Source organism: Zingiber officinale, chromosome 6B, assembly GCF_018446385.1.
Source record: "Zingiber officinale cultivar Zhangliang chromosome 6B, Zo_v1.1, whole genome shotgun sequence".
Classification (NCBI taxonomy): domain Eukaryota; kingdom Viridiplantae; phylum Streptophyta; class Magnoliopsida; order Zingiberales; family Zingiberaceae; genus Zingiber; species Zingiber officinale.
In genome coordinates, this window is record NC_055996.1 from 125,389,147 (window position 1) to 125,450,094 (window position 60,948).

The following is a 60,948-nucleotide window of genomic DNA, read 5'->3' on the forward strand; positions in this document are numbered from 1 at the left end:
AGTACAAGTGTGTTCATGGAGCCTATGGATCTGTAACATCAACAACTTCAAGTTTCTACTGCCAGTTCCTCTTGAGCTCTAACTCTATTACCGTCTTCAAGAAAAAAAAATGAGTAAGTTCGCCAATAGAAGCAACATTGGACTTGGATTCCCTGCCAAAAACTATGAATTTACTTGCTTTCCAATAGATGCTCAAAGTTTTGAAGAGGTTATCAAAGGAGATGCATGGACAAAATCTATGGATGAATTAAAACTATTAAAAAGAGCAAGACATGAGAGCTTGTAACGAGATTACAATTGGCTTAAAGCGGGTCTACTAAACCAAATTCAGTGAAGTTGGTTCTTTCAACAAACATAAAACAAGACTCATTGCAAAAGGGGTATTCTCCACAACCTTCCACAACCTAGGTAGACCTCATTGAAAGTTTTGCTCTAATTGTTATAATGGAGATTATTCAACTTGGTCATGCTCTTACTGCTCAACTTAAATTAGAGGTCCATCAATTTGATATCAAATCAATATTTCTAAATTGAGAACTTAAAGGAGAAGTTATGTTGAGCAACAAGATCATCAAGTTTGAGATAAAGAAGACAAAGTCTATTGCCTTTTGAAAGCTCTATATGGTCTCAGGCAAGCATCAAGAGCATAGAATAGAAAAATCGATGTATATTTTGCAAAATAATGATTTTAGAGCACAAGTGAACATTTTCTTTATGCGAAGAAGGAAGATCAAGTAATTTCTTGTAGTCCAAAATGATAAAAGATTTTAAGATTACAGACCCGTCTTATGAAATACTTTCTTGGTATTTAGTGAAGTGATGCAATGGAGAAATTGTCATTTCACGAGAAAAATATCGAAGATATTATAGGAAAGTTTCAAATAGACAAGTGTAAACCTATAGTTATACTAATGACTTGAAATGAAAAGTTCAAGCAAGATTGATGTAAAGAAATTTAGAAGTTTGGAGGTGACTATAACTACTTTACAAATACAAGCTAAGACATTATGCACTCTTTTTCATACATTTCAAAATTTATGAATCAGCCAAATAAACTCACCTAGCTAGAACAAAAGAAATCCTAAAATAAGGTAAGAAGAAGCAAGGAATCATTTACATACAAAAGTCGGTAACTCCTTGGTTGATTGCACTGATAGTGATGCAGCTAGTTCCTTGGATAATAGAAAGGGCACTTTTGGTTATTTATTTTGTCTTGCTATAAATGTTATATCACGAAGTTCAAAGAGAACTAAGTCCTTAGCTTTATCCTTTACTAAAGATGAATATATTGCCACAACTAATTAATGCCACTTGTGAAGCAATTTTGCTAGAATAGTTCTTTCAAACTTAACCCATGCGTAAGAGAACTCAAAAACAATTAATATTTGGGACAATATGACTACCATTATAATCATTCCAACTTCAATTTTTCAAGAACATTCAAAGCATATAATTGAGCTAAGGTATCATTCCAACATAAAAGATTCAAAGACTACACAAGGAGAAAATTCATTGGAGTTCATCAACACAAATGAGCTAACCTTCATATTTCTATGACAGTTGAAAAGTTTGAGCAATTAAATGTGGCAAAAAAGATGATTCACTCGTCTCAGCGCCTCCGTCAATTCATCACTAGGCTAATGAAAAAAAGTTTGAGCAATTCAAGATGCAACTAGAGATGCAAATTAAGAGGGAGTGTTGAAGTGTAATTTACAATCGTAAACTTAAACTTGACACATACATGCAAGAATTGTAAAGTCATGTTTACTTTAACCAAATCATTTCATGCATTTTGAAACTCTAGCGCACACACATTAAGTTACGATGCAAACCCGTTTTAATCATTTTATCAAGAAATATAAAGCTCTCTTCTTTGTTTTTTTTTTGGGGGGGGGGGATTTTAATAATTCAATTCTGTACTACCTCCTTATCACTGCATTATCTGAGGTCTTTATTGTTGCCTCTGGCTTTATAGTACAAAATATTACTGTAATCCTTAAAGATGATTATATTCATCCTAAATATCTTTCATAGTTCATTTTTAGATTATAAAAGAAAGATAAATTATGAAATTAACTTATAAGTAAACCGCCATATAACTAAGAGATAAAAGGGGTTTTTCATCCCCAAGTTAGTTCATAAATTTTACGCAGAGGATCAAGATGTACATTCTTTTGTAGGCTTTCATCGCTCTGCCCTGCTCAGTGCACTGCCCTAAGCCTCTAGCCCTTGCATCAACCCTTTCCCAACAGCTCATCAAACACGTACCACTGTATCAGAGGAGAACAGCGGCAACATACATGACTGCCACTCTTCACATGGCGTAGCAGTCCGAGTGATGACAAAATGCATACATAATTATTCGTTAATTTGTCCCTTAGCGCGTACACTTGTTGTGCCCGTCTTATGGGACCAAAGCTATATGCTTCTGTAGTTCTGTTGGTGATATAGATCGTCAAATCGTAATCGCATATGTATATTTAGAGCTAGAGAGATGAGAACTTGAGTGGTCAGGATTCACATGCCTGCCTGGCTATTTCAACGTAAATATATCTGAACACCCACATTGTGGAGCTGTGACTGAATATTCGAACTGCAATTACTCATTTTAATTGCTTTGACAAGAGAATGAACTAGGTGTAGATCTGACCCGGGCTGGGTCAGACCTAGCCCAAATCCTTAATCGGGGCAACGGACCGAGTACTTGTTGATTGATTATGGTTTAGTAATTGTAATGGGCCCAGTTTTCGGCCCAAAATAACTAGTGAACCGGCCGTTCACAGGTGCCGCTGAGGATGTTGAGAGCGGTTTTCTTTTTATTTAATGGTTGAGATTATTTAACCGTTTTTAATTAATAACTATGATTTAGTATCTGTTATTTTTCAAACTCTAAATAGAGAGCTTATTTTATTATTTTCACATATATCTTTTCTACTCTCATTCTCAATTTTATAATTTCTACACGCTTTCGACTTCAATTTTGCACACTTTCAACTTCCACTTCCAAGTTCCGACTACAATGAAAGGAGGCTGAGGGCAAGAAGATTCATATTCTTGATCTCGGAAGGACAAAGAAATAGTGAATCTGAACATTCAATCACTAATAATGAGGCCGAACAACTTTTGAATCCGACTGTGATACCCGATACACAAGAAAGTACCGATACAATTACTTCTAAGGTTTGGGAAGTTCTTCGTTAAAATCTTCAATTTTTACTAAATATTTTGAGAAAATTACTCTTCCATCAAGAGAATTGCGTGTAAAATATAAGTACTGTAATGCTTCCTACAAATTTTAAGTCTCCGACAACTATGGGTCATTGAAACAATACGTAGAAGAGAAGCACCCCACGAAATATGGAGTTAACTGTTCTCAAGTACAATTATCTAAATTTTCTACTAGTGGAAGTACTGATTCTAGTTGATTTTTATATTCTGATAATAAATTAAGATAATCATTAGTTAGATTTATTTTCGTAAAACAAGTTTTGGATCTAAATGTATTCTTGAAAATTTTTATAAAGAATCTCTTAATTTATTTGCTAAACATGTTTTTAGAAGTGCATTTACTCATATAATTAAAAATAGTAAAATAAGAGAGAAAAAATTAATTGAAAATTTAAATAAATTAAATAATAAAAGTTTCTTTATAATATGATATTTGGAGTGATCATTGGTAAACACATTTATATATGATTATAACTTGACATTGGATCAATAACTCGTAGAATATCCAAAAAAAAGATTGTTAACATATAGTTTTTAATGAATTGTATAGTGTTTACAACCTCTCATAATTATTATGTTTAATTTTAGAAGAATATGGATTAATTTATAAAATATTTTTAATATCATTTGATAATGCTAGTTCTAGTACTATTGAAGAATTAAAATTTATATGTTAATTTATTATTGGTGGTTTATTTTTCATATTCGTTGCATATGTCATATTTTAAATTTATGTGTTCAAGATATATTAAGAATTATAGAAAATCATATTAAACCAATTAGAATTGTTATTTTTTATGGCAACATCTCTCTATAATGAAATAATGGAATAAATTTTTTAAAAATAATAGAATGAGACCTAAAAATTGTTCACGTAATATACCAACACGTTAGAATTTAACATAGCATTTGTTACAAGATCCATTTTAATATAGATAATCATTATGTTCATTTTTTTTACAAAATATCAATAATACTGATATATATTTATTTTCACAATAATACAATATTTGTAGCAGTATTTATAAAATTTTAAAAATATTTAATGATGCAATCGAATAACTTTTCAATTTTTAATATTCTACTTTTTCATTTAGTTTTAGGAAATTTTTATAATATAGTATTAATTTTAAATGAAAATAGTATCAATAAATGTTTATCTTCTTATGTATTAGCAATGAAAATAAAATGGGGAAATTTTTTTTTTCATATTTCATAAATTTATTTAGTTACATTTGCTTTAGACCCGAAATATAAATTAGAAGTTTTACAAGAAATGTTAAGTTATATTACGACGCTTTAATTATATTTAAAACATTTTCTTCTCCAAATCCTAATAATATTATATATAATATTAGAAATTATTTATATGATATTTATAAAAAATATAATATAAAATATGGGATACAAACTAATATTTCTGAAATACAAAATAAATTACCGATAGTAGCAATTTAAAACTTCCAAAAGCATAAATTTTATTAAAAGAATAGACGAAACTGATGCCGCAAAGCACAAGTGCATGGTTGTTATTAAGTAATAAAAAGTATTGATCCCACGAGAACTGGAAATCAAGTACCGATCTACAATATGAAAATGGTTATTTAGAGAATTCGAAAGATGTGAAAGTCTTTAGAAAATAGAGAAAATCACGAGGAAAAATTTCTAAAGAGAAATCCGATGTTATGAAGTGATCCTATGACTTTGGTTTCACTATAATGACTGTTGACACCATAATCTATATTTGATCTACAAATTCTCATTGGTTATTATGTAGGCAGAAAATCTCAATTTAATCGATGGATCTTTTGGAACTACGTCGATGTATCTGCTAAAATGCGATGCTTACTTTTAGGGCAGCATTGCTGAAAAACCTCTTTCACATGGAGTCTCATGTCACAATGCCCCATGGTTATCTAGTTTCCTTCCCTTACTGTGTGATGCCAAATCGAGGCAGACCCATTAAGCTCCATGATTGCCTAAGACATCCTCATGGTAACCCGGCCTACTTTTATGACTGACCCCCCATGTCTTGATATTCTACAGGTCGGAGGATTGTGTTCACCTTTTGGTCCTTTCTCGGACACCTTGGGATATGAAAATATGCTTTTGGCGTTGAGTTCGTGTATGCATAGTAGAGTTAGACTACAAATAATCAAATCATAGAATAAAGAAACACAAATATATATTTATCAAACTATGGAAAAATAGGGTGTCTACATATCAAAGGATTACTCCCTAGTCCTAGAATCAAAAGTATTATTTAATGGACATGGAGTTATAGCAAGAAGACATAGTTTGAGTAAGCTCTTACAATTTAAATTCAAGAGAAAAGAAAGAAAAGTTTATTCTATGAAGCGTAGATCATCTCCAAGTTGGTTCTCTAATTCCAAACACAAACTAGAACTCCTGTTGCTCCTTAGAACGACTCTCCTAGGGTTTTTTGTCACATAGGGACTCCTTAAGCTCCTTGGAACGACTCTCCTAGGGTTCCTTGCCACACGAAAACTCCTCCTCCTCTCTCCACGAGCCTTGGGAATCCTTTTATAGCCTTCCCCACCCTTAGAATCGAAAGGAACTTCCAAAAATATAAATTTGAGAATTCTATGGTAGGACAACACAATCGTGTGTAAAACTCATATCTACACCTTGAGACTTTCCTAGAACTTTACAACATGGTAATCTGTGAAGGAGTGTCAACAGATGTAGTTCAGTTGATGACATTCCCTTTCAGTATCAAGGATAAGACAAAGACTTGGTTTTATTCTCTCCATCCTTAAAGCATTACAAGTTGAGAACAATTGAAGTAACAATTTTTGAATTATTTTTTCCCTCCAAGCAGAACGATTTACATGAGGAATTGCATCACAAACTTTGCTCAAGCCGATGGAGAATTATTATTTGAAGCATAGGACAGATTCAAGAGTTTGTTAAGATAGTGCCCCCACCATGGTTTGGAAAAATGGTTGGCTCTACACATATTTTATATGGGAATTTCTTTCTCATATAAGTGTTTATTAGATTCATCAGTTGGAAGTTATTCTATAAATAAAAGTTTTGATGAAGCATATATATTAAGTGATCAAGTGTCATTGAACCTCTAAGATGGTCAAACAAAAATTGGATGAAATCTCCCCTGATAATTCTAGAAGTGTGAGCCAAGAATGCAAGTGTATCTATTAAACAAGATCTTTTGCAACTGTCTAAGAATATTGAACATCATGAAGATATCATTATAAAGCTACAAAATGAGAGGTTCAAACAATTGGAGGCTAAGATAAACAGCTTGACTTCAAAATGGTTCAAACATCACCTCCCTCTCACCCAAACAAGGTCTAGTGAGCATTGTAAAGATAGCAAGTTGAGAAGTGGTTTATATATTAGTGAACATTAGGAGAAAGATGATAACACAAGAGAACCACAAAGACTCACCTCCATCACTCCACTAGTCTCATTTCCTCAATGGTTGATTACACTAGATAAGTAATTTGAACCCCTGCCACATGTTCAAAGTAAATTTGGGGAAAAGACTGACTGATACTCTCCAAAACCTCCACTAAGGATTCCTTTTCCATAAAGGCTAGTGGGGCCAATGACGGTAAAGTTTTTGGCAAATTCTATGGTAATAATATAGTTGAGTGTAGATTTCTTGATATCTATAAAGATGAAGACTCTTCAAATGAGGATTGTAATGATAATACAGTGGATAACAAGTTTTTAGATCTACCACCTGGGGTTGTAAGACATTATAGTGAAATATAATTTTTAGATGATGAATATGATGAGGTGGAACAATTTAAGACTGCAAGTGAAGTTGTTAATTCTCCTATAGATGATATTGATGTTGGTATATTTTCACAGAAACTTGAGAATTATTTTACAACTTCTTTTGATTTTAATGAAATTGATAGCAAAACATATTTCGATATACTAAAGTGATAGTTACAGAAGTCTCAAAGTTTTCCCATTCTCTCCATAATCATTAAAGAAACTTTAGCTTGTCCAGTGTCAACAGTTACTGTAGAACAGGCGTTAAATGTCGACAATAACATATTAGATGAATGATGATTGACTTTGTCACCCAACTAGTTGGAAGCCCAATCATTACTCGATGATTGGACTATAGCCGAAAAAGAATCCAAAAAATACAACTTTCAGATGACAAAGTCGAAGAATTTAATACTGAATGAACAAATATTACAAGAATGAAAAATGGAAGTGAGTAACAATATCACTTCATAAGATAAGAGAACTGCATGGACCTTGATTTTCTTATACCCTAATGGGATACATAGGCAACTCAAATAAGTATAAGCCTTTTTTTTATGAATTTATATATATTTTTATTTTTAATATAATAATCTTAAACTGTAGTGAATCGTACACGAACCATGTGTTGGATCGTAAAGACACTAGAGGGGGGGGTGAATAACGATCGACGATTATTCAGAAAATTGAGAGTAACCAACGGATAAAAAGATAGCGAGAAAGAAGCAAGAAGGAAGAAGACAAACACGCGCTAACACAAGTAATTTTTTACTTGGTTTGGAGCCTTCAACGACTCCTGCTCCAAGGTCCGCACTCGTTGAGTGCTTTCGTTAGGCAATTCACTAATAGTTCAAAAAGTTACAATAATGAAGTATAAGAATGATAATGAAAGGTTACTGACAATAGAGAAAACTAAGTAAATCTTGATATCCGGTTGTCGATGGAGTATTACAACGTCATAGGAGATTTTTCAGAGTAGTGCGCAGGAACAAAAGTTGTAGCAGATGATTTTTTGAAGCTATTATTCAAAGGCCTTTATATAGGCCCATTCTGGGCTCTTGGAACCCCTCCAAGTGCTTGCACCGTTCTAACGTGACGATCTCTCGTCAAAACTTGATCCATCAAGTTTATCCACCTCCGGACTCTTGGACTGTTGACATGGGTTCGACCAGTTGTCGCACTCCAATTGAGCTTCTAGATGACTTTTCTAATCCGGGCGCCTGGACTAACCCCGGGCGCCTGGACCAACCCCGGGCACCCGGACCACCCGGGTGCTTGGCTAGGCCACCCAGGCGAACCTGGTCCGGGAGCCTGGACTCCCCTTTTTTAGCAGCTTCTTCTCTACAAAAAAGGGTTAGTCCAGGCAATAAAAATAAATTTATCCTGCAAAACAAAGTTAGCACAATACAACAGGATAGTAGTAGTAATTAGATCATATCTCCCTAAGATCAGGATCTAGTCAAAGTTTCAACTTAGGTTTCCCAAATAGACTTAAGCTAGATCGACACCTACTGTTCCCTCAATTGGGAACATGCCCTCACCAGATCTCTTTTCCAATTGTTTACCTCTTACTTACCAACTATAGTTGCAATACTTACCTTTGACCCACAAGGTCTTCCCACCAGTTGTTAGGTTTGTAGACCGAACTAGACTTTGACTGATTGTCAGGTCCTGCAGACCCAATCAAACTTTCCACTAGATATCGGGTCTCGTTGAGCTATCTGAAATTCGTACCAGCTATCAGGTCCCGCGGACCTAGCTAGATTTCAGCCTGGTGTCAGGTCATTCAGATCAATCAACTTCTGCACACTTGGTAAAGTAATTAGATCATAAATACTCTAACTTAATCTATTTATCATTCATCAAAATTTGAGTTAGAACATTAATACAAATTACACCAACAATCTCCCCTTTTTGATATAATGACAATCTGTGTTAAAGTTAAAAAAATAATATTGAAAGACAATATGCAAAATTTAAATAAATGATCTAAGTTAGTTTTGAATTTGTTTAACCCTTATCCTCCCACTTTGACATTCATTAAAAAAAATACTAAGGTAAAAGAAAGATAGGCATAAAGTATGATCAAGTAAAGCCAGTCATTAATGCAGAAATATAACTGAAAGTAAATACTTTATATATGTTGGATTGAGGGAGAGGTTTGAAAGAATTTGTAAATATTTTAAAGACATTTTCGAAGTCAAAATTATATTCCAAGTAAGGCCTTAAAAACAACTTTTTAAGTAAACTCTTTTAAAAATTTCTGAGTAAACTTTTGAAAAAAAATTCTAAGTAAATATTTGCAAAGTAATTTTAAAGAAAAATTTTCTATTCAAAATTTTCAAAGAAATTTTAAATAAAAAATTTTGTAAGAAAAAATTTCAAAGTAATTTTAAAGAAATAATTTTCTAAGAAAAATTTGCAAGGTAATTTAAAAAAAAAAAATTCTAGGAAAAAATTTTCAAAGTAACTTTTTAAAGAAAAATTTTCTAAAAAAGATTTTCAATAAATTCATCCAAAAAATTTTTTTAGTAAATGTTTTCAAAAATTTATGAGAAACATTTCCTAAGTCAAGATTTTCAAAGTAAAAAAAAATCCTTAAGAAAGATACTTTCAAAAAAATTTAGGTAAACTTTTCAAAAAAAAATTTTGTAAAATTTTCAGTAAGACAAATTTTCTCAATAATTTTGAGAATACGGATTCAAAATAATTTTCTAAGTTTTAAAAATCATCTATTTTCCAAAAACTTTTAAAATTATGTATTTTTCAAAGCAAACTTTAAAACATTTGAAAATTGTCCAAGCAAATTTTGAAAAAAAAAAATTCAAATCAATGTTTTAAAGAAATTCAGTAAATTAATTTTGAAGATATTTTCAAAATAAAGTGAATATTTTTTAAAATAGTTGAATCCTTTCTCTCCTTAAGTTAAGACTTCCATCTTGTAATTATTTTTGTTAGCTATAAGAAGTTCTATTAAAGTGTTTTGAGGATTTAATGTTAATAACACTTATGCTTAGTAAATATATTATTTACGTAAGTATTTCTATATATCTATTATAATTGTTCATTTAATTTTATCAATTAAAGTAAGATTATTTAAATTAATCATTAATCAATTATAAAAAATTAACCTTGGATTAAGTTAATTAAGTTGAAAATAAGTTTCAGGTTAAAGGAAACGATTTGTCACTAATTTTATTAAAGTAAGTTTGGTCAGTGTTTTAGATTTTATTTTAAGTTAGACTTAATTTATGTTTTAGTATAAGTTTTAAAAAGAAATTTTTTTGTTTTAGTTAAGTGTTTAAATAATATTTTAAAAGAAGTTTTAAAAATAATTTTTACAAGATTTTAAATTTTTTAAAAAATAATTTTTAAAATATTCTTAAAGGATTTTTAAAATGATTTTAAAAATATTTTTGGAATATTTTTTTAAAAAATTAAAATATATTTTTAAAATGTGTAATACATTAATTAATTTTACATTAACTTCAATTTAATTTAATCCTTATTCATCTCATCCAGTCTAAGTTTTTAGACAAAAGGATCCTATGATTTTGTGGGATGCGTTAAGTTGAATTTCAGAGTTTGATTTAACTTGTTTTAGATTCAAGTTTAGCTTTTGAATCAATAAGCAGACATTCTTTGGATAAATATCAAAGCTGTGATGAGTCATTTGGACATCTTTAGAGAAACCACGCTTTCAAAAATTTTCAAATAATTCTGTCCACTGAACTTAGTATAAAACTTTGGTCTAACCGGCTAAAATTAATAAGGGGTAGCTTCAGTTAGTTCCACTAAGCCAAATGCACTAGGTCGAAACCATATCTTCCTAGACATGCATAGATAGAGTTTTCCTAACCTACTATCATCCAAAAATTCTCCAGTGTTGTTTGTCAAATTAAACTTTTATGGCTAATTAAACTAATTCTAATTATCTAGTTGGGTAAACTATTATTTTAAAGGTGTCAACTAATTTGGTGTCTCCTCCTTATTTATTAAACTTGAGTTATAATTAAGTTTTTAATTTTAAATTAATTAAGTTAGTTAAATTATCTTTCTTTAAAGTTTTATCTTTAATATTTGATTTTTTATTAATTGTTGATAGTAAATTTATTAGATTTGGTTTTGATTTTATTAAAGTGTTTAATTTTATCATCATATTTTCTTTGTCTTTTATATTGTTAGTTAAATTTATTAGATTAGTTTTATCCGTAAATTTATCCCTAATGTTTTTATTTATTAAATTATTTTTGATAGAAATATCTAGAATGACATTATCTAGATTATCAAATATTTTATTAAGAAATATATTAATTTTATATATATGGAGTTCGTTAATGTTATCACTTAAATTTTTAGATTTATTTAAGTTTGAATTATAATTTAAAATTTCAGATGTATTTAAATTTAAAATTTCTGATTTAATTATATCTAAATTTTTTAGATTTTCTAAATTAATTAAATCTAAATTGTTTAATATATTTATAGGGGTATTTTTATGAATATCTAAATCATCATGCAGATTTATAGAAAATTTTCTAAACTATCATGTACAATATTTAACTTTCTACTGATAGGGGTATTTTTGTAAAAATTACTAATCTTAAGTACAACCCCAAATTCTAAATTCTGTAAGCTTCTCCGTTGGATTGAGCTTAAGCCTGGATTCATTTTTGTCTTGTTCCTCTAGCTTCAATGACTCCTCATGATGCTTGGTCAGGTGGGTCTAAAACTCGTGGACATCTTTGACCTTTCCTATCCTGCATGTAATATTGTTAGGTAATAAATATGAAATTAACTTTATTACTTTTTGATTTTCTTCGGAGTTCTAAGAAGATCGCTTCAGCGCCATGTCACCATCGAAGTCATTCATCAAGACGAAGCTTTCCATTTGCATCCTCTATAAGTTGAATTCGTCCTTCTTATATATCTCGTATGGAGGTAGTTGGTTGACGTCAGTGGCGGATTCAAGAATCTAAGTATGGAGGGGCAGATCATGATAAATAAGGGGCGGTATCCTCTATCTCCATCGGTGGAACCCTATAATACTAGGGGTTCCATCGCCGGCAAGGCGGGGGCGACCGCCGATGCCGCCCCCCCACTGGATCCGCCCCTGGTTGACGTTCCGCTTTGTGCTCCATTTCACTTACACAACATAATATCACAGAGAAATTCTAAGACTAGGTCTTGAGGTAAGTAGTATGGGATGAAATAAAAGTATTAAACTCGATTCATGTTGCACCAATTCAGAGTATTTTGCAATGTAAAAAATTGTCCAAAGACGTAAATGCACCAATTTGAACTATATAAAAAAGCTCAAAATTGAAATAAAAAAAATTAAAAGAAGGTTTTAAAAGCCACCCCTTTGCCTGATTAGTGGTTGCACCAATTCAGAGCTAACTTGATTCTGATACCACTTGTTGGATCGTAAAGACGCTAGAAGGGGAAGTGAATAGAAATCGTCGATTATTTGAAAAATCGAGAGTAAGCAATGGATAAAATGATAGCGAGAAAGAAGCTAGAAGGAAGAAAACAAGCACGCACTAACACAAGTAATTTTTTACTTGGTTCGGAGCCTTCGACGACTCCTACTTCAAGGACCGTACTCGTTGAGTGCTTTCATTGGGCAATTCACTAATAGTTCAAAAAGTTACAATAATGAAGTACAAGAATTATAATGAAACGTTACCGACAATAGAGAAAACTCAGTAAACCTTGATGACCGGTTGTCGGTGGAGTGTTACAACATCGTAGGAGCTTTTTCGGAGTAGCGCGTAGGAACAAAAGTTGTAGTAGATTATTGCTTGAAGCTACTAGATGAAGGCCTTTATATAGGCATATTCTGGGCACCTGGAATCCCTCCGGGCACTTGAACCGTTGCTGAGATGGCGATCTCTCGTCGAAACTTGATCCATCAAGTTATCCACCTTCGGGCGCATGGATCGTTAACGTAGGGTTGGCAAATCATCGCACTCCAACTCAACTCTGGATGGCTTTTCTGGTCTAGGTGCCTGGACCAAACCCTGGTGCCCAAACCGGCGGGTGCCTGGCCAGGTTGCTTGGGCGAAGCTAGTCTGAGCACCTGGACTCCCCTATTTTTTCAGCAGCTTCATCCCTACTAATGCGGGGATGGAGGAAAGCCTACCTAGCACGGGGTCAACTACCACTGTGGAGATAAAAGTCAAAGTGGTCAACGCCCAAGAGTCAAAGGGCCGAGCGAAGGATAATTATAGCAGTCGGTCAGGACAGTCAAGGCCCGACCGATGGGTGATATGTCTGAGCGAACAATCCTTTCAATTCGAGAGGATATGATAAGCAGACGCTCAAGTCGTATTATCAAGGCACTGACAGAGACCGGATAATTTGTCCAAACGGAAGAAGGCAGGTTACTACATAGTTGCCACGCGGAAGAGCAACCCGGGGCTGTAGAGGGAATGGGTCCCAGTTGAGCGGCTACCTCGCTCGGCTAAGTAGTGAGACATGGCAGGCGGAGCATAGTCCCGGCTGAGCGGCTACCCCGCTCGACCCAACAACGGGACCACTAGTATCTCTCGACATCATTTTGGGAGATAGTGTTGCTGACACGAGGCATGATCGATAAGCGGATCGTACGACCGAAGCTTCTACTATTGTGCCAAGGATATGCATGTCCTATTAAGGTATGGTGTCAGGGGTACTTTCCTGACAAGGACCTTTCATGGGACATATGGGAGAGCATGCCCATGCCTCGAGAAGCATGCACACCGCCCACCAGGACTCTATATAAAGGATGTCCTTCACCGGTGGAGGTATGCATTACTATTGTATTCCACTGTTGTTACTATTACCCCGCTTCTCCACATTTTTCGGTGACTAACTTGAGTGGCGGAGGGCCAATGTTGGGGATCCCTTCCCTGGCCCGGCACTGACAACATTTTGTTGGATCGAGACGCGCTAGAGGGGGGGGTGAATAGCGCTCGTGGCTATTTTCAACGATTATCGGAATCGTAAAACGTAAGAGTTAATGCAGCGGAAATCAAAAGAGACACAGACACGAAGGAGTTACTTCGTTCGGAGCCTAAGGCGACTCCTACTCGAAGGCCCGCGATCCTTGATCGCTTTCGGTGGGCAACAACTATAAGTTCGAAAGTATACAAAGATGAATTACAAGTAATGCAGTAAATGCAGTAAATAATCTTATACCGACAATGGAAAATACTAAATTGAAGCTTCGGGTTGTCGGTGTCGAGTTGCAGCACTTCGGGACGAGTTCGTTAGCAGCTAAATGCAGAAGGAAGACTTGGATGTTCTCTGTCTTAGCTGCTGGTCGAATCTCCTTTATAAACAGTGTTCAAGGCGCCTTAAACCCCTCCAAGGCGCCTCCAGGCTGGCCGCATCACCCGCGTGGATCAGAACCGACCTGGTCGAATTCTATCCTGTTCAAGGCGCCTCCAACCTCTCCAAGGCGCCTTCATCAACTTGTTCAAGGCGCCTTAAGCCTATCCAAGGCGCCTTGAAGCTTGCTTCGCAGCCAGCTTATGTTTTGTACCCGAGGCGCCTCCAAGCCCCATGGAGGCGCCTCGGACACTGTTCATCCGAGAGTAATTGTGCACTTTTGCCCCTGCAAGATATGTTAATCCCAAAAATACCCTGCAGCACAAAGTTAGCACAAAACAATAATAAATATGAAGATGATAAAGAATATTATGACAGTCTCCGGACTGTCCGGGTCTGACTTCGGATTTCCGACCCGAAAACCCTAGGTCGACCCGACGCCTACTGTTCCCTCTACGGGGAACGCGTCCTCACCTACTCCCCTCAGGAGAGATTACCTGATGCCAGTTCGATCCTCCAGATCGACTGGACTTTTGCTCGGCACTCGAGGCTCCCGGACTTTCTGCTGGACATCCGCTTCCCGGCTAGTCCAGTCTTTCACCTGGTTCATGACACCAGGACTTTCCACCTAGGGTTACCACCCCCTAGGACTTTTGCCTGAAGCCCTCGACCTGCCAAGACTTTCCGCATAGGGTTACCACCCCCTATGACCTAGGGTTACCACCCCCTAGGGTTTTCACCTTGCCTAACCGCAGTTAGGACTTTTCTCCACCTAGGGTTACCACCCCCTAGAACCTAGGGTTACCACCCCCTAGGGTTTTCACCTGCCTAACCGCAGTTAGGACTTTTGCCTAAGTATCACTTAGGACTTTCCTGCAAGCTCCATGAACTTTGTTAGATAACACCACCACTTAACTTTGAGCCCTTTGCCATAATCAAAACTCAGGTTCGATCATCTGGTGCTCACTGCACCAACACATTTGTTTTGCAAAGTGGAGTGAAGTCCACATCCGGTCAGCGAAGCCGCCATCTCCCAGCTTTCCAGCTTCACAGTTTCGGACAGGATCATTTTAGTGTTGTCTGTGGGAAGGAAACCTGCATCCGAACAGGAAGATGGAAGATAGAAGATAGAAGATGTTGGATGCTTCACAACGGTGATGCTGATGCAAGAGGAACTTGACATATTGATAGAAGCCCGAGCAGCGAAGATAGCGGAGCAATAATAACAACAGGTGCTAGCCAAGCGCAGGAGTCCACAGTGTTGGACCCCATGGTTATTTTGATGTGTTAAACCAAGTTAGATTAGGTCGTGCTTATTTTTTATCCCTGTTTCCAAGTGTGCAGGACCATAGGAGTGTAGGAAGTCGAGCGGAAGACCCAGCTAGTGAGAAGGACGGCACAGGAAGGGAGTCGACGGGCTCGGTGCGTCCAAAGGACAAGAGAGCTGCGGAAAAGTACACCGGTGGACGAGAAGAACGTGCGCGATGTTCGAGGGATGAGAAGCCGATTGGAAGCCTGCTTGAGGAGAAGGCTGGAAATTAGGTTCGGGTGAGCCCTATTTCGGTTGGCCGCAATCACCCATGCATTCGAAGCCTCGGAAGAAGAGAACAAGTCAAAAGGAGCTGGAAAAGCTAGCTAGAGGCACCTTCAACGAAGTGATGAAGGCGCCTGCACTGACTGCAGTCTTGGAGGCACCTTCATTACCTTGAAGGCGATCTCAACCTTGTCTAGGGCACCTTCAAGGCCATTGAAGGCGCCTTCGACCCAGTCTAGATGACTGTTCCGAGTTCGGATAAAGTTTTATCCGTTGACTCGGCTGGAGGTGCCCTCAACCTCATTGGAGGCACCCTCAAGGCTCGAGATAAGTTTTCCAAGAGCTATATAAAGGCCCCTGGAGCTAAGAAATTATTCAATCAACTATATATGTAATCAATTCCTAGCAACTTGTGAGCTTTCTTAGTGTATAAAAAGGCTTCTCCGCCTATAGTGAAGGAGACTTTCTTAGTACACTTTCCAACTACCTTGGATTAACAACCTTCTTGGTTGTAACCAAGTCAACTCGCTGAGTCCTCCTGTTTTTTTTTTAATTTTATTTTCTTATTATTATTGTTGCTATTATTTTTGAGTTGAAAGTTTTGAGGAGGGTATTTTTATTTTACAGACAATTCACCCCTCCCTTCTTGCCGACCCCGCTGCACCAACAAGTGAAATCAGAGCCAGACCGCCTCAGAAGGACTAACCACCGACTGAACCACAAAGCTCAAAATGATGACCGGTGCAAATATTCATCCCCCAAAATTCGACGGAGACTTCGCTACATGGAAGCGAAGAATGGAGGTATTTTTTTTAAAATGGATTTCGATATTCTTATAAGTACGAAATATGGTTTTACAGTTCCAAAAGAAAAAGAAGAATATCAATGGATGAAGAAGGTAGGGCTGTAAATGAACCAAGCGTTCGTGAACAAGCTTGGTGTTCGACTTGGTAAGAGCTTGTTTATGTTCGTTCAATATACATTAGATTAATTAAACAAACAAGCTTGAACAGCTCGTTAAGCTAAACAAACAAGCTTGAACACATATGTGTTCAGCTCGTTAACGTTCGTGAACAATGTTCGTGAACAATGTTCACGAACAATATTTATTAATAAACTTCTTTTCAATATGCTAAATAAAAAATAAAATAAAATAAATAAATAAATTTAAATTATCAATCTTAATAACCAATCAAACAATTAAAAGTTTCAAACAAGCTTGAATTGAGAGCTTGATAACATCTAAACGAACCAAGCTCAAACCAAGCTCAAGCCAAGCTCGAACCAAGCTCAAGCCAAGCTTAAATTGAGAGCTTGATAACATCTAAACGAACCAAGCTCAAACCAAGCTCAAGCCAAGCTCAAGCCAAGCTCGAACCCAGCTCAAGCCAAGCTTGAATTGAGAGCTTGATAACATCTAAACGAACCAAGCTCAAGCCAAGCTTCAAACAAGCTCAAGCTCATAAAAAATAAACCAAGCCAAGCTTGAACACTCATTTCAAAAGCTTGGTTCATTTTAAGCTCGGCTCGGCTTGGCTCGGTTATCTTATCAAACAAGCTTGAACACCCCAAAGCTCGGCTCGACTCGGCTTGTTTACAGCCCTAGAAGAAGGAGTAAGCCAATTTCGTGACCAACAGAAAGGTAGAGTTCCATCTGCTCAGCGTGTTGCCGCCCCAGGAGGTAAGTCAGATCGAAAACTATGACTCCACCAAAGACCTCTAGGAAAATTCCTGGAGCTCCACAAAGGCACCTCAGACGTGAAATTAGCAAAGCGCGACATTCTCTGGACCCAGTTGACAAATCTCCTGATGAACAACGACGAAAAGGTAGCGCAACTCCAAGCGAGAATTAAGGAGCTGATAACTCAATTGACCAATCTCGGAGAATCGGTAACGAACCGAGATTCTATCCGGTATGCGCTCAACGCCTTCCCAAGAACTCTAGAGTGGGCATCCTTAGTAGATGCTTACTACTTCTCTAAGCATTTTGAAGTAAGTACTTTAGAAAATTTATTTTCTACCTTTGAACTTCATGAGTCTCGAATTGCAGAGCCGAAACAAATAGAGAAATCAGATCTCAATGTTGCCCTACAAGCCAAGATGGACGATCCTGAATCCGAAGCATCGATCGATGAAACTGAAGCAGCGCTATTGGTAAGAAAATTAAATAAGTTTATTAAGACTAATAAATTTAGAATGCAATCAAGAAAGCATCAATGCAACAGAAGGACGGTCCGATGCTACAATTGCAACGAGGAAGAGCACATCAAGGATGACTGCCCAAAACTAAAGAAAAGGGACAAGGAGAAGTCTCAAAAGTCGATGTCCTCGAAGCGCAAAAGTCTGAAGGCTACATGGGATGAATCGTCATCCTCGGAATTAGAAGTCGAAGCAGTCTCAGGAGTAGCACTGATGGCCAACCATCAAATCTGTGAAGAAACCAGCTCGGAGATGAGCATAGATGAAGGGGAGGATCATCAGAAGAAAAAAGCTGCGATGAAGGGGGAGCATCAGAAACAGAGGTAACTAAGGTACGTTCTCTAACTCCCAAGCAGTCCTTTCAGTTTATTAAAGTCCTCAATAAAGATTTAGTTAAATTAGAAAAGGAAAACAACGAGTTAAAATTAAACTTAGATAAAACATGTCCTTTTGAGATGTACGATAATCTAAAATCAGAAAATGAAACATTGAAAATTGAAATTGAAAAATAATGCATGCTTAAATAAATTTCCAAAATCAAAACTTAGAATTTATGGAAAATTGAATTGGTATATTAAAAAACATTAGGGACAACTTAGAAAAGTCCCCAAAAGTTATATACCCCCTAAGTTTTTGATTAATCCGGTAGGAAGGAACCTATACAAAATTCCAAAAACCTTTCTAGAATAAATTTTTCTAAATTAATGCTTTCAGCAAGAAAAATTAAACAGTTAATTTCTTTTGAGGCTTTGTCTAAGAAAGTGGTTGTTGCTCCAATAACCAAGAAGGCCTAGTGCCTCGCCACTGTCTGGAAGCCAAAATATTGAAATAAAATATTTAACATAAAAATAGAAAGTAGAAAAATACTTTAAACAATTTTTTTTTGGAAATTTATCAAATTTTTTTCTTTTACTTAGAAAATTTTTCTGCTTAAAATTTCTTCTAATTTTTCAAAAATATTTTTGCAAAAACTTAAGAATTTTTTTTTTTGACTTAGAATATTTTTACTTGAAAATTATTACCCCATTTCTTTTTATGTGATCAAGGGGGGAGAGATAGGTACAAGTTTAGGGGGAGTTTTAAAATTTTTTATTGAGTGTTGCAAATTCTTTTATTGCAATATTTTTACTTAAAATGTTAGTTTAGTAATTTCTTTAAATTACTTGTCTGTTTTGTTCCCTAACTTGAACTTGGGTTGATGCACATCTAAAAGGGGGAGATTGTTGGACCCCGTGGTTATTTTGATGTGATCAACCAAGTTAGGTTAGGTCCTGCTTGTTATTTGATCCCTGTGTCTAAGTGTGTAGGAGCTTAGGAGCGCAGGAAGTTGAGCAAAAGATACAGCTAGCGAGAAGGACGACACGGGAAGGGAGCCGACGGGCTCGGTGCGTCCGAAGAATGAGAGAACTGCGGAAGAGTACACCGGTGGACAAGAAGAACGTGCGCGGCGTTCGAGGGACGAGAAGCCGAGTTGGAAGCCTGCTCAAGGAGAAGGCCAAAAATTGGTTTTGGATGAGCCCTATTTCAGTTGGCCATAATCACCCATGCATTCGGAGCCTCGGAAGAATAGAACAAGTCAAAAGGAGCTGGAAAAGCTAGCTGAAGGCGCCTTCAACGAAGTGCTGAAGGTGCCTACACTGATTGCAGTCTTGGAGGCGCCTTCATTGCCCTGAAGGCGCCCTCAACCTTGTCCAGGGCACCTTCAAGGCCATTGAAGGCGCCTTCGACCCAGTCTAGATGACTGTTGTGAGTTCAGATAAAGTTTTATCCGTTGACTCGGCTGGAGGCGCCCTCAACCTCGTTGGAGGTGCCCTCAAGGCTCGAGATAAATTTTTCAAGAGCTATATATAGGCCCCTGGAGTTAGGAAATTATTCAATCAACTCTGTAATCAATTTCTAGCAACTTGTGAGCTTTCTTAGTGTGTAAAAAGGCTTCTCTGCCTACAGTGAAGGAGACTTTCTTAGTACGCTTTCCAACTGCCTTAGATTAACAACCTTCTTGGTTGTAACCAAGTCAACTCGTTGAGTCCTCATGCTTTTCTTTATTTTATTTTCTTATTATTATTGTTGATATTATTTTTGAGTTGAAAGTTTTGAGGAAGGTATTTTTATTTTATAGGCAATTCACCCCTCCCCTCTTGCCGACCCCGCTGCACCAACACACAGACTCAGCTGTGAGTCGCCCAGCTGAGCAAGGTGACCGAGCAGACCGAGTATCCGCTCGGGGTAATAGCAAGAAATTGCCCGGCACGCACGGGGACGTGCCCAATGCGCCTATCCCCTTCCACCGAGCATTGTTCCAACCCCCATCCAATGAAAGGAGCCGAGTGGACAAGAACCGAGGGTCTTCCTTAGACGACGTGCCCATTCGGGATGCAAGGAAATGAAAGGCACCCAGAGAAGGTGATTCACCCGAGTGGGTCAATTGACAATTTTCAGAAGGGATTCTGAATGACCCTCTGCCAAAACATTACATTTCGCTGGCGATCGGAGAGTACAATGGAACCACTGACCCGGATGACCACTTGGTCAAATTCGACTATGCGGTCACACTTCATCAGTACACTGATAGAGTTAAATGTTGGGTCTTCCTCAGGGCACAACGCTAGTTCAAAAGATTGCCGAAAGGGTCGATCCACAACTTCAAGGACTTTAGGGTGGCGTTCATTCACCACTTTGCCAGCAACCGTTGCCACCAAAAGACGAATGTGAACTTGTTCTCGCTCAGGCAAGAGCCAAAAGAGGCCTTGAGGGTCTATATTCAGCGCTTTAATCAGGTGACGATGGACATCTCGGCGATCTTCTCGGACGTGCTGGTGAACGTCTTCACCCAGGGGCTCACTGAAGGGGAGTTCTTCCAATCGTTCATTTGAAAGCTGCCGAGGGACTTCGACCACCTGCAAAGAAGGCCAATGACTACATCAATGTAGAAGAAGCCCAGACGGCAAGGAAAAAGGAGTCACCCACCGAGCCCACTGGAGTATCTGAGCAGCGGCATCCGAGCAGTCATCAACCCTCAAAGGGGTCGCGGTCAGGAGGAGCCCCGCCGCACCACGAGCCTAAAGCACATGTCGTTTAGCATGTAGCAGTCGCTCGGCCAAAGGCTGCAAAAGGCAAAATGTGGACGCTGATGTTTTGACTCCTTCCACCAGTCGGCAATGCAGAACACTAAGGACTGCTACGACCTGGCAGCTAGCAGGTCGGCCTCGCGGGGTTACCGCCACTAATCCCCATCTCCCGATCAGCGATATAGGTGTCGATCAACTAGTCGAAGAGAAAAAGGAAGGACAACAGAGCCACGTCACTATCATCCCCAACAAAGAAACAACCAAAGTCCCGACCGAGCCTTTGCCTAGCGGAACAGGCATTCGACTTGAGAAGAGGAGAACAGAAGCAACACCGCTCGGGGAGAGATAGGAATGATAGCCGGAAGGCCAACTGGCGGTGATTCCAATCGAGCATGGAAGTCGCACGCTTGGTAACTTGAAATCCATGCTGTTGGCTGTAGCAAGGAGCGGGCCAAAAGACCTGAGATTAGCTTTGGCCCGAGAGACTTAGAGGGAGTCGAGATCCCTCATGATGACGCGCTGATCATCCGAGCAGTAATCGTCATTTATAATATTCACCGAACCTTCGTTGATACAGGGAACTCAATGAACATCATATTCAAGAAGGTTTTCGATCAGTTGTAGATGGACCAGAGCGAGTTGTTGCCATGACAACCCCACTCTACGGCTTCACAGGAAACGAAGTGTTGCTGCTCGGCCAAGCAAGGTTGGTTGTCTTGCTCAGGGAGGGGTCGCTGTAGAGGACAAGGACCACCAACTTCATTGTGGTCGACGTACCATAGGCCTACAATGTTATATTGGATCGATCGTCCTTCAATGGGTCTCGGGTGGTTATATCCACCTATTGCTAGAAGATTAAGTTCCCGGTGGATGATAAGGTGGGTGAAGTCAAAGGCGACCAGTTGGTCGCTCGGCGATGCTATGTCGAGATGGTTAAATCAGAAGCAAGGGCCGCCTGAAAAAATTCTCACTTGGAGGTGAACGTTATCACAGAGAAGCCTCCTATGCTAGTTTATGAAGAAAATAAGGAGGTTCAGATCCATCCCAGTTGGTTGAAGGAAACTACCTTTATAACTGTCAATCTGGAGAGCGCGAAGAAGGTAGAGCTGGTTGCCTACCTTAGACGCAATTATGATATGTGTTCGCCTGGTTGACACACGAGCTTCCCAATATCTCACCAAGCGTGGCTTAGCACGAGCTCCACATCCGACTGGACACTCGGCCGGTGAAGCAAAAGAAAAGGTGCTTCAACGTGGAGCAAAATCTGATCATCTGGGCAGAGGTAGAGAAACTACTGGAGGCCAACCATATACGGGAAGTTCAATTCTTGACCTAGCTCACTAATGTTGTGTTGGTCTCTAAGCCATGCAATAAATGGCGGGTCTACATCGACTTCCGTTACTTGAATAAGGCGTGCCCAAAGGATTTCTATCCGTTTCCTCGGATAGAGATGGTGGACTCTACGACGGGCTACGAGCTTATCTGCATGCTCGACGAATATCAGGGTTACCACCAAGTGCTGCTCGCCCAAGAGGATCAAGAGAAGTCAGCTTCATCACGACCGATGGAACATACTGCTACAATGTCATGCCGTTCAAACTCAAGAACGTTAGTGCCACCTACTAGAGGCTCATGAACAAGGTGCTCCAACGACAGATCGGTCGTAACATGGAGGTATATGTCGATGGCATATTAATAAAATCCCTCCGAGCTATTGAACTTTGTGTAGACATTGAGGAGACCTGTCAAACTCTGAGGGCTTATGGAATAAAGATGAACTCGAGCAAGTGCCTGTTCAGCGCAAGGAGCGGTTGATTTTTGGGGTACATCGTCACCGAGTGGGGGATCCAGGCGAATCCAAGCAAAGTTAAGGCCCTGCAAGACATGCCACCGTCGTGCAGCTTGAAGGAGGCCTAGCGGCTAACCAGATGAATTATCGTGTTGTCCAGGTTCATATCCAAGTCATCCGACTAGAGCCTACCATTCTTCAAGGTGCTGCACCGAGTGACAAAATTCCAGTGGGGCGGAGATTGCGATCGGGAGTTAGAAGAGCTCAAGGAGTACCTGAACTCCTTGCCTGTATTAGTTAAGCCAAGAACTGGAGAGCAGCTCTAGATCTATTTGTCGACCACTGAATATGCGGTTGGCTTGACATTAGTAAAGCAGGACGACCACGAATAGCAACCCATGTATTTTCTAAGCCATATATTGAAAGATGCAGAGTCCTGCTACACTGGTCTTGAAAAGTTAGCTTACGCTTTTGTACTTGCCACTCAGAGACTACGCTTGCACTTCCTTGCACACCCGATCATCATAATGACCAACAACACCTTGGGAAGAGTCCTCCTTAACCCAGAGGCGTCTGGGCGGCTAATCAAATGGATAACTGAACTAAGCGATTTTGATATTCAATATCAGCCTCAAACAGCGATCAAAGCTCAGGCCTTGGCAGATTTCGTCACAGATGTACAAAATGCTGAGTAGCATGGAGAATATATGTCGACGGTTCATCCACCTGGCAAGACAGTAGAATTGGCATATTATTAATTTCACCGCGAGAGGATCGGATGCAAATTTTCATTCAGCTTGATTATCGGGCCACCAATAACGAAGCCGAATATGAAGCCTTGATAGTCGGCTTGCAAGCCGCGTGGCATGTTGGAGCTACAAAAGACTTCATTCACTCAGACTCTCAATTGGCCGCTCAGCAACTATCAGGGGCGTTCGAGATAACAAACTCCCGACTCAAATTGTATACAGAAGGTTTTGAGAAGCTAAGAACAAACTTTCAGGAGGTCGTTATACAAAAAATCCCCCCGATTGAAAAATCAAGCGGTGGATAAGCTGACAAAGTTAGTGAGTTCACTATCACCGATCATGATAGAGCAGCCGATTGAGCAAGTTTCATTAGTGGCGCATATTGATAGGATGGAAGGGATAACCTTCCCAGGCAACTGGAGAATGACATTGGTAGAATTCCTCCGATTGGGCGCTGCACCTGCTGATCAGGAAGACGCCCACTCATTAAAAAAGAGAGTCGGACGATTCACCTTGGTTAGGGATTAGCTATACAAGAGAGTCTTCTCAAGGCTCTGCTCAAATGCGTTGGACTGGAGGACACATAGTACATCCTTCATGAAGTGCACCAAGGCTCCTATGGAAGCCATCCGGATGGTCGTTGGCTGACTCGAAAGATTCTATTGGCAGGATATTTTTTGCCCACCCTCTAAGAGGATGTCACTTGGATAGTGACCACTTGCCCGTCCTACCAAAAGTGTCACAACATCTCGCACCGCCGACTGAGGAGATGAAGGTGTCCACGGTGTCTTTCCCATTCGACCAATGGAGCATGAACATCATTAGGTTGTTCCCCATGGTGATCTCTCAGCGAAGATTCTTGCTCGTCGCTGTGGATTACTTCTCCAAGTGGGTGGAGGCCGAGCCGCTGGCTAAAATAAGTGAACAGATGGTTATTAAATTCTTCTGGCAGAACATCATGTGTTGGTTCGGCATCCCCCGCTGGATTATCTCAGACAACGGAAGGCAATTCGCCGGTTGGAGGCTTAGGGAATGGTGTGAAGGCTATGGTATCCAACATGCCTTCACCTCAATGGCCTACTCCCAAAGAAATGGTCAGGCGGAGGTCACAAACCAGGAGATCCTTAGAGGCCTACGAGCTCAACTCGACCACGTGGGAGGCAGCTGGGTCAATGAGCTCCCCAATGTTCTATGGGCCCTCCATACGACTCCCAAGGAGGCGGCCAACATCACACCATTTCACTTGGTGTATGACGGTGAAGCGGTGGCCCCTGTTGAGGTTGGAATACAATCCGATGGTTCATCTTTACGATGAAGGGAATGCTAAGCGAAGGTGCACGGAGCTTGATTTGGTGGATGAGACACCGGACAAGGTTGCCATTCGACTGATGGCATACCGGCAGCATATGAAGCAGAGCTACAACCGAAGGGTGATCTCGAGATCCTTCTAAGCCGGCGACCTGGTCTGGAAAAGAATCAAGCCGATCAGCGACGTCAATAAGCTCGAGGCACCATGGATGGGACCTTACAAGGTCGTACAGAAACTCCGCTCGGAGGCCTACTACTTGGAGCGCAAACCATCTCCAACCCTATAGGGTCAGATGAGAGGTGCGCGAGTGAACATTGATGTAATCCGTATATGTTTTTGTGATGCAGGACATATATTAATAAAAGATCAAATATCCCAGACTCTTGTGCCGATCGACCAAGTTAAAAGTCGAGCGACAACTGTAAACTCTTGTCTACGCATAATAACCATCGAGCGGCGACGTTAAACCCCAATCTTCGTCAACCGTTAAGCGACAACCTTAAACCCCAGTCTTCGTCAATCGTCGAACGGTGACGTTAAACCCCAATCTTCGTCAACCATCGAGCGGTGACGTTAAACCCCTGTCTTCATCAACCATTGAGCGACGATGTTAAACCCCAGTCTTCATCAACCCTCGAGCGGCAACGTTAAACCCCTATCTTCGTCAACCGTCGAGCGGCGAAGTTAAACCCCAGTCTTCGTCAACCGTTGAGCGATGACGTTAACCCCCTGCCTTCCTTAGAGGTCAAGCGATGACCTTAAACATGGGACTACGAAAAACAATATATCGATGGATGTGAAAGTGGGCAACCCATCATTGATCAGAAAAGAAGATACATTTGCAAGTAAAAAAAATGCTGAAGCAAAGACACAGAGCAACAGGAAAAACTCGCCGAGCGGGTGATTAAGCATTAACACTTCAAAAATTCTTACAAGAGCATAGAGGGCAATACAAAATCAGGCAACATTTGCACGAGCTAGCTCACTCAAGGTAATCCAAAGTATCATTGGGCAGTGACTCAGTTAGCTTGTCTTGGCTAATGACATTGCTTGTCAAAGTAATCAGAATGTAACCACCTTCCCTGAGTTGGTCGAGTGTCCCATCGATGGCGAGATTGAAGAAGTGGAGAGCCCGATCGGCGACCTTGTCATTAAAAACATTCGAGCAAAGATAGGCCTTCTTCATCAACTTGAACCTGCCAAACTCGGCTCCCTGATAAGTTTTGAGGGCCATTCGGGATGCCTACAACTCCTCTGTCAGTTGGGCTAGCTCCTCAGCCTTGGCATCAAGCTAGGCCTTCGCTACAGACCAATCGATCAACCTGCCCTCTCGCTTGGCGTTCAGCAAGCCCTCCACATCCTTCAGGTTCTTAGCCAACACCCGAAACTCCTTATTTTTTATTTCCAAGTCTTCTATAGCTCGGAGCTTCCTGGTGTTGGGCGAGTGGATCTTCGCTTTGAAGGAGGTGGCTTGTTTATTAAGCCGAGCCAGCTGTGTTGCCTACTCGGCACTCTTGCCCTTCTCCGCTTCAAGCTGCTCTGAGCTCTTATTCAGATTGGCTCTTAACTAAGCCATCTCAGCGTTCATCTGCTCCAGTTGGGCCTGAGAAGTAGATGATTGGCTGCTTCGAGCACAAAGTTGTTGGACTTCATGCTCCAGATAAATAAGCCTGTGGCACATAACCAGGCTATCCACCCAGTACTGTAAAGACGATAACATTATATAAGCAGAGCGAACAAAAAAAAGGAGGAGAAAAAGAAAGGTATACATACTCCAATAGACATCTGGCTATGGCTATTAACCAGTTCCCCCAGAGCTATAATCGTCGCACGGGCTGAGGCATCAACCCATATCTGTGCAAGCGACCCTTGGATTCTTATTTGATGCTAGGGGTGAGGAGCCCTGGGTCGTCCGGATTACGGTACTCATCAATCGACAAGTGGATGATTGTCGTTATTGATCGTTGGTTGCTCATACCAGAAGGATCAGAAGTTGCCCGACCCATGGGTTGTGAGGAGGAGATGGGCCGGATGCGGGACACCTACGCCGCTGGCAAAGGTGATGACATGAATGCAATCAGTGGCATACAGATTGTCCCTCGAGGCAGCCCAGACAGTGAAGGCGTCCGGTCAGAGGATAGGGATGCAGGGAGTTCCCTGATTCCCTGCTCGAGGACTGGAAGTGAAGTCTCACCCCGCTCAGATGAGGCTTGAGAGATGACCATTGTGGGGGGCTACAGGGCCGAAGTTGCAGATCGGGAGGTCCCCTTCGCTCAGCGTCTCTTGTGTTGACGAAGGGGCTCATCGAAGGTGTCCTACTTTGAGGCAACCGATATAGGGACCATTGATGGCTGAACAGACGAAAGATCCATTGTTGTAGCCGCTGCGTCGCTCACGGCTGTCTGTCTACCCCTAACTCCACTCCCCAACACTTGAGTTCTCTCCTTGCCGAGCGGATCCTCAACAAACTGCGGCTCTCTAGCTCAGCTACAGCCACGGCGTTGATGTCTGCGTTCGTAAGCTTGCACTTGCCGGCTAGCCGAGCTCGCAACATGATTTGAGCTGCACAAAAGGAAGAAAAATCAGTTAGATTCAAAGGTTGGGAGAAAGAAAGAGCATACCTATGCTGGATGGAAGCTTTGTGCGGATCGGGCTCAGGCCGAACACGTAGAGGGCGTCCTCTAGTAGCAACTTGTGGATGTGGTATTTCTGATCGACTAAGTTTGAGGCTTAGAGGTTGTTCGATCGACTCTTGTATTTGTTTGGCACTTCTAACTGCTAGCTGGTCGGAAAGTCCAGCCGTTCAGGAAAACGAACAAAGAAGAAGTAGTCCTTCTAATATTTTTGGAGAACGATATCTTATCAAAGAAAACTAGGCTCACTCGGGATTGGAAGAGAAAAATCCCTGGCTCAGACAATTTGGGATAATAGAAATAGTGGAAGAGTCAAGGAGTAAGAGGAATGTCATGCAGGCGGAATAGGACGACGACCTTGCTCAGTAGTCGAAAGGAGTTCAACACTAATTGATGGAGAGAAATCCGAAAGTATTTATAAATGGAAGAAAATAAGGGTGGATCAGGAACCATAGACCAGCAGTAAATTGATCCCTAAAGAAGAATAAAAAACCCGATGGCAGTTCGTTCGGGCAATCGTAAGCCGAAGGAAGAGCAATCTGATAGTCGGAGGGAATTTCGTAAGCGGCTCTCAAACTCTCAGCGTCGTCGCTGTCAAACTTGGATTCGATGGAGGTGTAACAGAGCCTAGGAACGACAGCGACGGCGGTGAGGGGGAGGGCTGGGGGGTGGGGGTAGAGAAGAGCTCGCCATCGAAAAATAAAAAAGTTGAAGAGGTGCAATGAAAAGATCCGATTGAAAGGGGAGGAAGCTTACTGAAAGGTGTTGGAACCCCAAGGTATTTTGATGTGATCAAACAAGCTAAGTTAGGTCCTGCATTTGTTTAACCCTTGTGTCTAAGTGTGCAGGAGCTTAGGAACACAGGAAGTCGAGTGGAAGACGCGGCTAGCGAGAAGGACGACACGGGAGAGAGCCGACGGGCTCGGTGCGTCCGAGGGACGAGGTGTCCGCGGAAGAGTACACCGGTGAACGAGAAGAGCGTGCGCGACGCTCGAGGGACGAGAAACCGGGAATGAAGGCTGCTCGAGGAGAAGGCCGGAACATGGGTTCGGGTGAGCCCTATTCCGGAAGGCCGAGATCACCCAAGCTAGTGGAGCTGGAACAGAATACCCGGACCGAGACAAGCTGAACCGAAGCGGAGCGACCGGACGGAAAAAGTCAACCAGAGTTGACTTTTGGGGTCCGGGGCGCCCGGAACCCTCCGAGGCGCCCGGACCCCTCCGGGGCTCTCGGACCGAAGTTTTTGACCAAATCGAGTCAAACTCGATCTGAACGTTGGGGGATAAAGTTTTATCACCCCAGGGCGCCCGGAACCCCTTCGGGGCGCCCCGACCAGTGCTATAAATATAGCACTGGTTTGCACAGATCATGCAACTCACTTGTAATCAATTCCTTCTGTGCTTTCAATTCTGTTCTTTTCATTTGTGCTGTCAACGTTGTAAAGAGGCTACTCCGCCCAGAGGAGAATCAGATAGTGCGCTTACATTCCTTGGATTAGAAATCCCCTGATTGCAAACCAAGTAAAACTCTGGTATTTGCTTTTCTTTACTTAGTCTCTTTTATTTATTTATTACAAGTGTTCATTATATAGTTGAAATCCGAGAAAGGTTCGAGTTTTATTTTGTAGGGCAATTCACCCCTCCCCTCTTGCCGGACTCCAAAGGGACCTACAAGTGGTATCAGAGCAAGACGCTTCAGGAGGACTAACCGCCGATCGAAGCAACAAAGATGGCCGGACCAAGCATTGTTCCACCAAAATTCGAGGGGAACTTCGCAGACTGGAAGCGTCGTATGGAGGTATTCCTAAAAACAGATTTTGAAATTCGGTTTATTATGAAATATGGTTTTGTAGCTCCAATAGATAAAGATGGAAAAGAAAAAGAAGAGAGCGATTGGACAAAGAAGGAGCAGAATGAGTCGGTAGCAAACAGCCGTGCGGAACATCACCTGCTGAGCGTGTTACCGCCTCAAGAGGTCAACCGCATCGGAAACTATTTATCTGCTAAAGAACTTTGGGAGAAGTTCTTGGAACTCCACGAAGGCACGTCCGAAGTGAAGCTCGCTAGAAGGGACATCCTCCGCAACAAACTGATGAACATCGGTCTGGAGAAAGGTGAGAAAGTAGCCGGTCTACATGCAAAGGTAAAAGAACTAGTTACTGGTCTCAAAAACGTTGGTGAAACGGTAACAAACCGGGACACTATACGCTACGTGCTCAACGCGTTTCCAAGAACTCCGGAGTGGCCATCAATCGTCGATGCTTACTACATCTCAAAAAACCTGGAGGTAAGTACTTTAGAAGAGTTGTTTTCTATCCTTGAATTACACGAAACTAGATATGCAGAGATATCAAAGGACACAACCCAGACTATGGCACTGAACGCAACCAACAAGGATGAACCCGAGTCAGACTCCGAAGACGATCAAGAAGCGTACATGGTAAAAAACTTTAAAAAGTTTTTTAGATCTAATAAATTTAAAATGCAGAATAAAAAGAATCAAAAAGGTAGAAGAAAGGTACGGTGCTACCAGTGTCAGAAGGAGGGACACCTAAGGGAAGACTGCCCAGAACTCAAGAAGGTCAAAATGAAGACATCCAAGAAACACAACCTAAAAGCAACTTGGGACGACACTTCTTCATCCGAATCAGAAGCTCAAGAATATGCCGGGATAGCACTGATGGCAAGCTACGAAGGACAAAGTACATCAGAACCCAGCATCGATGAAGGGGGAGCGACCTCAGATGGAAGTAGCGAAGCAGGGGGAGATTCAGGCTTCAAGTCTGATATGGTAAGTGAGGTATGCCTCTTACCCCCTGATGAACTTTACTTTGGTATCAAAGCTATGACTAAATCTATGTATAAATTAGAAAATAAAAATGCCAAATTAGAAAATAAAATTTTAGAAACAAAGAGAATCTTGGCAAAATCATGTCTTATAGAGGATTTTGAAAAATTAAAAATTGAAAATGAAAAACTAAAAGAAGAAATAGAAAGATTGAAAAAATCTAATGGTTTAAATATTTCTACTTTTAGGAATTATAGAGGTTTAAATTGGTATTATAGATTTCATCAAAGTCAAATTAGAAATATATCAAAAATCTATATACCTAGGAAATATTTGGTTAATCCTGTAGGTAGGAACCTCTATTGGGTTCCAAAAACCTATTTAATTTAAAATTAAAATTAGACTTAGCATTTTCAGCAAGGAAATTAAACAACTAATTTCTTTATGAGGCTTTGTCTAAGGAAGTGGTTGTTACTCCAATAACCAAGAAAGCCTAGTGCCTCGCCACGACCTGGAAGCCAAGTATCGAAATGAAAAGTTTAATTGACTAACTGAAAAAGCATTAATTTTAATTACTTAATGCTTTAAAAGAGTTATTCAATTTGTGTTAAAAAATATTTAAAATTTTTAACTTGACTTAGAAATTTTTTATTATCTTAGAATTTTTTATGAAAATTGACTTAGAATTTTTTTTTTTTTTGAAAGTCATCTTAGAATTTTTTTTTTTATTATATTGCCTTATAATTTTTCTTAAAATTGACTTAGAATTGTTTCTTATGAATATTAACTTAGAATTTTTTTTTATCTGAAAAATGTTTTTACTTAGACATTTTTAAATATTTTACACTCAAAGTTTTTGTTTGAATTTACCTTAGACTTGTTTATAACCCCAATTCTTATGTGATCAAAGGAGGAGAAGTATGTTAAGTCTAGGGGGAGGTTATATAATTTTCCATTTGAAAAATACTTGGACTTATTTGAATATAAATTGTTTTTATTGCATATGTTTACCCTAACTTAACTTGGGTTGCTCACATAAAAAAGGGGGAGATTGTTGGAACCCCAAGGTATTTTGATGTGATCAAACAAGCTAAGTTAGGTCCTGCGTTTGTTTAACCCTTGTGTCTAAGTGTGCAGGAGCTTAAGAACACAGGAAGTTGAGCGGAAGACGCGGCTAGCGAGAAGGACGACACGAGAGAGAGCCGACGGGCTCGGTGCGTCCGAGGGACGAGGTGTCCGCGGAAGAGTACACCGGTGGATGAGAAGAGCGTGCGCGACGCTCGAGGGACGAGAAACCGGGAAGGAAGGTTGCTCGAGGAGAAGGCCGGAACATGGGTTCGGGTGAGCCCTATTCCGGAAGGCCGAGATCACCCAAGCTAGTGGAGCCGGAACAGAAGACCAGGACCGAGACAAGCTGAACCGAAGCGGAGCGACCGGACGGAAAAAGTCAACCAGAGTTGACTTTTGGGGTCCGGGGCGCCCGGACCGAAGTTTTTGACCAGATCGAGTCAAACTCGATCTGAACGTTGGGGGATAAAGTTTTATCCCCCCAGGGCGCCCGGAACCCTTTCGGGGCGTCCCGACCAGTGCTATAAATATAGCACTGGTTTGCACAGATCATGCAACTCACTTGTAATCAATTCCTTCTGTGCTTTCAATTCTGTTCTTTTCATTTGTGCTGTCAACGTTGTAAAGAGGCTACTCCGCCCAGAGGAGAATCAGATAGTGCGCTTACATTCCTTGGATTAGCAATCCCCTGATTGCAAACCAAGTAAAACTCTGGTGTCTGCTTTTCTTTACTTAGTCTCTTTTATTTATTTATTACAAGTGTTAATTATATAGTTGAAATCCGAGAAAGGTTCGAGTTTTATTTTGCAGGGCAATTCACCCCTCCCCTCTTGCCGACCTCCAAAGGGACCTACAAAAGGTTGCTGGAGAGACAGAAGGAACGAAAGGTGAAGCTCAGCGTTTATATACCAGTCTGTCAAGGAGTGGTCGAATGGCAAAGGCATGGGAATCCTCAAGGGCTACACTGGTCCTGTCAGTCGGACTTGCAACCTCCTTTAATTATACTTGAAGAGGAGGTTTGTGATGCGACAATGGAGGGAAGCCTACCTGGCACGGGGTTAACTGCCACGGTGGAGGTCAAAGTCAAGGTGGTCAACGCCCAAGCGTCAAAGGGTCGAGCGGAGGATAATTGCAGCTGTCGGTCAGGACAGTCAAGGCCCGACCGGTGGGTGATATGTCTGACCGGACAATCCTTTCGACTCGGGAGGATATGATAAGCAGACGCTCAAGTCGTATTATTAAGGAACAGATAGAGACTGGATAATTTTTCCGAATGGAAGAAGGCAGGTTACTTTAGCTGCCGCATGGAAGAGCAACCCAGGGCTGTAGAGCGAATGGGTCCCAGCCAAGCGTCTACCCTGCTCAGTCAAGCAGTGAGACATGGCGGGCGGAGCACCGGCCGAGCGGCTACCCCGCTCAGCCTAACAATAGGACCACTAGTATCTCTCAACATCCTTTTGGGAGATAGTGTCGTTGACACGAGGCATGGTCGACAGGCGGATTGTATGACCAAAGTTTCTACTGTTATATCAGGGATATGCATGTTAGGATGTATACTAAAAGCTTAGCTTTTGTATAAACATTTATAAGAATCACATTGGTCAAAAGTCTACATTTATGCTAAGTGTAGTTGTCCATTTAATTTATATAGATAATATGGTGTGAAGTGACACACAGAAGATCATGTTATCAGTTCCTTATAAATTATAAATAGTAGCACACAACCAAGATGGAATGAGACAAACCATTGAAGTGGTTGTAGTGTAATTTGGAGTTAGTTTATCTTGACTATAAAATTACACTAGTACACTATGAGTGTATTGAGTAGGGTCATTTGAGGTAGTTTTTTTTATACTGACTACATAAAAGAACAAAACCGTTGTTATTATGGAAGTGCGTACTCTTAATCATGATATAATAACAAGCACACATACTTAATATTTATTTCTTTAATTTATCAAAGGATGTGATTTAGTTCGTTAAATCAATAGGCTCGATAAGTTGGAAAATGATAATATTTATATGGTGTGTTATTGATTATAGAATGAAACCGTGTCCTAGTAATCTAGGTTGATGATGCCCCCTTGAGGAGCTCATAAAGATTGTCATGTAAACCCTGCAGGTGGACTTAGTCCGACATGATAATAAAGTTGAGTGGTACTACTCTTGGAGCTAGATATTAATTAAGTGAGTTGTCAGTAACTCATTTAATTAATAGACATTCGATATCTTAAACACAGGGAGATTAATGCACTCATGATAAGAAGGAGCTCATAATGTAATTTGGGATCGGTGCGGTAGTTCAATAATAACTCTTTAGTGGTATGAGTTATTATTGATGAACTTGAGTTGGGTGTTCGGGGCGAACACAGGAAGCTCAAGCTCATCGGGAGACTAAAATCAATTTCTCCTCTCGGTCCCTGTTGTAGCCTCTATAATGCCTTGTATCCACAAAGTCCACTTCTTACCTAAGTAATGGGCCGGACACATCCTTGCTTGGAGCAAGGGGGCCGGTCAAGCATTATTTTGGAGCTCATGTAGTGGCCAGCCAAGCCATGCTTGGTGACCAAGCATGGGGCAGACCATAGGTAAAGGAAAAAGGAAGTTTTGTTTAAAACAAAATTTTATTAAAATCTTTCCTTATTTGTAGTTATCTATAATGGTTAAAAGAGAGATTTTATTTTGTTAAAATCTTTCCTTTTTTGTAGTTAAAAGAAAGATTTTAATTTCCTTTTATAGTCATCCTCATGGTTTTAAAAGAGAGTTTTAAAATTTTAAAATCTTTCCTTTTATAGCTATCTACAAAAGATTAAAAAGAGATTTTAATTTTGTTAAAATCTTTCCTTATTTGTAGTTATCTATAATGTTTAAAAGAGAGATTTTAATTTTTGATAAAACTTTCTCTTTTTGTAACCATGATTTAAAAAGGAGAAGTTTTAATTAATCTTTCCTTTTTTGTAGTTGTCTACATGTTTTAAAAGAGAGAGATTAATTTTAAAACTTCCAATCAGTTAGGGACAGTAGTAAATCAACCTTAGGGTATGTGTTTACTTTAGGAGGTGGAGCCATAGCATGGAGGAGTGTTAAGCAGAAATGCGTTTCAGACTCCACCATGGAAGATGAGTATGTGACAGCCTCTGAGGCAGCCAAAGAAGTTGTATGACTTAGAAACTTCTTGATGGACTTAGATGTGATTCCTGGTTTATCCAAAGTTATCATAATTTATTGTGACAACAGTGGTGCAGTAGCAAACTCGAAGGAACCACGAGCCCATAAGATAAGTAACACATTGAGCGTAAGTACCACCTGTTACGAGACATTGTAAAACGAGGAGAGGTTGTTGTCGTCAAGATTACATCAGCAGATAACCTGGCAGATCCTTTCACTAAGGCCCTTCCGGCGAGAGCTTTTGATAGGCATGTTAAGGGGATGAGAATCAGATGTATGGCAACATTTATGGTAGCATAGTCTTTTAGTATAAGCGAGAGATTGTTGGGATGTATACTATAAGCCTAGCTTTTGTATGAACATCTATTTTGAAATATTTTGAAATGAAAATCACTTTGGTTAAATGTTTGCATTTTATATTTATATATATGTTAATACAGTTGTCTATTTAATTTATATTGTAGATAACATGGTGTGTGGTGCCACACAGAAGATCATGTTATCGGTTCCTTATAAATTATAAATAGTAGCTCACAACCAAGATGGATTGAGACAAACCATTGGAACGGTTGTAGTATAATTTGGTATTAGTCTGTCTTGACTATAAAATTACACTAGTACACTATGTGTGTATTGAGCAAGACCGTTTGAGGTTTTCGATTTGTACTAACTACATAAAAGAACAGAACCTCTGTTATTATGGATGTGCACTCTCTTAATCCCTATATAATAACAATCACATATACTTAGTATTTATTTATTTTTAACTTATCAATGAGTGAGATTTATTCATTAAATCAATATGCCCGATGAGTTTGGAAATAATACTATTTATATGATGTGTTATTGATTATAGAAGGAATCTGTGTCCTAATTATTTAGGTTGATGATGTCCCCTTGAGGAGCTCATAAGGATTATCATGTAAACCCTGCAGGTGGACTTAGTCCGGCATGATAATAAAGTTGAGTGATACTACTCTTGGAATAAGATGTTAATTAATTGAGTTGTTAGTAACTCATTTAATTAACGAACATACGATATCTTAAATACAGGGAGATTAACGCACTCATGATAAGAAGGAGCCCATATTATAATATGGGATTGGTACGGTAGTTCAATAATAACCCTTTAGTGGTATGAGTTATTATTGATGAACTTGAGTTGAGTGTTCGGACCGAACATAGGAAGCCCAAGCCCATCAGGAGGCCTAAACCAATTACTCCTCTAGGTCCCTGTTGTAGCCTCTATATAAAGCCTCACATCCACCCATCCAAGCTGTTGTGTTATTTTGTTTTCGGCGCCACCTTCTCCACCTAGGGTTGGCTCCTCTTCTCTTTACCTAAGGTCGGCGCCACCTTCTCCACCTAGGGTCGGCTCCTCTTCTCTTTGCCTAGGGCCGACGCCCCCCTCCTCCTTGCTTAGGGTTGGCGCCCCCTTCCTCCTTGCTTAGGGCCGACACCCCCCTCCTCCTTGCTTAGGGTCGGTGCCCCCTTCTCTCTTGGTGGGTGGCGGCTTGAAGAAGAGGAAGAAGAGGAGAAGGAAGAAGAGAAAAAGGTGGACCATCCTAGAGATTCCATTTGTGGCTGGCGGTTTGGAAGAAGAGAAGAAGGTGCCTCATCCTAGAGCTTCTCTTGGTAGTCAGAGATTTGGAAACAGCGAGTGGAAGGGTGGTTGTTGTCTTGGTAGATCGTCGCCAACACGACATCCAAGAAGAGGAGAGGAATACAGCAGAAGATCAAGAGGTCTTTAGCTACAAAGGAAAGATACAACTAGTTCTTTAATTTCGCTGTGTAATTAGTTTAGTTTTCTCTGTATCGATTTTGAATACCAACACAAGAGGCCAGCGATGTTGTACTTCGATCAAGGTGTGCTTTGATCCGTCAAGAACTCGCTTGATTGATCAAACACATGACTGATCGAACATGCGGGCTGCTAGGAATAGTTCTGTACTTGTACAATTTTTGTACAGAGAAATTTAAACAAAACGGAATTCCAGCGCTTTCAAGTGGTATCAGAGCATGTTTTCTGGTATGGCGACCAGGAGAGTTACCACAAGGATTAAAAAAAAAAACTCAAAACAACCGGTGGAGTTAGGTCAAAGTTAAGAGAGGTCAATGGCCATCTTTTTCTAACTGAGTCGATTGACTAGTCTTCCTAAGCCAATCAGGCTAAAGTCAATAGGGCAGTCTTCCAGGCCAGGTCAGCAGTCTTCCAGGCCAGGTCTAGCAGTCTTCTTAGCAGAGCAGAGCATCCGACCCTCCAGTCTCCAGGTCGGGTCCAACAATCTTCTAGGTCGGGTCCAACCAGTCTTCTTGACATAGCAGAGCATCCAACCCTCCAGTCTTCTAGGCCAGGTCCAATAGATCATTCTTTCAGGTTGGTTCCAACCAGTCTTCCTAACAGAACAGAGCATCCGATCCGCCAATTTTCCTGGCCGGGTCGAACCAACTAGTCTTCTTGACCGAGTCGACAAGTCTGCCTAGTAGAGTATAGCAGAGCATACCAGTGAGCCCATCAACCCTTTTGTCTCATTTACTAGCATCTAGACATAGGTCACATAACCCTCTAACATCTTTGTCTGGACAGGACCCTCTAACACTTAGACAAGGATATCAGGACCCTTTGCCACCTATGAAGAGTATCATGACCCTTTGATATTTTTTGTCTTGACATGACCCTTTTATAAAATACCTTGCCCTTGTAGGCCATAAGGGAGGAGGAGAGAGGAGACTTCTTGCTACATATACTTATGTTCATTATGCTCTGCACTATTCATCTACTTAATTCTTGGCATTATCGAAAATTAACTTGAGCATTAGATTGGATGATCAGGGCAGCTCGATCTCCGTTCTAATCCCTCCTTCACTCTCCGTAGGCTCTTCCGGCGATGGGGACTGCTTACCTGCCTCCTCCTGATTTCCATCTCGAAGTCCTTCCACCGTTAATATCCCTACCATCTCATTGACTCATCCGTTGACTCAGTTTCCCCAGCACTACGCCATCCTCCGACTCTGCGTCGTCTCCTCCGGCTCCATTTCGCTTTTGGTCCGCTCTTGCAGGCCTGATATGCTTTACATTCAATCTTTATGTTCTTCATTATAATACTATTTATTTTCTATCATTGGAGTCTGACTTGAGCGTCGAAATGCCAGACCAGGGAAGCCCGTGGTATATTTTCTAACAACATTACATGCAACATAAACCAAAGCCTTTTGGACACCTTCAGTCCTTCTCTTTTTTGTGGTCTAGTGACTCAGTCAACATGGGAGACACCTTATCACCCTACTCACCCTCCGAATCATGACAACTCGTTCAACATCCCTGCCACATCACTAGCCCTTCCATCTGGCTCTGCTTCCAGACATGATCAAATTTGGCACCGTCTGTGGGAACCTCTCCGCCTGATCTAGAATGTGAAGATGAACGACGCCGAAAAACTCTCAGCCATTATCATGATCCCAGAGTATTTTGACAAACACATCGCCAGCCGGTAATTCCAAATGGACACTCGGCTTATATTTCTATATGAATCCTCGGCCAGTATTTCCAAATGACCACTAAGATGATATTTCTATATGGTTGCTTAGCTAATATTTCCAAATGGTCACTTAGTCAATATTTCTATATGACTGCTCGGCCAGTATTTCTAAATGGACACTCATTCGATATTTCTAAATGATTGCTCAACAATATTTCCAAATTGCAACCTAGTCGATATTTCTAAATGGTTTGCTCAACTAGTATTTCTGAATGGCCGCTCAACCAACATTTCCTAATGGCCGCTTGGCCAATATTTCTAACTAGTCACCCAGCTAGAATTTTCAACAACGATGAATTATAAGCATGCATGGCTCATGCGTTTTCCAGATTCTCATCCTACTACGAATTATAAGCGAACAGGACTCTCATATCCAACGACCTCATGGTCAAATCACAGATTCTCATCCCAGCAATGAGTTATAAGTATGTATGGTTCACGTGTCTTCCAGACTTTCGCTCGATTGTAACTGGGAGTTATAACTGTGCATAGCTCATGAGCCTCCCAGACTCTCACCCCACTGCAAGTTATAAGCGAGCAGGACTCTCGCGTCCAACGACCATCTGGTCGGGTCCCAGACTCTCATCCTAGCGATGAGTTATAAGCGTGTATGGCTCATGCTGTTGGAACCCCGAGGTGTTTTGATGTGATCAAACAAGTTAAGCTAGGTCCTGCGTTGTTTAACCCTTGTGTCTAAGTGTGCAGGAACTTAGGAACATAGGAAGTCGAGCGGAAGACGCGGCTAGCGAGAAGGACGGCACGGGAGAGAGCCGACGGGCTCGGTGCGTCCGAGGGACGAGGTGTTCGCGGAAGAGTACACCGGTGGACGAGAAGAACGTGCGCGGCGTTCGAGGGACGAGAAACCGGGAAGGAAGGCTGCTCGAGGAGAAGGCCGGAACATGGGTTCGGGTGAGCCCTATTCCGGATGGCCGAGATCACCCAAGCTAGTGGAGCCGGAACAGAAGACCCGGACCGAGACGAGCTGAACCGAAGCGGAGCGACCGGACGGAAAAAGTCAACCAGAGTTGACTTTTGGGGTCCGGGGCGCCCGGAACCATCCGGGACGCCCGGAATGAGGTTTTTAACCAGATCGAGTCAAACTCGATCTGAACGTTGGGGGATAAAGTTTTATCCCCCCAGGGCGCCCGGAACCCTTCCAGGCACCCCGACCAAGGCTATAAATATAGCCTTGGTCCAGAAACAATCATCAATTCAGAACAACTACTTGTAATCCAGTGCTTTCATTTGTGTTATTTCTTTCTGTGCTTTCAACGCTGTAAGAGGCTACTCCGCCCAGAGGAGAATCAATTAGTGCGCTTTCTTTGTCTTGGATTAGCAATCCTCTGATTGCAAACCAAGTAATTCCTCTGTGTCTATTTTCTGTTTTAATTAGTCTCTTCCTTTTTAATTACAAGTTCTTTTAAATTAGTTGAATATCCGAGAAGGATTTTTTTTTTTTTTTTTTTGTAGGGCAATTCACCCCTCCCATCTTGCCGGCCTCCAAAGGGACCAACAAGTGGTATCAGAGCAAGGCGCGCTTCAGGAGGACTAACCGCCGATCGAAGCAACAAGATGGCCGGACCAAGCATCGTCCCACTAAAATTCGAGGGGAACTTCGCAGACTGGAAGCGTCGTATGGAGGTATTTCTAAAAACAGATTTTGAAATTCGGTTTATCATGAAATATGGTTTTGTAGCTCCAATAGATAAAGATAGAAAAGAAAAAGAAGAGAGCGACTGAACAAAGAAGGAGCAGAATGAGTCGGTAGCAAACAGCCGTGCAGAACATCACCTGCTGAGCGTATTACCGCCTCAAGAGGTCAACCGCATCGGAAACTATTTATCCGCTAAAGAACTTTGGGAGAAGTTCCTGGAACTCCACGAAGGCACGTCCGAAGCAAAGCTCGCTAGAAGGGACATCCTCCGCAACAAACTGATGAACATCCGTCTGGAGAAAGGTGAGAAAGTAGCTGGTCTACATGCAAAGGTAAAAGAACTAGTTACTGGTCTCGAAAATCTTGGTGAAATGGTAAAAAACCGGGACACTATACGCTACGCGCTCAATGCGTTTCCAAGAACTCCGGAATGGACATCAATCGTCGATGCCTACTACATTTCAAAAGACCTAGAGGTAAGCAATTTAGAAGAGTTGTTTTCTACCCTTGAATTACACGAAACTAGATGTGCAGAGATATCAAAGGACACAACCCGACTATGGCGCTGAACGCAACCAATAAGGATGAACCCGAGTCAGACTCCGAGGACGATCAAGAAGCGTACATGGTAAGAAACTTTAAAAAGTTTTTTAGATCTAATAAATTTAAAATGCAGAATAAAAAGAATCAAAAAGATAGAAGAAAGGTGCGGTGCTACCAGTGTCAGAAGGAGGGACACCTAAGGGAAGACTGCCCAGAATTTAAGAAGGTCAAAATGAAGACACCCAAGAAATACAACCTAAAAGTAACTTGGGACGACACTTTTTCTTCCGAATCAGAACCTCAAGAATATGCTGGGATAGCGCTGATGGCAAGTTACGAAGGGCAAAGCTCATCAGAACCTAGCATCGATGAAGGGGGAGCGACCTCAGATGAAGGTAGCGAAGCAGGGGGAGATTCAGGCTTCAAATCTGATATGGTAAGTGAGGTATGCCTCTTACCTCCTGATCAACTTTATTCTGGCATTAAGGCAATGACTAAATCCATGTATAAATTAGAAAATGAAAATATCAAATTAAAAAATGAAATTTTGGAAACAAAAAATAATATTAGCAAAATCATGTCTTATAGAGGATTTTGATAAATTGAAAATTGAAAATGAAAAACTAAAAGAAGAAATAGAAAGATTGAAAAAATATAAAAGTTCAAATATTTCTACTTTTAGAAATTATAGAGGTTTAAATTGGTACTATAGATTTCATCAAAGTCAAATTAGAAATATATCAAAAATCTATGTACCTAGGAAATACTTGGTTAACCCTGTAGGTAGGAACCTCTACTGGGTTCCAAAAACCTGTTTAATTTAAAATTAGACTTAGCATTTTCAGCAAGGAAATTAAACGACTAATTTCATTATGAGACTTTGTCTAAGGAAGTGGTTGTTGCTCCAATAACCAAGAAGGCCTAGTGCCTCGCCACGACCTGGAAGCCAAGTATCGAAATGAAAAGTTTAATTGACTAACTGAAAAAGCATTAATTTAATTTACCTAATGCTTTAAAAGAGTTATTCAATTTGTGTTAGAAAATATTTAAAATTAATTTATAATTTAAAAAAAAAAATTTAAATATTTTTTTTAATTAACTTAGAAATTTTTCTATGAATATTGTCTTAGACATTTTTCCTTTGAAAATTGCCTTAGAAATCTTTTATGAAAAATAACTTAAAAATTGACTTAGTATTTTTTTTAATTAAACTAGATTTTCTCTTTTGACTTAGACTTGTTTAAAGAACCCCTATTTTTAATGTGATCAAAGGGGGAGAACAATGTTAAGTCTAGGGGGAGGTATATAAATTTCTTTTTATGAAATATCTTTGGACTTAATTGCAAATAAATTATTTTTATTGCATCTGTTTTTCCCTAGCTTAACTTGGGTTGCTCACATCAAAAAGGGGGAGATTGTTGGAACCCCGAGGTGTTTTGATGTGATCAAACAAGTTAAGCTAGATCTTGCGTTGTTTAACCCTTGTGTCTAAGTGTGCAGGAACTTAGGAACACAGGAAGTCGAGCGGAAGACGCGGCTAGCGAGAAGGACGGCACGGGAGAGAGCCGACGGGCTCGGTGCATCCGAGGGACGAGGTGTCCGCGGAAGAGTACACCGGTGGACGAGAAGAACGTGCGCGGCGTTCGAGGGACGAGAAACCGGGAAGGAAGGCTGCTCGAGGAGAAGGCCGGAACATGGGTTCGGGTGAGCCCTATTCCGGATGGCCGAGATCACCCAAGCTAGTGGAGCCGGAACAAAAGACCCGGACCGAGACGAGCTGAACCGAAGCGGAGCGACCGGACGGAAAAAGTCAACCAGAGTTGACTTTTGGGGTCCGGGGCGCCCGGAACCATCCGGGGCGCCCGGACCCCTCCGGGGCGCCCGGAACCCTCCGGGGCGCCCGGAATGAGGTTTTTGACCAGATCGAGTCAAACTCGATCTGAACGTTGGGCGATAAAGTTTTATCCCCCCAGGGCGCCCGGAACCCTTCCAGGCGCCCCGACCAAGGCTATAAATATAGCCTTGGTCCAGAAACAAGCATCAATTCAGAACAACTACTTGTAATCCAGTGTTTTCATTTGTGTTATATCTTTTTGTGCTTTCAACGCTGTAAGAGGCTACTCCGCCCAGAGGAGAATCAATTAGTGCGCTTTCTTTGTCTTGGATTAGCAATCCTCTGATTGCAAACCAAGTAATTCCTCTGTATCTATTTTCTGTTTTAATTAGTCTCTTCCTTTTTAATTACAAGTTCTTTTAAATTAGTTGAATATCCGAGAAGGGTTTTTTTTTTTTTTTTTTGTAGGGCAATTCACCCCTCCCCTCTTGCCGGCCTCCAAAGGGACCAACAAGTGGTATCAGAGCAAGGCGCGCTTCAGGAGGACTAACCGTCGATCGAAGCAACAAGATGGCCGGACCAAGCATCGTCCCACCAAAATTCGAGGGGAACTTCGCAGACTGGAAGCGTCGTATGGAGGTATTTCTAAAAACAGATTTTGAAATTCGGTTTATCATGAAATATGGTTTTGTAGCTCCAATAGATAAAGATGGAAAAGAAAAAGAAGAGAGCGACTGGACAAAGAAGGAGCAGAATGAGTCGGTAGCAAACAGCCGTGCAGAACATCACCTGCTGAGCGTATTACCGCCTCAAGAGGTCAACCGCATCGGAAACTATTTATCCGCTAAAGAACTTTGGGAGAAGTTCCTGGAACTCTACGAAGGCACGTCCGAAGCAAAGCTCGCTAGAAGGGACATCCTCCGCAACAAACTGAAGAACATCCGTCTGGAGAAAGGTGAGAAAGTAGCTGGTCTACATGCAAAGGTAAAAGAACTAGTTACTGGTCTCGAAAATCTTGGTGAAACGGTAAAAAATCGGGACACTATACGCTACGTGCTCAATGCGTTTCCAAGAACTCCGGAATGGACATCAATCGTCGATGCCTACTACATTTCAAAAGACCTAGAGGTAAGCAATTTAGAAGAGTTGTTTTCTACCCTTGAATTACACGAAACTAGATGTGCAGAGATATCAAAGGACACAACCCAGACTATGGCGCTGAACGCAACCAATAAGGATGAACCCGAGTCAGACTCCGAGGACGATCAAGAAGCGTACATGGTAAGAAACTTTAAAAAGTTTTTTAGATCTAATAAATTTAAAATGCAGAATAAAAAGAATCAAAAAGATAGAAGAAAGGTGCGGTGCTACCAGTGTCAGAAGGAGGGACACCTAAGGGAAGACTGCCCAGAATTTAAGAAGGTCAAAATGAAGACACCCAAGAAACACAACCTAAAAGTAACTTGGGACGACACTTCTTCATCTGAATCAGAACCTCAAGAATATGCTGGGATAGCGCTGATGGCAAGTTACGAAGGGCAAAGCTCATCAGAACCTAGCATCGATGAAGGGGGAGCGACCTCAGATGAAGGTGTTGGGGTTGCAAGGTTGCAAACATAGTCCCATATTGAAAACACATGGAAAAGATCATGAGTTTATAAGAGAAAGATATCTCCATTGACATGAGGCCTTTTGGGTAGAGCCCAAGAGCAAAACCATGAGGGCTTAGGCCCAAAGTGGACAATATCATGCTATTGTGGAGATATCTAAATTCTTTTCGATCCTACAAGTGGTATCAGAGCCTGGTGCTCTTCATCTGGACTAACATTCCAAGGAGCAACAAGATGGCCATGAAGGAAGGATTCAGCACCAACAGACCACCATTCTTCGATGGAGCAGATTTCCAGTATTGGAAGAGCCGCATGGAGTATTACCTCAAGACTGATATCTCCATGTGGTTCTCGGTCAAGGAAGGCTTCACACCACCGAAGGACGAAGAAGGTAAGGAACTCGATTCATCAAGGTGGTCTACTGAACAAACTCGTAAAGGGCAAGCCGATGCCAAGGCGGTTGTCACCTTACAATGTGGGATTGCCAAGGACCAACTCGTCAAGGTAGGTCCATTCTCGAGTGCAAAAGATTTATGGAACAAGCTTATCGAGCTCCAAGAAGGAACTCGAGATTCTCGGATAGCCAAGAGGGACCTATTCTTGAATCAACTACAAAATCTCACCATGAAGGAAAATGAAACGGTAAGTGAACTACATGGGAGGTTCAAGGAAATCATCAATGGTTTACATTCCGTGGATGAACGCGTGGAGAATCGCGACCTAGTAAGGTACGCTCTTAAATCCTTTCCAAGGAATGCCTTGTGGTCATCTATGGTAGATGCCTACAAGGTTTCCAAGGATCTTTCCATTGTTAAATTAGACGAATTCTTTTGTGAAATGGAACTTCATGAACTTGCTAACAAAGGTCAAAAGGAGAAAGGTATAGCTTTGGTTGCAGGAGAAAAGAGCAAGGATGGGAGAAGAAGGAGAGAAAAGAAGAAGGAGAAAGAGATTCTTTCATCTTCATCCTCCTCCGAGTCCGATGATGAAGGTGGATCATCATCAAGCGAGATGGCAAATTTTGTGAGGAGGATCATGAGAAGAAGCAGGAGATATAAAGGAAAAGGTAAATCTAATGATCAAAATATCGATAAGACTAATGTTACATGTTATGAGTGTAGCAAGAAAGGCCACTACCGGAGTGAGTGTCCAAAACTCAAGAAGGAGGAACGGGCCAAAAAGAAGGAGGAAAGAGCCAAGAAGAAGAAAGCTCTCAAGGCCACTTGGGATGAATCCTCCTCAAGCTCATCGGAGGAGGAAGAGAAGAAGGAGAAGAGTACTCGGCAATTGGCACTCATGGTAAGGGAGGAGTCCGAATCCGAGAGTGATGACTCAAGCACATCAGCCGCGGCTTCATCATCTTCGGATGATGAAGAGGTAACCTCTTCTCACTTAGAAAAATGCTATAAGACTATTACACATTTGTCTACCTTGCTTAAAAAATCAAAAACAGAAAATAAATCATTAAAAGAAGAAGTAGAGAACTTGAGAGCTCTTAGGGAAGATGAGGTTGATGATCTACATCTAGAGCTCCTTGAAGATGAAAACAAAGCCTTGAAGGGTGAGGTTGAGAAACTCAAGAAAATGCTTGAGAAATTCTCAACTAGCTCCAAGACATTAGACATGATTCTAAATGCCCAAAGGGCGGTCTACAACAAGGCTGGATTAGGATACCAACCTAAGGAGTCTAGTTTTATTTCTTTAGTGTCAAGAACCCAATTTCATAGATCGCATGTTTCTAGGGTTCATGAGACTAGGAAGAAGGTAACAAAGGCATGGGTGCCTAAGTCTTTCATTGTAGATGCATTAGGTCCCAAGATTTGGGTACCTAAAACATCTATCTTCGTGTCTTGTAGGCATTGGTAAGGGGAGCGTCTATCAACTTGGTTTGTTGATAGTGGATGCTCCAAGCACATGACCGGGACAAGTCACTATTTTCTACCATTCAAAACAAAAATAGAGGTAATGTGTCATTTGGTAACAATGGTAGTCTTAAGGTTGTAGGAGTTGGAGACATTCATATATCCGAATGTCTCCATATCAAGAATGTCCTTCTAGTCAAGGGATGACTTTTAATCTCCTAAGTGTCGATCAATTGTGTGATACGGGTTACACAATTGAATTTCATTCAAGTCAATGTTTGGTTAAACACATTGACACACTTGACACGTACTAGTAGGCACAAGGGTTGATAATATTTATCAAGTATCGTTTTAAAGTGCTACTAATGCTTTGATTAAGTGTTTCATGTCAAAAGAAGAAGAGTCTTGGCTATGGCATAGAAGGTTGGCACATGTAAACATGAAGAACATCCGGAAGTTGGCCAACCAAGGATTAGTGCGAGACTTACCCAGCATCAAGTACCACAAGACCAAACTATGTGATGCATGTCAAAAGGGTAAGCAAACAAAAGGTGTTCATAAAGGTAAAAGCATTGTAAGTACATCTACTGCTTTAGATTTATTGCACATGGACCTATTTGATTGCAGTAGTGTAATATCATTGAATGGAAGTAGATATTGCTTGGTAATCGTTGATGATTTTACTAGATACACATGGACTTTCTTTTTGAAACATAAGGACCAAACTATAGATATTTTTATTTCCTTTTGTAGAAGAACTGAAAATGAAAAATCGACAACAATTAAAACCATTAGAAGTGATCATGGTGGGGAATTTCAAAATCATAGGTTTTTAGAGTTTTGTCAAGAAAAGGGATATAGGCATGAGTTCTCTACTCCAAGGACCCCACAGCAAAATGGGGTTGTGGAGAGAAAGAACCGAGTCTTACAAGAGGTTGCACGAAGCATGCTCAATGAGTACTCACTACCGAGCTACTTATGGGCTGAAGCTGTGAATACAGCTTGCTATGTGCAAAATCGAGTTTTAATACATAGGTTTTTAGGAAAGACTCCCCATGAACTTTGGTTTGGGAAACCACCTACAATTAAACATCTTAGGGTGTTTGGTTGTAAGGTGTTTATTTTGAACACCAAGGACCATCTTGGGAAGTTCACGGCTAAGGCTGATCAAGGGATACTGGTCGGGTATTCTCTTACCAGCAAAGCCTATCGAGTCTACAACAATAGGACCAAATTGATTGAAGAGTCCTCTGATGTAGCCTTTGAAGAAATCCCTAACTTAAATGATCAACCAAGGGATGTAGGAGAAATTCAATTTGAACTTAGAAATCTAAGTTTGAATGATCAAAATGAAGAACGAGTCGGAGTTGACTCTGATGTTGATGAGCAAAGGTAACAAAGAACTCAATTTGATCCTTTATCTGATATTGAGTGCTCGCCTGTGCCGAGTGAGACCATTCATGAGGCACCACCAACACCAAGACAATCTAGGATAGCCACTAGTCATCCCCAAGACCAAATTGTGGGAGACATCCAACAAGGGGTTAGGACTAGATCATTCTTTAGAAATGATTCTAATGAAGTCGCATTGATTTCAGAGATTGAACCAAAATTAGTTGATGAGGCATTGCGCGATCCTGATTGGATCATAGCTATGCAAGACGAATTAGGTCAATTTGAAAGGAGCCAAGTGTGGGACTTGGTTCCTAGACCGAAAAAGACCACCATTATTGGAACTAAATGGGTCTTCAAAAATAAGTTAAATCAAAAGGGAGAAGTTGTAAGAAACAAGGCAAGACTTGTAGCCAAGGGCTATAGTCAAGTCGAAGGTCTCGATTATGATGAGACTTATGCTCCCGTGGCACGATTAGAGTCCATTCGTTTGATGCTAGCTTTTGCTGCACATAGAGGTTTCAAACTCTATCAAATGGATGTTAAATCTGCCTTCTTAAATGGTTTTATTAAAGAAGAAGTCTATGTTGAACAACCACCGGGGTTTGTGAATACCGAAGCTCCAAACCACGTGTACAAGTTCAAGAAAGCACTTTATGGGCTTAAACAAGCACCACGAGCTTGGTACGAAAGGCTGTCAACATATTTACTAGAAAAGGGTTTTGTGAGAGGCCAAATAGACCCAACACTATTTCTGCGTAGAGATGGTGAAAATATTCACTACAACAAAATCGCTCATAGACATCGATTTTCCACCGGTGTCTATTTGATTTTCGACCGATGTCTATGAAGCCGATGTTAAAAGTCTGCCATTTTAGACATCGGGTTAAAACCGGTGTAGTATCACTTAACGACACCGGTTTTCGAATCGATTATTAACCGGTGTAGTATCACTTAACGACACCGTTTCATACACGGTGTAAAACCGATGTAATAGCTTTTGTTAATAACACCAGTTTTGGCAGCGGTAAATGACCGATGTAATATTACTTTATAACACCGGTTTTACATCAGTGAAAAACCGATGTAATATGTATTTTTTCTAACAGCACAGATTTGATTTTAAAACCGACAATAACAAAAAAAAAACACAAATATTCACAAATTGTACAAATATTCTTCATTCAATAATATCCATAAAATACACAAATATTCACAAATTATATAAATAATCTTCTTACAACAATATCCATAAAATACTCAAACATTCTTTTTACATCAAAAGCTAGCTAATAGATATCAAAATCAAGGTAGAACATTCTTTTAACACATCAAGGTAGAACCGCACTTCAAATGTAATCTTGACATCTACATACTGAAAATGGCTCCATATCATATCTATAAATGGGATGTCCCTTGCTGTCAGATTCTAATTGCTTTCTCTCATAATTCCTTGGTCGAATTACTTCTTCTTCAAGTAGTTTCCACCTTTCAGAAAACGGCAACTACACCACCCAGAAAAAGCAACATGAGATAACTCTTGACACACTTAGCATATACAGTGGAAATTCATGACACAGACATGTATTGAAATTGTAATCACTAGAAAAGAATAGGATTTGAGCTGGCAGAGAAGGATAAAAATGAAAACTGTATGGCACGAGACTAGATGATAACTAAATAGGTCATAGGCTAGAACAGTAAGGTCATAGCAAAATATAGTAATACACAAAGTTATAGACATCTGGAGATGTTTTAAAATACATCTTTTACATCAATGTTTCAAAGGGAAGGAATGATAAAAGCTTTTGGTTGCTCATTCTAAAATGCAAACCAGCCAAAATATGGTTACATGGGAATTTAAGATGGAAACACAATATTAGATGGAAACACAATATATGTAAACCAATAGATTGCTTGTTCCAAAAATCCAAATATACATTCATAACTTTGCAGATTTGAACATTGAAACACAATGAACTACTAGCTATCTTTCACGTCAGGCTAAAGATGTTAAATAAATAAGGTATGTACACACACACACACACACACACACACACACACACACACACACACACACACACATATATATATATATATATATATATATATATATATATATATTGACAAGGATAAAGACACACCTGTTAAGAGAAACTGGATGTGAACCAGGAAATTGTGGGTTTGTTCTTCCCTAATAACCAAGAATAAGAAACAGAGAACTAATAAGAAATAAAATATAAATGAGTTAATACGATCAAATAAAATCACAGCAAATAAGACCAAATCGCATTGTGAAAATGTGACTGTTAATTGAAAATTTTAGTAGGACTGAATCTAAAATATAACTATATTAGTTACCAAAATAACAGGTACTTGTGAATCAATAAATAACAGAGGCTCCCTGACTGATTATGTATAACAGATTCATAAAGGTTTGAAAAATAAAATTCATAAAGAAAGACCATAAAAGAAAAGTGGCAAATTGAGAAAAAACTGAATCATAAATCAAGAGGTGCTAGAAGAAGGAAAAAAAAGTAGAGCTTATGATCTAAAATTCCAGTGTAATTGCAGCAACTTCCTATTACAGATGTAGTATTATTTAATGACCATTTAATGTGGATAATATAATTGAAGGAAATAACAACTATTACAAGGTGAAGTATCCATACCGTAGGCGGCATTAAATCAAGGAATTGGTAACAGAGGTGGCGCATTGCATCTTGTTGATCATAAGGTATTGCATCACCTAGAACATCATCATTTGTTAAAATTTTAATATCCACATTCTTCTGAAAAAGAAAGCAGGTGTAAACTTCAACATTCACCAAAATTGAAAAGATTATTGATAGTACAGTGCCTCTACTGACTGCTAAACCCACACAAAGAATAATAAAAATAGAGTCTTGTGTAAAGGATATCCATGACATATATACATACATTTTATAGCTGACACGATATGATGTCAATACCTCATCAAAGGTCTAATTATCCATGTAACAATTAACATTCTAGAGTAGATAACAAATACTAAAACCCTTTCAACTTCCATTCTCAAATACACTTACAGCTATCTGATTATTGTGTCCATGATAAAATACTCTTTTTCAGGTTCTTGCATTTCTCCAGGGCCCTTGGGGCTACAGAAACAATCATAGTTTTGTTAGTCTTGAGGTTGCATGGAAAATGTGAGCAAAAGCAAGCAACTTAATTGTGGCACAATAAACTCAAACTTCATTTAAGGACACACTAAAACATGGAATGAAGGGATGCTTCTTTACATATCAGATCGAAAATCCAGAAAATGAAATGTGAAGGAAAGGATTTTACTGACCAAGTCCAATAGCATCTGAACCTTTCATGATCCTCAACCTCCTGCATGAGTTTGTGAACATCCTGAAATATTTCATTTAATTAGCAGAAAAGAATGTGAATGGAAGTTTCAGGGACAACAAATAATTCATGACCAGAAAGACAAATTGATTACATTACGTCCAAATAGAAATATACAGAATTAATGAAACAGAAAACACATGAACTATGAAAAGCAAATAAGGTTACTTACGCCCATGGCACATCACCGACAAGCATCCAGTCTCCATCCTTGTCTTCATAAGTAATGACATACTCAGAACCATTCAGGAGATCCATCAAATGATTCTCAGATAACTCCTCTCTGCCTGGTATTCCATAAGAATCACACCGACCTGAATTCGAATGGAAAGGAGTCAATCATATGCACCATATTAAGTTTCAGCGAAATTAATTTGATTTGGATAGACAGGCTTCCATCCATGATTTAATTTATTTTCTCATGGGAAAAAATTGAATTAAGGTTTTGATATTTGTTAAAATGAGTATTGTTGCAAATAATGGCATAAAGAAACATATATCTGAACAAAAAACATTCTTCGTTATTTTCTATTTCATTTAAAAAAAAACAAATAATAAGGAATAATTAAATCTCACCAATTGTGAAGTCGCTGAACATTTTCTCAAGTGCTGATGAAAGTTCCTTATAGTTTTTGTATATTTTGAGATCAACTTTCCTCAGATAAGGAGCTCCATCCATGCTAACCTTCACATAAAGACACCCTTGCCCCTGTATTCCATCAACATCATCTTTAACCTTAGATGGATTTGTAATCATAGTATTCTTCCGATAACTACGGATTGGTGGCCAACCAACCACCTGTGCTCTGCCATATGCATGCCTGTTACATGTTCAATGTTCTAACTTCTTTCAGCATAACAGAAACGAACTAAAAATCCCATCTACATAATTAATTACATCTGTATCGTACATGATCAATTAAGTAGAAGATAATTTGGCAGTAGGTCTATGGAAAAATTATGCATCTCATGTCTTTTCCAAAGTGTTATGGTTTACAATTGAACATAAAGTAATTGATTAAATTACTTTATGATTTCAGTATCAAAACACTCGAGTCTAGAAACCCAGAAGTAGACAAAACTTGAATACATATGTTAACGTTCAAGGGAAGATCTTAGTCTCTCAAAAGCATACATAATATTTTACATAAAGTAATTGATTAAATTCCTTGCTTAGTAATGTCATTTCATGGATACAAAGATCTCGAGAAAAAAATCGATTCTTCCTATTAAATGGATGGCAGAGTTTATACCATTGCAAACCCTTGTTGAACCACAAACCACCAAACGGATGTCACCCAGATTCTATGTTTGTGCACCCAAAAAAGACTCTATTTTCACCGAACGTAAGGAAGAAGGGGAAAAAACAGCGAAGAGCAAACAAGAAAAAGAAAAAATCAGTGAAACGGCGAGGGATATTATAACAAATTCGATTAAAAGATCCAAGCTATGCCAAAAGGGGGGAAAAAAGAAACAAAAAACAGAAATCAGAACTATGAATAAAAATCAATCAAATAATTATCATATAAAAATGTTAATAAATTAAAATGTAGGTTGATAATTAAACTATGAATAAAAAATAGAATATTCTAATGAATATTCGTTTTTGGTATGATATGGTGTAACTGGATTGGAATTGAAATAATATTTGGTGTTGAAATTGTAATATTTTAGTGTGAAAATTATCTCTAATATGATGTTTGTTGTTGAAGAGGGGTTTAGGTCCTTTAATTTGTAAGTCGACTGGAATCAATAGTTTCGCCATCCGTAACTAGTGTTTCTGAAACATTCAAAAGGTGTCTAATCATGCTGATTGTTACATAGGAGATGTACTAGTGTGTAGCATCAAGATCTAATGCAAGTCTATTCTTAGAGGATGCAGTTATGGCCATAGTCTAGGACAAGAAATATCATGAAGTAAAATACTGATATACAATTAGTGATTGAAACAGGATCATTCAAAATACCTATAAAGATAAGTGGAGACAAAGAACACCATTCAAATGCTACTTCAAATCCCGAAGAAGCCAATTTTAAAGTATTTATGCATCACAGTAAATCTCAGGTGTGATATAAATTTCACTTTAAAAACAATCTCCACTAGACTCAGACACACATAATAACATGAAAATCTGTTAAAACAAGGCAGGATTCATGCGAAAGCTGACCAAAACAATCAAGAAGGGCAAACGGGTGGATCAGGCGCAACCTCAAAACCCTAACTTGGTTCGACGCCAATGCCTGCGCTTCGCGTTGTACCTGAACAACCAAGCGAAACAATCCGTTAACAGATCAGATGGCTAGGGAAAAAAAAGAGAGGCAACAACCAACTAAAGCAGACGCACCTAATGGTGTTGTCCGTCCGCAGGCGGATCCAGTGAGGAATTGGCCTGTTCTGCCTCATCTTCTTCGCCAGCTTCTTCTTGATCCGGAACGTCTTGTGTGATGGCTAAAAACCAGAAATTAAGATGAAAAACTCGATTTGACCATTCGAATCGACATGATCGAAGAAATGGAGGAGACAGCGAGGAGATTCTTACCATTTCCGCTGCTGATAAGAGCTCCGGGCGGCCGCAGCGAAACCTTGGAGTCGAAGCAAACTGAAGAAACCCTATGTTGGAGGATCCAGGGTTTTTAGCCATCACACAAGACGAAGCTCTTGGGGAGCAAATCCAGGGTGAGCCTGATCTTCTCCACGCGGTGGGGCGACTCCGACCCAGGCAGCCCCAACCTGAGTTCCGTGGCCTTGAGGTTCAGAACCCCTCCCTCGACTCCGCCGGCAGAGGAGTTCCGCTCCGACAGACCTATGTAATCATGCTCCACCGTCGACGACATCAACCTCTGCATAGAGAACAGGAGATCATCAAACTCCTGAAGATTCAAAGGTAGTCGAACAAACAATCGCAAAGGGCAGAGGAGTAAAAAGAAAAAAAAACGGAGACACCTTTGCGTCTGGTTTTGCTGATCGTTAGCAGCTTCCTCTTCCTCCTACATTAGACACTTTGGGCTTATCGTTAGCCCATATCCATCGGAGAGGGAGGCGACGACGACCGACAAGAGATCAAGGGACGACGCCTTCTCGGAACCTATCTGCATCTTGGCGGATCGAGCGGTGAATCGGAAGCACAGATCTCCGATCTCTGTTTCTGTCTGCTTCGAATTGGGAGAATAAAGGAGGTCGAGATTGGGTCGGCGATGGGAGGGGAGGAGAAGATAGAGGCGGAGAAGGTGAGTCGCCCGAAGATGGCTCTCTCTCTCTGCCTCCCGTGGACGACATCATATAGGGTTAGGTTAGAGGGAAGAGTTGAAAATTTTAGCTAAGTATTGGAGGGAAAATTATCATAGACATCAGATTTTAAAAACAGATGTTAAAATCGGTGTCTATTAACGAAAAAACGGACGCTTATAGACATCGCCTAAAAAACCGATGTCTATGAGCGAAAATCTGCGCTCATAGACACCGGTTTTTGGAAAAACCGGTGTAAAATACTCAAAGACATCGGTTTTTGCTTAAAACCGTTGTTGTTCCACTGATGTCTATGAGGGTTTTTGTTGTAGTGATTTTTGTAGCCCAAGTATATGTCGATGACATAATTTGTGGCTCAAATAACAAGGGCTATTTGAATGAATTTATTTCTCACATGGAAAGTGAGTTTGAGATGAGTCTAGTAGGAGAATTGACATTCTTCCTTGGACTTGAAATCAAACAAACTCGAGATGGCATTTATGTCCATCAGACGAAATACACTCAAGAGATGCTTAGAAAATTCAATATGAGTGACTCTAAGGAAGTGTCCACTCCAATGGCGACAAACACTCGCCTTGACAATGATGAGAGTGGGAAACCAATTGATCTAACGCAATATAGAAGCATGATTGGTAGTCTTCTATATCTCATAGCTAGTAGGCCTGACATACTTTTTGCTGTGGGCATGTGCGCTAGATATCAAGTCTGTGCCAAGAAATCTCATTTAATTGCAGTTAAGAGAATATTGAGATACCTTAAGGGCACAATTCGAGTAGGTCTATGGTACCCTCGTACAGAGTCTTTTGACTTGGTAGACTATACTGATTCCGATTATGCTGGGTGCAAATTGGATCGGAAAAGCACTAGTGGGGGTTGTCAATTTTTAGGTTCATCATTAGTTAGTTGGTCAAGTCGGAAGCAACATTGTGTTGCCCTCTCCACGACCGAGGCTGAATATATTGTCATGGGACAGAGTGTATCACAATTGTTGTGGATGATACACACCCTAGAGGATTATGGACTTTCTTATAAGGGTGTACAAGTGCTATGTGACAACATTAGCACGATCAACCTAACTAAAAATCCAGTCCATCATTCAAGGACCAAGAACATTGAAGTGCGTCATCACTTCATTAGAGATCACGTAGCTAGGGGTGACATTGTGCTCACATATGTGGAGTCAAAGTCAAACCTAGCCGACATTTTCACCAAACCCCTTCCGGAAAATGAATTTAGTCATTTAAGGAGGGAGTTGGGGATGTGTTTGGCTCCTTAGGTCCTTAGGACTTCATCATGATCAATAAGGACAAATTAAAATGACAAAAGAAATTGGGAATGATTTTGGGCAACTTGGGAACATCTCACACAAACTATAAGGTTTAACAAAATATTTTTGTTTGCTAGAAATGGGGTGAGATGCTAGGAACAACCAAATTATTCAAAATGTATCATGCATCTCTTGAATAATTAGGTTGAAGAGACATTAATTGAGTATGGGGAACACCATTACATAATTCATGTGTAATTGGTTCCTAGATCTTACTCATATATTCCAACCAAGGAATCTTGGTTGGACTTTTGCCTAGAAATTTTCTAATCATGGTTGATGGTTGATGTGTTGATTGGTATTGTTGTTTGGTTCATGTCATGACTTTTGATTGATAAAACGATAGGTTATTAAAGGAAATAATAATAACTTGGATATATTTTGACAAACTTGAAACTAAACATAACAAGAATCAAGAATTTCAGCTTTCATGCCTTGATTGCAAATTAGGACAAGTTGTCTATATTTTGACAAACTTGAACTTGATCATAGAGACGAGTTTAGCAAAAATATGTTTTGAACTCTTAAGGATCAAGAAGACAGAACTCCATATGTTTGGAGTTAGTGTGAGGTTTTGTTTGATGAGAATCTGAAACTTTAGGGCTATAAACCTGTTCAGACCATAACTTTTAGGTAAGAGCTATGCTTGTAGATCCTCCATGTTCTAGGTGCTGAACTTGGGAGTTTTCCTAGAGAAACTCCCACGAATTATCGAACACAAGTTACTGAAATTACTACTTTCAGTTACTGAAATTACGAGAGAAATCAGACACTGATCGGTCTACGGACCGATCAAGTCAGCCTGGCACGCTCAAGCCCGCTACTGATCTCTTTCTGATCGGTCTACAGACCGATCAGAGAGTTCCCTGATCGGTCCGGAGACCGATCAGATCAATTCGGCAGAAAAGCCACTGATCAATCTCTGATCGGTCTACCGACCGATTAGGAATCTTGCTGATCGGTCAAGGGGACCGATCAGTGAGTACTGATCATCTCCTGATCGGTCCGTGGACCGATCAGGATGATCCTGGATCGGTCCAGGGACCGATCAGGAGGCTTCTGATACCTTCTGATCGGGCAACCGTCCGATCATTTCTTCACTGTACACCCATCTAAACCCTTAAAACCTCCCGATCCCTTATTTTCCTCATTCACGGGAAACCCTAGCCGACTCTTCCCACCAGCTCACCCTTTCTCTTCTCTTTGCACGCCGGAACACTAGTCCAGTTCTAGCCCTCCGAAGCTCTAGCCGAGAGTTCAATGGCACCAAGGTAACTCCTATTTCTCTAGAACTTTGGCATTTCAACTTCATTTCTCACATATCTGTGGCTTTGTGTTTCGGGTGGCTCCTGTGCTCTTCTTTTTCTCATTGTGTCCCATTAGAAAGAAACCAGTAGGTGAGGGTACTTCCAAGTCCAAAGATAAATCCAAAGCTCCTGCTGCTAGTTCCCGACCTCAACATCCAGTTCGGGAAGATTTCCCAACCAACAGTTTGAACAATCCTTTAAGGAAAGGACCTTCAAATTGCTCCCATGTAGATCAGTCGATCAAAAATACATGAATGAGTTTTGTCCAGCAATTACGGAGACCATAGCGTACTATAAACTTGATTCCTTGGTATATTTAGAGAGAGATATCAACTTTGACCTAGTTTCTGAATTCTATAACAAACTTCATCAGACTATTGATGGTAGTTATAGATCAAGAGTGGCTAAGCAAAACGTTGATTTCAGCTTAATTGCCTTCTTTGATTATTTAGGCTGTCGTTTATGTTCGGGGACGATGTTCTCATTCTATCCTTCTTTGCCTGAACCCATGCCTCATCCTCTTGATGTCTCATCTGACTCGATTTATGAGTACTTCTTTGGGCATCCGAGACCGGATGGATTAGATGAGTTAGATGTCGACTTTCCTACATTTGCAGCCCTTGGCCTTTCTGCTCCTGATTACATTCTTTTCAAAATTGTCACAAACTGTCTTCTACCTATCACCTCTAAACCATTGGCAGAGATTCGACCGTATCATTGTCTGATGCTTTACGGGTTGCGTAGGCGTCTTGACTTTGATGTCATGTCGAGTGTCTATACTTCTATCATATCCCATAGCGAGCCAAGCGGTTACACCATTTATATGCCTTTTGGGCATATAATTACTGACTGGCTTGAGACCCTGGGTATTGATGTCTCTAAGGGGAGGATAGTAAAGATGGTTAGGCAGGATTGTCGACTTGGGAAACGTGCGTTTTCCAAGTCTGGAATCTTAGGACAGGATGGGACAGTTAGGTGGAAGGATGGGAGGGCACTAGGTGAGTTACCTCGACGACAGGTTGCTCCTGTTGCTGCTCCTCCTGCTGCTGATGATGGAGAGGCCGATCCTGATCTGCGCTGGCAGATCGCCGAGCTGGAGAGTCGTTTTGATCGACACGAGGAGATGGTGGCTGCTGAGTTCGATGGACTTCGCATTCGGATAGACCAGCGCTACGATGACCTGCGCGGGCAGATTGACCAGCGCTTCGATGATATGCGCAGTCATCAGGTGGTGACACAGCAGTTGCTACTCGGATGGATGGCACGCTACCCGCCTCCGCAGTCTTACCCAGACTATCCATCCTCCAGCGTGCCGCCTCAGGATTTCACTCCTCCTGCCGATGGTGGTGATGTTCCTCAGTGTGAGGATATTGATTGATACAGTTTGTTTGTTGACTGTCTGTATTTTGGATGTTATTTGTTAGTTTTTATGTCGGACCTGGATGTTTGCACTTCTGATGCTACTCATGTATTTATGCTACTCAGTTTTATATTTGCTTGCTCTTTATTATGCTTCATTTTCTATCGGTTTTTAATATGCTGTTCCTATGCCATGATTTGATTGTATCTTATGTCTTTCTTATTGTCATATTGTGACCTTAGAGGGAATTCTAGGTCAGTTAAGAGAAGGCAGTATGGGTTAAGGGGAAGCCTTTTGAATTTTTGTCACCTCATTTGCACCTTTTCGGTGTTTGACAAAGGGGGAGAGGATAACGGGAAGGATCTTGATTCCCGTCCTTGACTTGGTGGTGTATCCGTCTTAGGGGGAGGATCCTGATTTCCCTAAAATTATGGGTATATGAGCATTTCTGATCTAAACTTAAATCGTGTTGTCAAACAACAAAAAGGGGGAGATTGTTGATACAGTCTGACCTGGATGTTGTTTTGCTGTTGACACTGATTTAAGTTTGTATCAGATAATTAACTCAGATTAATTACTAATCCAGGTTGACTAGGTTGACCTGATTGAAGCAGTTGGAAAGTCCTGGTGAGTGAAGCTAGGTGCAAGTCCTGGTGAGTGAAGCCAGGTGAAAACCCTAGTGAGTGAAGCTAGGTGCAAGTCCTGGTGAGTGAAGTCGGGCAAGGGAAAATCCAGATGGATCAAGGGTGATCGGACATCTGGTGTTGAAAAGTCCAAGAAGGAAACTTGGCATGCGGAGTCAGAGAGGGTTCGGTAGCTCGTTCTCTAGGACCAGATAAAGTCGGAAAGGGCTAGGGAGCTCATTTTTCCAGACTAGGTCAGAGAGGGCTCGACTCGGACTGAGTCGAGAAGCTGGATCGGTCGGCAGACCGATCCAGTGAAACCTTGACACCTGATCGGTCTGCCGATCGTGAATTGATCGATGGCTCTGAGCGTTCTTGATCGATCGCGGACCGATCGAAATCGATCGAGCCCATCTTCTTGATCGATGCGGGGACCGATCGAGGCCGTAAGCGTTTGGGAAGAACGCTATCGATCGGTCTCGGGACCGATCAGATTATCTGACGCTGTGCGCAGCGACATCTGATTGGACTGGATCTGATCGGTCTAGGGACCGATCAGATTAGTGCTGATCGGTCCGCACCGATCGCGATATCGGCGTGGATCGGTGCAGGCCGATCCACGTATTGTTTATTTGCATGTACTTTTTCGATTGCCGTATTTGTCTTCACCATCTGTTTTTAACCATCTGCTGTGAGTCTTTTGAGCTTGCAGGTTGCAGGTCACATTCTCATGGTTGAATTCAAATTGAGCTTCATTAAGAGAAGAAGACAAGTGCTCTTTACACTGTGATTTACTGCAACAGATGCATTTGAGGCATCAACGTTCACTGGGTTTCTGATTGCGATTGGGCTGCGATCTGCTTGACTGTGATATCATTGGTGTGAGTTCAGAGAACCAGGTAAGGAGGAAGAGGGATTGGCTGCAGCGCTGATTTGCGCAGTTTTGACCAGATCTGTGACAGCAGAGATCAGATTTGAGAAGCAGTAAAAACAGCGAGAGGGGAACAAGAACAATACAACGAAGAAAGCTTGAAAGAAAAGTCTGTGCTGTTGTGCGAAGTTCTTGAGCTCTCGGGTGAACTGCGATCTCTGTTTTCTGCTACTGATACTCGCGTGGTTGTAAGCATTTCTATTCTCCTTTGCCACCGAGTTTCTGTAAGTCTCGTGCTTTAAGTTAAATCTTCCTTGAGACTCTGTTGAGAGGTTGCTCCACCGAGAAGGAGACATCTTTAGCCGGAAGTTATCCGGGGTGCGATCTGTCGAAGATCAAGGAGTCGTCCACCTTACGGACACGCCGAGGAGTAGGGGCAAGTTATCCCCGAACCTCGTATATCTTTGTGTCTGTTGTGTGTGTGTTTTTCTTCCTTCGTTTTAGTTTTCCACTTCCGCTGTGCTAACTAGTTTTTGTGTAGAACTCTCTGTCTAAGTTTTTTAAGAGGCTATTCACCCCCCTCTAGCCATCTAAGATCCCAACAAGTGGTATCAGAGCCCGGACTGCCAGAAGGTTTAACCACCGACTGTGCACAAGAGCTATGGTCTGATTGGACCATGTGAGTACAATATTGACCTCGAACAAAGAAAGTGGGGGCTCCTATGTTCGGATCAAGAGGACCAGACACCAGGCAAGAAGTCCTAGTTGCGGCTAGGCAAGGAAAGTCCTAGTAGGTCGGGTGGACCAAGGGGCAGGAAGTCCTAGTTGCGGCTAGGCAAGGAAGTCCTAGTAGGTCGGGTAGACCGAGGGGCAGGAAGTCCTAGTAGGTCGGGTAGACCGAGGGGCAGGAAGACCTGGTGGGTCAAGGATCGGACGTGGAAAGCCCATGGTCCTTTGTTTAAGGGGGGATTGTTGGGGTTGCAAGGTTGCAAACATAGTCCCATATTGAAAACACATGGAAAAGATCATGAGTTTATAAGAGAAAGATATCTCCATTGACATGAGGCCTTTTGGGTAGAGCCCAAGAGCAAAACTATGAGGGCTTAGGCCCAAAGTGAACAATATCATGCTATTGTGGAGATATCTAAATTCTTTTCGATCCTACAGAAGGTAGCGAAGCAGGGGGAGATTCAGGCTTCAAATCTGATATGGTAAGTGAGGTATGCCTCTTACCCCCTGATCAACTTTATTCTGGCATTAAGGCAATGACTAAATCCATGTATAAATTAGAAAATGAAAATATCAAATTAAAAAATGAAATTTTGGAAACAAAAAGAATATTAGCAAAATCATGTCTTATAGAGGATTTTGATAAATTGAAAATTGAAAATGAAAAACTAAAAGAAGAAATAGAAAGATTGAAAAAATATAAAAGTTCAAATATTTCTACTTTTAGAAATTATAGAGCTTTAAATTGGTACTATAGATTTCATCAAAGTCAAATTAGAAATATATCAAAAATCTATGTACCTAGGAAATACTTGGTTAACCCTGTAGGTAGGAACCTCTACTGGGTTCCAAAAACCTGTTTAATTTAAAATTAGACTTAGCATTTTCAGCAAGGAAATTAAACGACTAATTTCATTATGAGGCTTTGTCTAAGGAAGTGGTTGTTGCTCCAATAACCAAGAAGGCCTAGTGCCTCGCCACGACCTGGAAGCCAAGTATCGAAATGAAAAGTTTAATTGACTAACTGAAAAAGCATTAATTTA

General features: G+C 40.5%; 2 protein-coding genes and 1 non-coding gene across 3 annotated transcripts; all 3 read right to left on the reverse strand.

Annotated features, from left to right (window-relative positions):
• Positions 1-6,078: 6,078 nt before the first annotated feature.
• Positions 6,079-6,184, reverse strand: LOC121993376. Its single transcript, XR_006115235.1, has one exon. It is a non-coding gene; the product is annotated as a small nucleolar RNA R71 (small nucleolar RNA).
• Positions 6,185-50,126: 43,942 nt separating this feature from the next.
• LOC121991499 (auxin-responsive protein IAA21-like) lies at positions 50,127-51,246 on the reverse strand. The gene is made up of 4 exons (XM_042545492.1): positions 51,018-51,246; positions 50,614-50,722; positions 50,383-50,444; positions 50,127-50,188 (listed from the first exon to the last, which is right to left on the reverse strand). The coding sequence occupies exons 1-4, from the start codon at positions 51,196-51,198 to the stop codon at positions 50,127-50,129; spliced, it is 414 nt and encodes a 137-aa protein (XP_042401426.1). The 5' UTR covers positions 51,199-51,246.
• Positions 51,247-52,625: 1,379 nt separating this feature from the next.
• On the reverse strand, positions 52,626-53,043 carry LOC121990640 (60S ribosomal protein L39). Its single transcript, XM_042544743.1, has 3 exons — positions 52,982-53,043; positions 52,787-52,890; positions 52,626-52,700 (listed from the first exon to the last, which is right to left on the reverse strand). The coding sequence occupies exons 1-3, from the start codon at positions 52,982-52,984 to the stop codon at positions 52,652-52,654; spliced, it is 156 nt and encodes a 51-aa protein (XP_042400677.1). The 5' UTR covers positions 52,985-53,043; the 3' UTR covers positions 52,626-52,651.
• Positions 53,044-60,948: the final 7,905 nt, after the last annotated feature.

Coding starts and splice junctions, on each gene's coding strand:
- LOC121991499 (XM_042545492.1), bottom strand. CDS start 51,198: ATGATTACAAATCCATCTAAGGTTAAAGATGATGTTGATGGAATACAG. Junction 50,723..51,017: donor GTTCAGCGACTTCACAATTG/GTGAGATTTAAT, acceptor TACCAGGCAGAG/AGGAGTTATCTGAGAATCAT. Junction 50,189..50,382: donor TTCAGATGCTATTGGACTTG/GTCAGTAAAATC, acceptor TTGTTTCTGTAG/CCCCAAGGGCCCTGGAGAAA.
- LOC121990640 (XM_042544743.1), bottom strand. Junction 52,701..52,786: donor CGGACGGACAACACCATTAG/GTGCGTCTGCTT, acceptor TTGGTTGTTCAG/GTACAACGCGAAGCGCAGGC.